Source organism: Balaenoptera borealis (assembly GCF_965194805.1).
Source record: "Balaenoptera borealis genome assembly, chromosome: 2".
NCBI classification, from domain to species: domain Eukaryota; kingdom Metazoa; phylum Chordata; class Mammalia; order Artiodactyla; family Balaenopteridae; genus Balaenoptera; species Balaenoptera borealis.
In genome coordinates, this window is record NC_138867.1 from 69075615 (window position 1) to 69147703 (window position 72089).

Here is a 72089-nt window from a genome sequence, read left to right on the forward strand (position 1 = left end):
AGAACTCTCAAGACAGAGATGTAATACACAACCTTTTTGAGGCAGAAGGAGACATTTGAACTTGAAGTCATTAAGAGAATATAGGTCCCTCTAGCAATTTATAGAAATCTTGGACAAGGTTTAAACTTCCATATGGATGTTCATGGAAAGATGAATTCAGAATGATATACAAACATTTAGGAAGCATCATAAAATTAGGGAAATTTTATCTACTCTGTATTCTTCTGCTGTCTTTTCCTCAAATAAAGATCTTCATAGATATCTTCCAGTGAGAAAGAATATTTAAATGGGTTAAAACGAATGTTCCATCGTCTTAGCATTGATAAATTAAAAGAAAACAAAAAAAAAATGTTTAAAAAGTATTCATTCTTTAACTCATGAATTCATGCATAAGCATTTTTGAATATCTACTTCTCTGCTATATGGGGAATAGGACATAACTCTAGTGCTCTAAAGGTTCTACTGCATATATCGAGGAGTAAATAGGTAATTACAATATTGGTGGAAGAACTAAGACAGAGGACAATGCAGAATACTGGGGAAGGACCAAGGAGGAGGTCTGATACACCTTCTCAATGAGGATGATGCTGAACTGTCTTGAAGATTGAGAAAGTCAGCCAAGTATAGAGGAAGGATGAGCCTGAGTCAACCAGACAAAACAGTGTTTGTAAAGACACAGGAGTGTGACAACTGCACATAGTTGGTAGGCTGGAGAACAAGGTCAAAGTTGGGGACTAAAGGATTGCTACAGATAATGAAGAGTATAGATTTTATTCATAAGGCAACAGTAAGCAATTAAAGGATTTATATGAGAGTAATATCAGGTTGTATGAAAAATGCCTTGAAATGTATAAGATCAGAAACAAGGAGGCCAGTTAATAGTATATCATAATAATTCAGGTGTCATTAATAAGGGCATGAAATTAAGTAGACCAGTGATGATGAAGGTGGTTACCAATTCTAGAGACATTAAGAAAATAAAACAGACTGGACATAATGATAGACAAGGGTGGAAAGGAAAGCAAAGAGCCATGGATAAATCCTAGGTTTCTGTCTTGTAGTTAATAGTTGATGCAATGATGGTAATAATAAATATGAAGTTACTGAAGTAAAAAAACAAACAAAAACAAAAAAAAAAAACAACTTCTTTTGAAATTATCTGTTACACTGGACTAAAACATTAAACATAAAGCTCTTGTGTCCTTAGGGCTGGGAAAATATTTCATGGTAAATTAGCATGTAAACATTTACAGTTGCCTCATCTTTTTAAATACTTAATCCCAGCAGGCAAGTGTGCTTTCATGTGTAATAACTGTCCCCTCCCATTAAATCATTTTCTATAAGGAGCCAAATCCAGTTTTACTAGAGACAGAGTACTTACAGCTAAATGAGTTATAGGTGTGCCAATATCACATGCAACCTCTAAAAGAACAGTGGATGTAGGTATATAAGAATTATTTAATGTGATAAGATGCATCTCATATAAAAAAGATCCATTCATTCATTCATTCTCAGGGGTCATATTTGTCAAACTGTCTCCACATTATTGCAAGATCCTGAATCAAAATAATTTAATTGGAATAGATTTTGATGAGGAAATGGCCAATAAATAGCATAGGCATTAAATGTTAAAGTGCTAGGTAGAGTAGACAAGAAGCCATTCACACTCCTTTTTCTATAATGACCTGTCCAGAGTTTTGTTAATGTGAAAAGTATCCTTAAAAAATGAAATTAGATTGTGATGTCTCAGAAGAAAATAATTCAGTGTTTTGGAGAGTGTAAATTATTTACCAGGTAACGAAATCAGTGACTCATGACACTCATTGGTGGAAAAACTGAACAAGAATCTGAGATCCTACTTTCTGCTTGTTCACAGCCTAAAATCTCCCTGGAATGTGAAAGATGATTAGAGGGATATACAACTTACCATCTGGCTGAATTCCAGGTGGTGGCCTAGGATGCAGATTCAGGAGAAACCCAAGATATTATTCCTGTGAATAAGGTAGACATGTGTTCTACTGGACAAAGATATTTGAAGAGATAGGTACATCAGTAGAGGCATGCAGACCTAAGGAATTGAGAATACATAAGGTCCATTCTTCTTGTGAAGGTCTTGTCTTAAATTTTCTAACTTTATTAGAACTAATAAATGAATTCAGCAAGGTAGCAGGATAAAAGATTAATATACAGAAATCTTTGCATTTCTTTATACTAACAATGAAATATCAGAAAGAGAAAGTAAAACAAAAAACAAAAAACAATCCCATTTAAAAATCACATCAAAAAATATAATAAACCTAACCAAGGAGGAAATAAAGCTAACCAAGGAATAAACCTAACCAAGGTTAGGAATAAACCTAACCAAGGAGGTGAAAGACCTATATGCTATAAAACATTAATAAAGAAAAGTGAAGATGATTCAAAAAAATGGAAAGATACCCCATGCTTTTGGATTGGAAGAATTAATATTGTTAAAATGACCACACTACTCAAAGTAATCTATGGATTTAATGTGATACCTATCAAATTATCCATGACATTTTTCACAGAACTAGAATAATCCTAAAATTTATATGGAACCACAGAAGACCCAGAATTGCCAAATGCAATCCTGAGGAAAAAGAACAAAGCAGGAGGTATAACCCTCCCAGACTTCAGACAATACTATAAAGCTGCAGAAAACAAAACAGTGTGGTACTGGCACAAAAACAGACATGTAGATAAATGAAACAGAATAGAGAGCCCAGAAATAAACCCATACACCCATGGTCAATTCATCTTTGACAAAGGAGGCAAGAATATACAACAGAGAAAAGATAGTCTCTTCAGCAAGTGGTGTTGGGAAAGCTGGACAGCCTCATGTAAATCAATGAAATTAGAACACTCATACCATACACAAAAATACACAAAGATACCATACCATACCATACCCAAAAATAAACTCAAAATGGCTTAAAGCCTTAAACATAAGACATGACACCATACAACACTTAGAAGAGAATATAGGCAAAATATTTTGATATAAATCATATCAATGTTTTCTTAGGTCACTCTCCCAAGGCAATAGAAATAAAAGCAAAAATAAACAAATGGGACCTAATCAAATGTATAAGCTTTTGCACAGCAAAGGAAACCATAAACAAAATGAAAAGTCAACCTATGGACGGGGAGAAAATATTTGCAAACAATGCAACTGACAAGGGCTTAATCTCCTAACAAACAGCTCATATAACTCAATATCAAAAAAACCCAAACAACCTAATCAGAAATGGGCAGAAGACCTAAACAGACATTTTTCCAAAGAGGACATACAGATGGCCCAGAGGCACATGAAAAGATGCTCAACATCACTAATTATTAGAGAAATACAAATCAAAACTACAATGAGGTAACACTTCACACTGGTCAGAATGGCCATCGTCAAAAAGGCTACAAATAATAAATGCTGGAGAGGGTGTGGAGAAAAGGGAACCCTCCTACACCATTGGTAGGAATGTCAATTGGTACAGCCACTATGGAGAACAGTATGGAGGTTCTTTAAAAAACTAAAAATAGAGTTATGTATGATCCAGCAATACCACTCCTGGGTACATATCTGGAGAAAACGTTAATTTGAAAAGATATATGCACCCCAATGTTCATAGCAGCACTATTTACAATAGCCAAGACATGGAAGCAACCTAAATGTCCATCAACAGATGAATGGATAAAGACGATGTGGTAAACATATACAATGGAATATTATTCAGCCATAAAAATGAATGGAATATTCTATTTGCAGCAATATGGATGGACCTAGAGATCATCACACTAAGTAAAGTAAGTCAAAGACAAATATTACATGATATCACTTATATGAATCTAAAAAATAATACAAATGAAGTTATTTACAAACCAAAACAGACTCACAGACATAGAAAACAAACTTATGGTTAACAAAGTGGAAAGGGTGGGGAGGCATAAATTAGGAGTACGGGATTAACAGATAAATACCATTATATTTAAAATAGATTAAACAACTAGGATTTACTGTATAGCACAGGGAACAATATTCAATATCTTGTAATAACCTATAATGAAAAAGAATATGAAAAACAATATAAATGTTTAACTGAATCACTTTTCTGTACATCTGAAACTAACACAACATTGTAAGTCAACTACAGTTCAATAAAAGAAAATTTTTTCTACCTTTATGCAGTACTAGGAAAAGTTTAAGTTAACTAGAATTTCTACCTAGTTCCTCTTATATTGTAGTTCTATGTATTATTAATGAATAATAATACATTTGAATTGCAGTTCAATCACTGGTCTTGTGAAATTTGACATGATAAAATGGCTTGCTTCTGCTCCATCCAGTTTTCTTCAGGGCTCAATGGAAGAAAGAGTGTTGAGCTATTCAGTGGTCTACAACATGAAGACTAGTGGCCATTATAAGTGGTGGGAACGACTTATGACATGGAACGCATCAGAGAGCTAATATGTCAGAAATAGGAAATTTTGGTCTTCTAACTGACTGGTAGGTTAATGGACACCACACTTAGAAAAGGAATGGTAGATATTAGGGTGACGCATTCTATAAGCATTCTTCTGAGCTAGGCCAGGAGAATAGGGCCATGAATGGATGGAGAAAGAAAAGAAATCATATCCTCAATGACTTCGCGATTTGTTAGAAATGTAAAATAATATAGCCAGTGATTAAAATCAAGAGCTTAAGTGGGAAGAAGGTATGCACAGAGGGTTCTAAGAACCCAGGTAAAGGGACATTTAACATCCAGTGGGCAGAAGAGCAAGCAGGGGCTTTCACGAGGATTGAAAACTTGAGTGATATCTTAGAGAAATGTGATATAAAATCTCATAGTTTATAGAAGTACAGCCCTTTCTCATCGACAGGCAGATTTAATTAAAATTTTAAAGAAATTTATGCAAACAGTGAGTAAACTGTACTTGAGAATGGTATCATTACCTTAAAGATGACCTGCATTATAAGTTAATGCTTGGTTCCTTAAATTTTTCCCAATTTAAATCTTACTGAGGATCTAGATAGACAGTGGCCAACCAGCCACTACCTCATACTTGATACTCTCCCTTTTTTGTGGGGCATCCGGATCCTTTGGTTTCACCTTCTACTTTTATGTTCTTTTATTCTTAAGTGTTCTCAGAGCCTGGCTGTTTCTAGGGATTCAGCCTTAGAGTTCATCATTTTGTCATCTTCTAACACCTCTTAGGCTTTTTTATTCATCTCAGGGGTTTTACTACCTATTTGTTAACAAATCAACTCTAAATTCTCTTGGTTTCAGGTCTTAAGATCATCCTGCTCAAAACTAAAATTTGCTTCCAACCTACTCATTTTTTATTGTCTCTTAATTGAATTATTACTTTTCTCTCAATTATTCTAGTAAAAATCTTTATACTGAATTTTCTTCTCTCCCTTAGCCCTCAAATACCTTTAATAGTGTAAGATTCTCTCTCTTAAATCTCATTCCAACCTTATCCTCATCTTAATTCTCATTGCCATTACCTTAATTCAGGTCTTCATTATCTTTTGCTTAAAGAATTGGAATAATCGATTAGTAACTCTGACATCATTCACTTCCACCTATAATCCATTGTCTCTTCTTCCACAAGAGTGATCTTAATAAAAGTCAAAATGCTATTTTGTCTCTGGCTTGAAACCCTGGATTGACTCCCATTTATTTGCCTAAGTGATAAACGATAAGTTCCTTAGCAACTCACACCAGGTCTGGGTCATATATAAACTGGCCACTGCATTTCCTTGCCAACCTTAGATCAAAACTTATCTTTGTCCCAGGCCCCACTGTGGTTTACATTCTATCAAATTTAAACTATACAGTATTCCCTTCTTCACCTTTCAGTATACACACACTCTGACAGGGTACTTTTATTTATCACCTTGGCTTTGATTACCATTTCTCTGCTGATGATTCCCAAATCTCTATCCCCCTCCAGTACTTATTTCCTGAGCTGCAGACAAGGATACCCAACTCACAGATGTCTCAAACCCAACATTTCTAACAAACTGGATTTATAATCTTCATCCACAAATCTACTGCATATAGCACTTTTAAGGATGTATAGTTATTTTAGGGAAATCCACATATTATGGCAATACTTCATCTTATACATTTAGAAGCAGGCTCAGGAAGGTTAATTTGTCATGATGCTTGGTATTTCAAACACCTTAACTCTAACTAGCTTTAATAAAAAGGACATGAATTGTGTCCTATAATTGAAAGCACAAAGTCAAATCATGCAGGGCTCACTCAATCACTTTAGTCTATCTATTACTCATATATTCTCCATCTCTTGGTTTCTACCATTCAATTTAGAGTTTTTCTGTGTTGCCTCCTTTCTCAGATAGATGTTCCCTTTTGGGGGTAATATGGCAGCCAAACGCTTCAGATTTGCATCATATTCTTTCAGCAGCCATAGATAAAAATAGAGCTTTTCTTTCCTAATGGTTAAAAAAAATCTCCCATGGAAAATGTTGCATATGTATCCCTTTCTGAAACAATCACTGTGACCACAGGGATGGGTTATAAGGTGAGATATGTGTTATCCCAGAAGCCGGGAGATGCAACTCCAATGGAATCACAGAGACTGAATAAGTGTTAGGGGTCATCCAAGAGCTGGGGGTGGGGAATTATGACACTGTTAACAGAAGGAGAGATGGATGCTAAGTAGGCAAAAGCAATAGCTACTCGTTCATAGTTACTCAGCAAATAAGTAGTCAGGCAAGGACAGAAACTTAGGCTACTTAGTTCCCGCAGTATTTTTTGTACCCTCTACAATGAATATTGTCAGCTGTAACTTAGCAAATGGAGACACAGAGAGATGTAAGACACAGCCCCTGTTTCTAGGGAACACTAAATCTTATACTGTAGGTCAGGAGTTTCCAACGATTTCATCATCAACAGTTTATAGTGTTACTTCTCAAGAAAGGTCTGGTTTAAAAAGCCTTATAAATGGCATTTATTATGTATTGATTGCATACAGGTATCTTATTGAAATAGTGCATTACATTTTATTATTCAGAAAATTTACCTAGGTTGAGGATTACCATATTTAGTGAAGAACACCAAAGGTTGGTGAGCTGGAATATTGCTTCTGCATATGAGATAGGTGCCTAGCCCCATGTTTCTGCTGTGCCTCCTAGGTTTGCTTTTTATGCTCCAAAGGCATTCAAATTTCCAGTTCTCACCCCACTAGCCATCAGCCAGAATGTGGTATAAGGAACAATTTACAACAGTGTACTGTTGATCATTGGGGCTGTTTACAAATGTGCTTTGCCTTCTCCTTCTGGGTAGGAAGATACCTTTCCACCTTTTTAAAGTTATAAATGGTCATGGGACTCACTTTGGCTGACCAACTGTGAGTAGTGGCATGTGCCACTCCTTGGAGGAATTTTGAAAGGCAGTGTTCAATATCTTTCTTTTTCCTGCTCCATCAGTCATGGAAAAATACATGAGGAGATGGAGTTTCCTTCAGCTTCCATCCCTAAATGAATATGATGGCTAAAGCCATCTGCCAACCCACATCAGACTTGTAGCAAGAGACAGAAACACATGTTTGTGTGTGTTTAGGCAGTGAGATTTTAGGGGATGTCTATTATTACAGCAAAACATAGCCTATTCTGACTGAATAAAGTGTATTCACTAAATCATTCAGATATGTACCTGCTTCCAAAGATATTTACAGTGTTAGAAAATGCCTGGATAGACAAACCAAAAGAAAGAACATCCAATGGTGGATTTTTGGAATTTGAGAGAATTAAAGAATATTCATACTTGAAGGGTTTCACATTAGGCAAATACTCTCTTCCTTGCTAGCAAACAAAAACAAAAGAAAACTAAAGAAAAACAGTCACAGAACTTCAATCTGGAAAGATAGTCCTGATAATTTCATTTATTTTTTCTCTCTGAAGCAAATAACATGCAAAGATATACCATTTTTTTAAAATAAAATATGGAAACTACTAAGTATAAGGCGTTGCCATTTACAGTAACTTCTAATTTAGTGACATCCAGAACATTAAAAAATAAAGTTCTGATTCCCTCTGCTTCTGTTCAAAATTCTGTCTGGAGGAAGAGAACATGCTAAACTGCACTTGAGATGCTGTGAAAGGGAAATAAAACTTTATTATCTCTTTCTAAAGTTAGTTAGAGAAGGTTCTTCAGCTTGTCATAGCAAACTGGGAGGAAGGCTGAAGTTAATGAGCTTCATTGTGCTGCTGTGAAGTTAATTCATTGTGCTGTGCTTCATTGTGCTTCATTCATTGTGCTTCATTGTGCTGTGAAGTTAATGAGCTGCATTGTGATGGGCTTCTTTAAAAGAAACTTTGCTTTCCATAGTGAAGCCATCAGAAAAAATGAATCAGCATGGCAGCAGGAAGCATCATAATTAATAAGGAGCCCACAACACAATGCTGTATAATCTAACATAACTACACAAACTGTAGACAATAACAGGATGAGTCTTCATTTACAAAGCAATCTGTATCACTTTTCCTCCCCAGAAAATGAGAAAGTATCAATCCCCTCAGAAGCTTCAAATGCTGCAGAACAAAATAAACTTTGTAGAACAAAAAATAGTTTAAGAGATGTGGAGACAAATTTGAGACAGAGATTTAATCTCTGTATCTAAGATGCAGTAGACAGTGGACATTCCATTTACCATCTATAACTGAATATTGTGATGCCAAACTTCTACTCTTAGTAGTACCTTTAAGTGGCCTGTGGCTTATTATCTAAAGGCCTGGGAATTATAAATTCCCTCTAATGACTTGGTAATGGAGGTAAAGGACTGCTTTAAACATCTCTTGAGGGAATAACTAATTAATCAGCAGGAAAATTTGCATTCCTTAAATTTGCATTCTGAGAATATAGGAAAGACAGAGCTCTAGGAGGTGAGAGTTCTTTTGCAACCTTTATTCAGGTGTCCTGGCTTATTTCTTTCTTAAAATACCGATTTCTTTCCCTATAAAACTTTATAAGTAACTGAGTCCTGAAGATAAACTTTACTCTAAAAGTAAGAAATCAAGGGGGACCTTCAAGATGGCAGAGGAGTAAGACGTGGAGATCACCTTCCTCCCCACAAATACATCAAAAATACATCTACATGTGGAATAACTCCTACAGAACAACTACTGAACACTGGCAGAAGACCTCAGACTTCCCAAAAGGAAAGAAACTCCCTATGTATCTGGGTAGGGCAAAAGAAAAAAGAAAAAACAGAGACAAAAGAATAGAGATGGGACCTGCACCTCTGGGAGGGAACTGTGAAGGAGGAAAATTTTCCACACACTAGGAATCCCCTTCACTGGCAACAGGGGTGCAGAGGGCAAATTGGAGAGATTCCCGCACAGAGTATCGGTGCTGACCAGCACTCACCAGCCCAAGAGGCTTGTCTGCTCACCCGCCAGGGCAGGTGGGGGCTGGGAGCTGAGGCTCGGGCTTCGGAGGTCAGATCCCAGGGAGAGGAATGGGGTTGGCTGCATGAACACAGCCTGAAGGGGGCTAGTGTGCCACAACTAGCCGGGAGGGAGTCGGGAAAAAGTCTGGAACTGCCTAAGGGGCAAGAGACAATTGTTTCAGGGTGCGCGAGGAGAGGGGATTCAGAGCACTGCCTAAATGAGCTCCAGAGACGGGCACGAGCCGCGGCTATTAGCGCAGACCCCAGAGACGGGCATGGGACCCTAAGGCTGCTGCAGCCACCAAGAAGCCTGTGTGCAAGCACAGGTCACTATCTACACCTCCCCTCTCGGGAGCCTGTGCAGTCTGCCACGGCCAGGGTCCCCTGATCCAGGGACAACGTCCCCGGGAGAACACATGGCGTGCCTCAGGCTATTGCAACATCACACCAACCTCTGCCGATGCAGGCTTACTCTGCATGCTGTACCCCTCCCTCCCCCTGGCCTGAGTGACCTACAGCCCCCTAATCAGCTGCTCCTTTAACCCCGTCCTGTCTGAGTGAAGAAAAGATGCCCTCAGGTGACCTATATGCAGAGGCAGGGCCAAATCCAAAGTTGAACCCCAGGAGCTGTGCGAACAAAGGAGAGAAAGGGAAATTTCTTCCAGCAGCATTAGGAGCAGCAGATTAAACCTCCACAAACAAATTGATGTATGCTGTATCTCTGGAATACCTGAATAGACAATGGATCATCCCAAAATTGAGGCAGTGGACTTTGGGAGCAACTGTAGACTTAGGGTTTGCTTTCTGCATCTAATTTGTTTCTGGTTTTATGTTTATCCCAGTTTAGTATTTAGAGCTTATTATCATGGGTAGATTTGTTTATTGATATGGTTGCTCTCTTCCATTTTTACTTTATATATATATATTTTTTTTCCTTTTTCTCTTTTTTTGTGAGTGTGTATATATATGCTTCTTTGTGTGACATTGTCTGTATAGGTTTGCTTTTACCATTTGTCCTAGGGTTCTGTCCGTTTTTTTTTTTCTTTTTTCTTTTCCTTATGTTTTTTTAGTACAGTTTTTAGTGCTTGTTATCATTGCTGGATGTGTTTATTGGTTTGGTTGCTCTCTTCTTTCTTTTCTTTTTTTAATTACTTTTCAATTATTTTAATTTTAATATTTTTTATTTTAATAACTTTATTTTTTTTCATTTTCATTTTTTTTTTCTCCCTTTTTCTCTGAGCCATGTGGCTGACAGGGTCTTAGTGCTCTGGCCTGGTGTCAGGCTTGAGCCTCTGAGTGGGAGAGCTGAGTTCAGAACACTGGTCCCCTAGAGACCTCCTGGCTCCATGTAATATCAATCTGCCAGAGCTCTCCCAGAGAGCTCCATCTCAATACTAAGACCCAGCTCCACTCAGCGACCAGCAAGCTCCAGTGCTGGATACCCCATGCCAAACAACTAGCAAGACAGGAACACAACCTAACCCATTAGCAGAGAGGGTGGCTAAAACCATAATAAGTCCACAGACACCTCAAAACACACCACTGGATGCAGTCCTGCCCACCAGAAAGACAAGTTGCACCCTCATCCACCAAAACACAGGCACCAGTCTCCTCCCCCAGGAAGCCTACACAGCTCACAGAAACAACCTGACCCACTGGGGGGAGACACCAAAAACAATGGGAACTATGAACTCCCAGCCTGCGAAAATGAGACCCCAAACTCCACCCGCCAAAAACAGTAAGTTAACCTAAATGAGAAAACAGAGAAATACACAGCAGATGAAGGAGCAACGTAAAACCCACCAGACCAAACTAAGGTAGAGGAAATAGGCAGTCTACCTGAAAAAGAATGCAGAGTAATGATAGTAAAGATGATGCAAAATCATTTAAATAGAATGGAGAAAATACAATAAACGTTTAACAAGGACCTAGAAGAACTAAAGAGCAAACAATGATGAACAACACAATAAGTGAAATTAAAAATTCTCTAGAAGTAATCAAGAGCAGAATAACTGAGGCAGAAGAATGGATAAGTGACCTGGTAGATAAAATAGTGGAAATAAGTGCCACGGAGCAGAATAAAGAAAAAAGAATGAAAACAATTGAGGGAGGTCTCAGAGACCTCTGGGAAACATTAAACACACCAACATTCGAATTATAGGGGTCCCAGAAGAAGAGAAAAACAAAGGGACAGAGAAAATATTTGAAGAGACTATAGTTGAAAACTTCCTTAATATGGGAAAGGAAATAGTCAATCAAGTCCAGGAAGTGCAGGGAGTCCCATACAGGATAAATCCAAGGAGAAACACACCACACACATATAAATCAAACTACCAAAGATTAAATACAAAGAAAAAATATTAAAAGCAGCAAGGGAAAAGCAACAATTAACATACAAGGGAATCCCCATAAGGTTAACAGCTGATCTTTCATCAGAAACTCTGCAAGCCAGGAGTGGCAGGACATATTTAAAGTGAAGAAAGGGAAAAACCTACAATCAAGATTACTCTACCCAGCACGGATCTCATTCAAATTCAGTGGAGAAACTAAAACCTTTAGAAACAAGCAAAAGCTAAGAGAATTCAGCACCACCAAACCAGCTATACAACAAATGCTAAAGGAACTTCTCTAGGCAGGAAACACAAAAGAAGGAAAAGACCTACAATAACAAACCCAAACAATTAAGAAAATGGTAATAGGAACATATATAATTGATGATTACTTTAAATGTAAATGGATTTAATGCTCCAACCAAAAGTCATAGACTGGCTGAATGGATACAAAAACAAGACCCATATACATGCTGTCTACAAGAGACCCACTTCAGACCTAGGGACACATACAGTAGGAAAGTGAAGGGATAGAAAAAAATATTCCATGCAACTGGAAATCAAAAGAAAGCTGGAGTAGCAGTTCTCATATCAGACAAAATAGACTTTAAAATAAAGACTATTACAAGAGACAAAGAGGGACACTTCATAACAATCAAGGAATCAAACCAAGAAGAAGATATAACAATTGTAAATATTTATGCACCCAACATAGGAGCACCTCAATACATAAGGCAAATGCTAACAGCCATAAAAGGGGAAATCGATGGTAACACAATAACAGTAGGGGACTTTAACACCCCACTTGCACCAATGGACAGATTATACAAAATGAAAATAAATAAGGAAACACAAGCTTTAAAAGATACATTAGACAAGATGGACATAATTGATATATAAAGGACATTCCAACCAAAAAAAAACAGAATACACTTTCTTTGCAAGTGCTCATGGAACATTCTCCAGGATAGATAATATCTTGGGCCATAAATCAAGCTTTGGTAAATTTAAGAAAATTGAAATCGTATTAAGTATTTTTTCCGACCACAACGGTATAAGACTAGATGTCAGTTACAGGAAAAAATGTGTAAAAAATACAAACACACTAAGGTTAAACAATACATTACTAAATAACCAAGAGATCACTGAAGAAATCAACAGGGAAATAAAAAAATACCTAGAAACAAATGACAATGAAAACACAATGACCCAAAGCCTATGGGATGCAGCAAAAGCAGTTCAAAGAGGGATGTTTATAGCAAAAGAATCCTACGTCAAGTAACAAGAAAAATCTCAAATAAACCTCCTAAGCTTACACCTAAAGCAATTAGAGAAAGAAGAACAAAAAACCCCCAAAGTTAGCAGATGGAAAGAAATGATAAAGATCAGATCAGAAATAAATGAAAAAGAAATGAAGGAAATAATAGAAAAGATCAATAAAACCAAAAGCTGGTTCTTTGAGAAGATAAACAAAATTGATAAACCATTAGCCAGACATATCAAGAAAAAAAAGAAGAAAACTCAAATCAACAGAATTAGAAATGAAAAAGGAGAAGTAACAACTGACACTGCAGAAATACAAAGGATCATGAGAGATTACTACAAGCAACTATATGCCAATATAACGGACAACCTGGAAGAAATGGACAAATTTGTAGAAAAGCACAACCTTCCAAGACTGAAACAGGAAGAAACAGAAAATATAAACAGACTAATCACAAGCACTGAAAATTAAACTGTGATTAAAAATCTTCCAACAACAAAAGCCCAGGACCAGATGGCTTCACAGGCAAATTACGTCAAACATTCAGAGAAGAGCTAACACCTATACTTCTCAAACTCTTCCAAAATATAGCAGAGGGAGGAACACTCCCAAACTCATTCGATGAGGCCACCATCACCCTGATACCAAAACCAGACAAAGATGTCACAAAAAAAGAAAACTGCAGGCCAATATCACTGATGAACACAGATGCAAAAATCCTCAACAAAATACTAGCAAACAGAATCCAACAGCACATTAAAAGGATCACACACCATGATCAAGTCGGGTATATCCCAGGAATGCAAGCATTCTTCAATATAGGCAAATCATCAATGTGATACACTATATTAACAAATTGAAGGATAAAAACCATATGATAATCTCAATAGATGCAGAGAAAGCTTTCAACAAAATTCAACACCCATTTATGACAAAAAAAAAAAAAAACCCTCCAGAAAGTAGGCATAGAAGGAACTTACTGCAACATAATAAAGGCCATATATGACAAACCCACAGCCAACATCGTCCTCAATGGTGAAAAACTGAAACCATTTCCACTAAGATCAGGAACAAGAAAAGGTTGCCCACTCCCACCACTATTATTCAACATAGTTTTGGAAGTTTTAGCTGCAGCAATCAGAGAAGAAAAAAGAAATGAAAAGAATCCAAATTGGAAAAGAAGATGTAAAACTGTCACTGTTTCAGATGACATGATACTATACATAGAGAATCCTAAAGATGTTACCAGAAAACTATTAGAGCTATTCAAGGAATTCAATAAAGTAGCAGGATACAAAATTAATGCACAGAAATCTCTTGCATTCCTATACACTAATGATGAAAAACCTAAAAGAGAAATTAAGAAAACACTCCCATTTACCATTGCAACAAAAATAATAAAATACCTAGGAATAAACCTACCTAAGGAGACAAAGGCCTTTATGCAGAAAAGTATAAGACACTGATGAAAGAAATTAAAGATGATATAAACAGATGGAGAGATATACCATGTTCTTGGATTGGAAGAATCAACATTGTGAACATGACAATACAACCCAAAGCAATCTACATATTCAATGCAATCCCTATCAAATTACCAATGGCATTTTTCACAGAGCTAGAACAAAAATTTTCACAATTTGTATGGAAACACAAAAGACCCCAAATAGCCAAAGCAATCTTGAGAAAGAACAATGGAGCTGGAGGAATCAGGCTCCCGGACTTCAGACTATACTACAAAGTGACAGTAATCAAGACAGTATTGTACTGGCACAAAAACAGAAATATACATCAATGGAACAGGATCGATAGCCCAGAGAAAAACCCATGCACATATGGTCAACTTATCTATGATAAAGGAGGCAAGAATATACAATGGAGAAAAGACAGCCTCTTCATTAAGTGGTGCTGGTAAAACTGGACAGCTACATGTAAAAGAATGAAATTAGAACATTTCCTAACACCATACAAAAAATATACTCAAAATGGATTAAAGACTTAAATGTAAGGTGTGACACTATAAAACTCTTAGAGGAAAACATAGGAAGAACACTTATGACATAAATCACAGCAAGATCCTTTTTGACCCACCTCCTAAAGAAATGGAAATAAAAACACAAATAAAGAAATGGGACCTAATGAAACTTAAAACCTTTTGCACAGTAAATGAAACCATAAACAAGACAAAAAGACAACCCTCAGAATGGGAGAAAATATTTGCAAATGAAGCAAGTGACAAAGGATTAATCTCCAAAATATACAAGTAGCTCATGCAGCTCAATATCAAAAAAACCAAATAACCCAATCAAAAATTGGGCAGAAGACCTAATTGACATTTCTCCAAGGAAGATATACAGATTGCCAACAAACACATGAAAGGATGCTCAACATCACTAATCATTAGAGCAATGCAAATCAAAACTACAATGAGGTATCACCTCACACTGGTCAGAATGGACATCATCAAAAGATCTACAAAGGATAAATGCTGGAGAGGGTGTGGAGAAAAGGGAACCCTCTTGCACTGTTGGTGGGAATGTAAATTTATACAGCCACTATGGAGAACAGTACAGAGTTTCCTTTGAAAACTAAAAATAGAACAACCATATGACCCAGCAATTCCACTACTGGGCATATACCCTGAGAAAACCATAATTCAAAAAGAGTCATGTACCACAATATTCATTTCATCTCTATTTACAATACTCAGGACACTGAAGCAACTAAGTGTCCATCAACAGATGAATGGATAAAGAAGATGTGGCACATATATACAATGGAATATTACTCAGCCATAAAAGGAAATGAAATTGTGTTATTTGTAGTGAGGTGGATGAACCTAGAGTCTGTCATACAGAGTGAAGTATGTCAGAAAGAGAAAAACAAATACCATATGCTAACACATATATATGGAATCTGAAAAAAAAAAAAAGGTTATGAAGAACCTAGGGGCAGGACAGGAATAGAGATACAGATGTAGAGAATGGACGTGAGGACACGGGGAGGGGGAAGGGTAAGCTGGGATGAAGTGAGAGAGTGGCATGAACATATATACACTATCAAATATGTAATAGATAGCTAGTGGGAAGCAGCCGCATAGCACAGGGAGATCAGCTTGGTGCGTTGTGTCCACCTAGAAGGGTGGGATAGGGAGTGTGGGAGGGAGATGCAAGAGGGAGGAGATATGGGGATATATGTATATGTATAGCTGATTCACTTTGTTATACAGCAGAAACTAACACACCATTGCAAAGCAATTATACTCCAATAACAATGTTAAAAAATAAATAAATAAAAATAAAAGTAAGAAATTGAAGAGACATAAATCGCAGCAACATCTTTTTTGATCCACCTACAAAAGTAATGGAAATAAAAACAAAAATAAACACATGGGACCTAATTCAACTTAAAGGCTTTTGCACAGCAAAGGAAACCATCAACAAAATGGAAAGAAAACCCACATAATGGGAGAAAATATTTGCAAACAAAGTGACCGACAAAGAATTAATCTCCAAAACATACAAACAGCTTATGCAGCTCAATGTGAAAAAAAAAAAGAACAAAACACCCCAATCAAAAAATGGGCAGAAGACCTAAACAGACATTTCTCTAAAGAAGACATACAGATGGCCAAGAGGCACATGAAAAGATGCTCAACATCACTAATTATTAAAGAAATGCAAATGAAAACTATACAATAAGATATCACCTCACTCTAGTCAGAATGGCCATTATCAAAAAATCTACAAACAAGAAATGCTGGAGAGGGTGTGGAAATAAGGGAACCCTCCTACACTGTTGGTGGTAATGTAAATTGACAGAGCCACTATGGAGAACAGAGTAGATGTTCCTTAAAAATCTAAAAATAGAGCCAACATATGATCCAGCAATCCCACTCCTGGGCATATATCTGCAGAAAACCATAATTTGAAAGGATACATGCACCCTAATGTTCACTGAAGCACTATTTACAATAGCCAAGACATGGAAGCAAACTAAATATCCATCAACAGAGGAATGGATAAAGAAGATGTGGTTACGTACATTCAATGGAATATTACTCAGCCATAAAAAAACCAAAATAATGCCGTTTGCAGCAACATGGATGGACCTAGAGATTTTCATACTGAGTGAAGTCAGACAGAGAAAGACAAATATCATATGATATTGCTTATATGTGGAATCTAAAAAATCAGTACAAATTGAACCTATTTACAAAAAAGAAATTGAGTCACAGGTGTAGAAAACAAATGTATGGTTACCAAGGGGGAAGGTGGGGGGAAGGATAAATTGGAAGATTGGGATTGACATATATACACTACTATATATAAAATAGCTAACTTATAAGAACCTACTCCATACCACAGGGAACTCTATTCAATACTCTAATGAACTTTATGGGAAAGAATCTAAAAAAGAGTGTACATATTGTATATGTATAACTGACTCACTCTGCTGTACAGCAGAAACTAACACAACATTGTAAATCAACTATACTCCAATAAAAAAAAAAATAAGAAAAAAAAAGAAATAGATTACCAAAAATATGGTGTGACTTCCACCTAGTTCAAAAGTTTATTTTTGTTCTATAGAAAATAAATGGACAAAGATACAAGAAAACTGGATGAACATGAGGCAATTTAATTTATTGATAAGAATTAGCACTAACTGAGTCATCTAACAGGGAACTCATGCTGGGAGATTAAAAATAAGAAAGATTTTCTTAGAAGCAATGACCTTCATTATGGACTATCTATTAGAGGTTTCACTTTTATTTTAAAAAGTTTCATAGCACAGATTGTACATGAAATCTATTTGCAAATGGGAAAAAAAACATTTTTTTTAGATGGCCAGAATGTGAGAGGAGGTTTTAAATGCTGTTAAATGAGCTTTGATTCTTGTCAATAAGCATTAGAAAGGTGGGAGGTCAGAGAAAGTATGGTTTTAAATACCACATTTTAAATTTTCTTTCATTGCCTATATTTTCAGAATTCATTGTTTTTAGAGTTCCCTGTTATAAAATCCTTCTCAGGAAGAAAATTAAGGATTTCTAAAAGTCTGCCAACCTTTAAATAACAAATTTTGAATTACTTCCAGGAAAACTGATATTCATACAATTTGAAGTTTGAAATAGGAATTTATAAATATTTTTTCTTGGTAAATTTGATACAGCCCATTTAACAAATTTGCTACCTATTTTTCCATTTACAATTTTATTTTGTGTACCTGATGCTGATTTTAAAAAAAATTTTATGTGCATGTATGTGTAAAATTAAGTTACTTCTCTATGCTTTTCACATTACTTTTATAATTTCATCATATTTCCAGATAATAGCCATTTCTATTTTGCATGTGAAACAAAAAGGCTAAGGACTCTTTCAGTGATTTTTCTAAGCAACTGAACATACTGTAAAAAGACTTTTGGAACCTCAACGTATATGATACAAAATTTATGATGCACTTATTTCTTTCCTATTTGAGTTTTCTTCAGATGTTAAGCTTTGTGCCATATATTTTACAATGTGATGTGTATATACAGGGTGAATCATTATTTTCATTGCATATTAATTATTGGATATTTCAAGAAAACAGTGGTTTTGAATTAAGGGGGAAATGTGTAGAGGGTTTATGTATAAAAATAATTTTTAAAATTATGGTAAAAAACATAAGAAAATTTACCATCATCCCTTTTTAGTGTACAGCCCAGTAGTGTTACATATACTCACACTGTTTTGAAACAGAGCTCCAGAACTTCATCTTATAAATCTGAAACTATATCCAATAAACAACTCTCCATTTCTTCTTCCCCTTAGCCTTTAGTAACCACCATTTTACTTCCTGCTTCTATGAATTTGACCACTTTAGATAACTCAGGTAAGTGGAATAATACCCTGTCATTTTGTGAATGGCTTGTTTCACTTCAAACAACGTCTGAAGGTTCATCCCGTTGTAGCATGTGACAGGTTTTCTCTCCTTTTTACGTCGAATAATATTCCATTGTGTATATATACCACATTGTGTTTATTCATTCATCCATCATTGGACATTTGAGTTGCTTCTGCCTCTTAGTGATTATGAATAGTGTTGCTGTAAACATGGGAGTACAAGTATCTCTTCAAAATCCAGATGTCAAAAATGCTTTTGGCTATATACCCAGAAGTGGGATTGCTACACCATACATAGCTCTCATTTTCTTTCTTTGAATAACCTCCATACTATTTTCCACAGCAGTTGCACCATTTTACAGTATCACCAATAGTACACAAGCATTCCAATTTCCCCACATCCTTGTCAACACTTGTTATTTTCTGTTTTTTGATAGTATCTAGCCATCCTAATAGGCATGAAGTGATATCTTATTGTGGTTTTGATTTGCATCTCTCTGATGATTAGTGATGTTGAGCATCTTTTCATATGCTTGTTGACCATTAGTGTACATCTTTGGAGAAATATCTGTGCAGACCAGTTAACCATTTTTAATCCAATTATATGATTTTTTCTTGAGTTGTAGTTCCTTATATATTCTGGATATTTACTACTTCTCAGATATATAATTTGCAAGTATTTTATCTCATTCCATAGGTTGTCTTTTCTATTTATTGTATCCTTTCAAGCACAAATGTTTTTAAGTTTGATATAGTCCCATTTGTCTATGTTTGCTTTTGTTGCCTATACTTTTCATGTCATATCCAAGAAATCATTGCCAAGTCCAATGTTATGAAGGTTTCCCCCTATGCTTTCTCCTAGGATTTTTATAGTCTTAGCTGTTACACTTAGGTCTTATTTCAGTTTGAGTTAATTTTTGTATATGGTTATAAGATAAGGGTCCATCTTCATTCTTTTGCATGTGGAGGTCTGGTTTTCTCCAACAAGAGTTTTTTGAAGAGATTGTCCTTTCCCTGTTAAGTGATCCTGGCACCCTTGTTGAAAGTCATATATATATATATATATATATATATATATATATATATATATATATATATATATATATATATAAGCTTATATATATTATATATAAAATATGAGCTTATTTCTGGACTCTCTATTATATTCTTTTGATTGATTTCTGTCTTTATGCCAGTACCATACTGCTTTGATTACTGTTGGTTTGTAGATTTTTTTTTGAAACCAGGAAGTTTGAGTCCTCCAACTTTTTCTTTTTCAAAACTGTTGTGGCTATTTTGGTCTCTTTAGACTCCATGTGAACTGAATCTGTAGATCACTTTGGGTACTATCAACAATATTAAGTCTTCCAATCTACGCAACAAGGGATGTCTTCTTTCTTTCAGTAATTTTTCTAGTTCAGTGTACAAGTCTTTCATTTCCTTGGTTACATTTATTCCTAAAGTATTTTATTCTTTCTCATATTATTGTAAATAGAATTGTTTTCTTAATTTTCCTTCCAGACTGTTCACTATGATTGTATAGCAATGCAACTGACTTGTGTAAATTTTGTGTCCTGTAACTTTGTTGAATTTGTTTATTAGTTCTAATATTTTACTGCTTAAAAATGATATTTTTAAACACAAAATTTTAAACTATATGAATTTTACACTCATTTCCTTCTTTAACATAATTGCAATGGCCCTAATAGGTCTAAGGAATAAAAGAAAAATATACTTGGAAATATAAGACCATCACTAATACTGGGGAGCTAGTCTATATAATTGGTTTCCAGTTTCAAGTATCTTATATAGGCATTAATCCTCTAATCTATTAACTTCTTTAATTATACTTATTGTAATTACTTAATTTATTATCCAAAATAATGTTTCAGTGTGTGCTTAATAGTTACTGACAGTTTTAATCACATTTCCTAGATTTTTCAATTTTCAAAGAACAGGTGAAAAGAAAGACTGAACAACCTAATCCTGACAAAATGGAGAGCCACTACATAGGTACCTTTCATATATTAATATAAATTGTCAATTCTATAAATCCTGTATTAGTGAGAACAGTACTTTATTATCCTTCCTCCTATTGTCCCAATTATATATTGATAATTTGATTTATACAGTTGATGCAATTTTATTAATATACTACCGTATGAATGAAGAATGGATTAATATATTATCATATGAGCAAAATTAAGGCATTTATCCATGGTTAGGAATTTACTTTTTTTTTTTTTCAAAACTATAAAATCTTTGAAAGATTTGGCCAGTTGCTTTAATTATCTGGGACATAATTAAATCAATATTAATGAAGGGGGTTAGACTAGAGTGATTCATAAGATCCCTTTAATATAGAATAATGTAAGATTATATAATTCCATGATTAAAGAGCTGTCATATACAGAGTGTTGGTTATACTAAAGGAGTCTGAAAATTACATATGTTGAAAGCTTTAAAAATCACATTTATTAGAACAAAAGTATAAATTCAAATAAAAGGTAATTTTAGTTTTCCAGCATACAGTAAGTATTAAGTTCATTCCAGTGTCTTTCTGGAATGCTTTTAAAATAATTTTTTTTTTTTTTTTTTTTTTTTCTGCGCCATGCAGAATCTTAGTTCCTCAACCAGGGATCAAATCCATGCCTCCTGCAATGGAAGTGTGGAGTCTCAACCACTGGACCATCAGGGAAGTCCCAAAATAAAAATTTCTTGAAAAATTACTTATTGATGGTCTCATCTACTCATTCGAATCTGGAAACAGAAGTACTGGAAAGCGCTGGAAATCAGAATAATTGAATACAGATAAGTTATCTATAAAATGAAAAATTTAGGTCTACTTATGTGTATCATTTCTTTCCACCTAAGGATTGACCTTACCCCAAATATTTAATTTGAGTTTCAAAGCCCTAAATTTTTGTTCAGTGACATGTGTCAAAGCATCATTCCTAATGATTATTTCAAATTAATTTTTTTAAAAAAATATGATGGTGGTGAGGCCCCAAGAAATCAAAACAACCTTAGTAATAGGTGGATTCTGTCCACATTTACATGAATTTTGGCATCTTTATAACAACTGAACACTTCTGCATGTATATATTCGCAAATACAGTATTTTTTTATTTCATGTTTTAAATTTGGAAATTAGGCAGATCCATTTGTTCTTTCAATATATGACATAGTATATTTAGCAGCATTCAATAGTTCTTATGATTTTCATATAGTATACTCCACAGACTGAAAGAGGAAGCACAGCATGGGCAATCAATCATCTACTCTCTAGTTTCATTTTTGTAAATCTGTAATGCTTAACACAGACTCTGTAGTATTTAATAATGCATTCGTTCATTCATCCACCCAGTATTCATATGACAAACACATTGAATATGCATAATATGCCAGGAGTTACACAAAGTTTCTTGATTTTAAGACACACACAAAAATTTAACCTCTGCCTTCAACGAGTTTATAGTCTAGAGACAGAGAAAGAAAGACTTGGTGGAAAAGTTTTATTAAAGTGTCTTTATTAATGATAAGATGGAAATTAATATAGCATACTGTAGGAGAACAAAGGAGGTACCAGCGCTATTGGATGGGGGGATGGGAGGTAAAAAGACCCTGCAGTGTATTTTTTCTCAGGATAGGGAAAAAGACACTGCAGGGTACTCTCAACAACATCTCCACAATAGACCTAATCACTAGTTTACAGTATTTACTTTTTTTCACACCCTTCAGTGTTAGCTGGTAGCATAAAACCAGAACTCAATTTGATAAAAGCAATTAGATGAAAGTCTCAAATGGTGCAATATAAATCCAAAGCTTTTTAATGGTCTAGCCTGATCCAAGGATAAAGTTGAGTTTATCGAATGGGATAGATGAGCTGAATATAGTGGTACATCACAAGAGTCAGAGCAAATTCCTTCTCATGTGGAATATCCTCCCAGTGGTAGGGGATGTATTGTCATCACTGGTTAACATCATTTATGCTTTGTTTGTGTGGAGCATGAAAGCTTCAGTTTATAAATGAAAATCTCCTCTCCTAAGTTCTCATGCTTCCAAACTCTAAGAAATAGAAACATTTCTAGTATTTCATCAGCTTTCATCAATATAAAAGGAGATACTCTCTTAGTAAGTAGGAAAAACCTATGCTCCCCATGCAGTCTTATTATCATGCAGTGCCAGGGAGAACTTCCCCTCATAAAATGCCTAAGCCTTGAAACAACCCAACTGTAAATACATAGAAAAGCCTAAGACCAAGGAACAGTGTCAAAAAAATCAACTCTGGATTCATTCTCTCAAGTGAAACATAGCTATAAATCTTAGTATAATGAAAGTGTTGAAAATTAAGGAAATATTATTGTAGCTTTAACAATCCTATTTGTTTACTCACTTTATTCAGTGTATCACTGCCAGGCACTGTGCCAAGTGCTATGATTTTGGTATGAACAGAAAGACATTGAGCTTACATTGTATTAGATGGAACAGTCAATAATAAACAAACAAACGAACAAAAAATAGACATGATCCTGGCGACGACTATGGGGAAAAAATGCTGATTATCAGTACAGACAGTTGAACATAATATTTGAATACTGGTGGAAGAGTCAGCAAAGAAACTGATAACTTGAATAAAGGATTCCCGAGTTTCTAGCTTATAATTCAGTTTAGGCCAGGCTTAATTTTGTTCAGATCAAAAAACCTGCAGGTCTCCAGTAAGTTGCATGACTGAAAAAAAGGCTTTCATTATCTCTTTGAGCATGATAGGAAAAAAAAAAAATCAGCTGAAATTGTTCTCTTCGAGGTTGCTTCAGGTCAAACAGGCAAAAATAAGGTAATAAATACGACTTTATATGAGTTCATGAAAAGAACTCATTGAAAGATGACTGTATTCCATTCCAGAACTTTTCTAGTAGGAAGTCTGCAAGGCAAAATTTTTGATTTTAGAAGATTATAGCTCTAATATTAAGAGTCTGGTCATATTTGTGATGTAGTTTAATGTAATTAAAGTGAGATATGAATTCATCTTTATTTTTTCTCTTCATCTCTTTCTTAATGAGTCTTCAGTGAACATAATTGTTAATTTAAGCTTTATTTTACAAAGTGATACATCTATCAGTGTTTCAGTACCAATATATATTTTCTCATTTTCAAAGTTTCATTCAGATTCTGTAAAGAAAAAATAAATGCATGATTGTGTTTTGTACGTGAATTCTACCAACATGAGTAGGGCCTGTGTCCTGATTTATTATGTATGAGCCCATTTTGTTCTTGCACTACCCACACAGGAGTATTTTCTGTGCTTCATAATTGAGCAATAAGACATCGACAGCAAGTGCCTTCCTCTGTCTCCATAGAATATTTACATGAGTAAAGGCTGAAGTGCAAGTGATTTCAATCATCAGAGCAGTGCAATAATCTCAAACAACAAGAAAAAAATACTTGCAGTCTCTTAATGATATTAAAAACTTCAAATAATAAAAATGGAAACATCTGCAACTACTGGATCCATTCAGTGGGTATTAAGATGTATTCAGATGCTGTTCTCGGCAGCAAATCAGAAAATTCCCTCTGTGTCAAGAGTCCTGAAGCTATTCCACAATGAGAAGTTAGTTATTTCTCTATCGACATGCTCAAAGAAAATGGCTTATTCCTGCATTTCGCTTGATAGTAAAACTATGCAACTATATCCCAGGAGGATCCAGTAACTTTGAACAAAGAAGAAAATCTCATTGATTATTTGTTTGTTTCCAGAATTGGAAGCTGGAGAATGAGACGCAGTCTCTGATAGAAAACACCCCATTTAAATCTTTCTTTTACACATACCTGAGGTGTAAAAGTCCTTGTCATTACCCTTTGAAGTGAAATCATACTTTGTTCTACATGTAGTGATTATTAGCAGGCATAGTATGGGGCAGAGATCTGAAGCTGAGTTTGTTTATTGTACCTGAAATAACTCAAATGCAGCAAATGATTTGAGACTACTTAATGGACTTAAAGAAATAGATCTGAGATTATTCCAAAGTAGATAAAAATATCAAGACAGAAAATGTTTACCAAGCGTTTACCATCATATTTCCAGGGAAAAAAAAATGTTAGAGGCAATCTTTTTCCAATTAACTGCATGATTGTGTTTTGCAGAACCAGAAATGTTCAAGATTAAGAGAGTTTAATCATAGTTACATAGTTGGCACTGATCAAAACTCTACTAAGTCCGTGAGAAGCTTGAAGCCCTGATTCGGTTGGCCCTTCCAGGAAAGGCCAGGGGTAATTTTCTTCTTTTTATGAATACAAAAAACATATATGATACAGATAGAGAATATCAAACTCACCACTCTTACTGAGGAAACTAAGATATAAGGCAGGTTTACCTTTAGAATTTGCAGAGCCTTGGGCAAAAACCTAAGCTTAGAAACTTATGTATCTAAATCTTTAAGAGTTATGAATTAAGCCACAGATTTTAAGTAAAACACATTTTATCCTTCTTTCTGGACAATCTATAAATGTCAAAATAATCTTTTAATACCTATGGTTTTATTATGAATTAAACTTGGTAAAATATTCTAAACAAGTGAATTTAAAGATTATTATACATGTGGGGGTATTCTGGTGGTATTTGGATGAGTAATAAAAGCATAATTAATATTTTTGTTTTATATTTCCATTAAACTGGGTTCTTTGCTTTAATTTCAGAAAAAATAATTCTTGCTGTAATTAAAATTTTCATGTAACTTGTGCTTGGTTGAGAATAATGACAAACTAGAAAATCTTTGAGTGATTATAGTTCTTAGATAGATTTTTAATATTTCAGTATGACAAACACCACTCTGAAAACTGCAACTTGAAGTATCTAAAATTAGCATAGTTATACCTAGATTTGGAAACAGCCATTCATTTTACAATGAATGTTAAGGGATCAGTTCTACAAGGTTGCTAAACATTATAAAGTGTAAATATTGTAATGGGCTTCTACATGGTAAATTCATTATTAAAGAAAACAAATATTAAGTATGGAAAAAATGAGCATAATTTAAAGTTTACAGGAACTACAATTTGCTCTTAATAATCATGTCATTTCTGTAAATTTTCTTATGCATCTTGATAAAATTAATCAAATTGCCTTAACATCATTTAGTTGACATTCATATTTTGTGTTTGCGAGTGCCTGTAAGATCAAGTTTTATACATATTTTCCTTTGTTAAGATATTTCATCTTTAAACTAATTCAGAATATGTCATATTAAATGTGTGAATTGGTCCAAAAAATGTCATCTTTATAGGCATAATTGAGGTCACAGCTCCTATAAGCAAATTTAAACTAAATGCAATATATGGCACATACACACACACATAGAGTATGCGTCTGGATTTGGAATCAGAATACCAACAAAGCCAATGCCATTGTCATAAGTTTGTGGTTAATAATATTTTTAATTATTTAAAATAATTGAGTTTTAAAGTTATTTTTAATTAAATTTAATTTTATTAAATACAAATTAGTTTTTAGTTCAATATTCATCTAGTTACCAATGTAGACTGGTATCATTCTTTATACATGTTACATCTAGACCTACATATATACAAATTTAAGAATAATATAAATTAATTAATGATACCAAACATTCCTTAGCCATCATGTGCTACTATTGAGAATGTACATTCATTTGTTGTACCTTTAGAACCATAAAAGAAAGGCAAGAAAAATGGACACTCAGTACTAATAGAAAATGACACTCCTTTCTGGAAGAGGCTACTGCAGTCGTACTCTGTGAAAGGAGGAATTTGAGAAGTTAATTTGTCTTTTATCTATGCACTTCTCCCATTCAAGTCCTCCCTACACTCTGAAGCAGTGTTCATCTCCCACTTTGGCAGTGACATAACCTGCACATCTTCACCTCATTTGAATATGGTTGGCTTGTATTAAAGACACAGGACAGGAGATGCAGTGAAATGTTCATGGGTTTCTTTGAGGCATTTAAGTACCTCTGATACTAGTAGCCCAAGGCAGGGTCTAAAAGCAAAACTTCCTAGGGAAGGGATTTAATTTCTCACAGCTGATTAGTATTATAGTTTCCCTGGGCAGTAATACTTTCTTTTTTAAAATACTGCATGCACTTTAATTTCCAGTATAAAGCCTATATAAAGATATTTCAGTAAACCTTCCTAATTTTATCATTCAAAGAAAGGATGAGATGAGAATCATAACAAATCTTGTAGTGACTTTGTCTAAACCAACTCTACAATAAACTTCATTTTATGACTCTGGAAAAATCAAAGTATTATAGTAATTAAAATTGGCATTTCATATATTATTGGTGTTACAAATTATTAACTATATAAAACAAAGAAGAATTTATGGGATGAAAGGCCAAGGCCAATGAACTGAGAGTCAAGAAACCTTGATTTTAATCTCAGCTTTATAACTGGCTACTTAAATGATCTAGTATTCTTAGGCAAAACAAAGAAGAAAACATGAAATCTAAGGGTTTTTTTTAAACTCTAGAAGCCTATGAATATTTTATATTTTATGGGTACTAAGTTTAACAAGTAAGTATAAGGAAGAACCATTACTGACTTACATGTTGGCAGAGATTTTTCTCTTCAAAAAAGAAAACTGCTGCACCTCTTCTTCCAGAGGTGTGGTTTCCAAAATGGGGCCCCCAGATAGAGCATCATGTGCATATCTGAGAGCTCGTTAGAAAAGTAAATTCTCAAGTTTGAGAACCACTGCTCCAGAATCACTGGAGAACCTTTTCTAAATTCATTCAGATTTAGAAAAAAATTTAAAGAGAAAGTGATAAAATTTGAAGTGAATGAATTATAGAAGATTTGGCAGATGTTGAAGTTGGAAGCTATAGTTAAGTTTTTTTTAAAGACACTAAGTACCTTTCTGTTAACAGCAATAGCTAATCCTTCAGGTAATTCAAAATGGGTTTACATTGCCCCACTTGTCACCAAAAACCAAAATGTGGCAGAGTGAATGCAAAAGGAAAGGAGAGGCCCAGAGAACTCAGATTTAGGTATACAAAGAGGACTAGTACTCTTCAACCATTCTAGGAATAACAAGCGAAGAAAGCAGCCAATATTGGCAACATTGTTTGGGAAAGAAAGCAACATTTTCAGAGAAATCAATGACTCCATTTTCAACAATAAAACTTTGAGAAACTGTATAAATAAAGCCCAAGAGCTAAGTGATAAAGATTCTAAGGTAAGAGGCAGATTTCCAGGACACATGACTTATAAGGGGGACAGACTTGTTGACCCCCAGACTCTGGAAGAAAACCATCTGGACTATCCCTCTTTAACCTCCTCATCTGGGTTCATCACTAGTTCAATTGAGAAAAACTAGTTACTGATACCGGACATCATGGTGTGTCATGGTACAGAATGTGTAGGAAACTCATTTTACTGTGTTTTTAGTCATTTGATGCTAATTGGGGAGCATTTTAATAAAGCCATAAATACATAAATACCTGTCTACATATGGTTATTCATAAACATATGAATTGGATGGATCCCACCTGACTATTTTAGTTCACAGAGTGCATGAATAGAATAATGTAACAAGGCTTATTTCTTTCTTTCATGCCGCATGCTACATTAGCATCACAGTAGAGGGAAAGGACAAGTAAAAAATGCATTTATGCCCTGAGTACTAAGAACAGAAAAAGATATTAAAATAGAGATAACTTTTAAGAAACAAAATAATTAAAAATTTTGGAATACACCAGTATGCCATTTATGAAATATTGATTAGAGCCATTTATTTAAAAACTTAGTGTTATTAAAAACTAGGAAATCCTAAAGTCATTCAGAAGAAAATGAGAAAAGAAATATAGTATGGAAACATTAGAAAGGACTATGTAAAATATATGCATAATTTAGTTTTTAACAAAAAACGTTAGTAGAGGTAAGCTGCAGAAAGACATTTCTATTTTTTGAAGTACATGAAGAATAAAAGTTGATATTATTCCACAGTTTTCTTTTATTATCCGAAGTCCTATCAAACCAGACTCCCTTATAATTAAGCATTTCTCCAGACCCAAATTACTACTTAAAAGTAGTTAATTGTTCATTGATATTGAACTCTGGGTCAAAAGTATTATGCACTGTTTGAAAGTCAATATGCAAAATGTTTCATACAATCAAGATCCTATATACCAATATTTTGGATTGAGAATAAAGCATATTATCAGTGATGATGCTTTCTATTTGATCAAAATATTCTTATACAGCTCCATATTCATCATTTTGTAAAAACTCAATATTCAAATTCAGAAAATGGTAAAAAATGAATTGTCACTTCTCAGGCTTTCTACTATCATAACTATAAAGACAGAGGAAGAATATCAAGTAATTTCTTTTAAAGTACAGTTTATCACTGTAATTGTCTTAATGTTAAAACAGACATTAAAAAGATATCAAAGGACTTCTGGTTTCCTGTCTGGCATGTAAGAAGCTTGGAAGTTGCTATTCTGTTTTAACAAGTAAAAAGTTGAACAAACTGAAAAATCAACAACTCTTCTTAGATCTCTAAGAGAAGTGAGGTCATAGGACACACCACTCCCTGCAACCCCTCCCCACCCCCAAACTGGAGAGACAGACAGGCAGACAAAGAGATCACAACTTACCAGAACAGAAGCACAAGAGTAGAAACCTCTTTGGAAACCAGAGCCGGGTAGGAAAACCTAAACTGTGACTGACTAATGGTTGGAGGCTCAATGTGGACAATGCTGAGAATAAAACCTCCAGGAGGATCCAGTCATAGGGAAGGCTCCACAATTTTGTGAATTTTACCTCCATGAACTTGACCTAGTTCTCACAATGAGTATCAGAGAAAAATCCACTCGTGCTTCCAGCAGGGGAGGGAAAAATATTTGAAAAACATCAGAGTACTCTGTTCTTAACAGGGCTTGCCCTCAGGAGAAACTATTTAACCAGAGCCTAACCTGCTGGGGTTTTATCAGAGTCTAACTATACTGGAGAATGGGAAATGATCAACTCCAGCCCATTCTAGCTGTCTGGTCCAACCTAAAGGGAAGGGGGGTGGGGTGGGTACAGAGAAATGCTTATAAAGTTCACATTCCAGAGGCATAGGCTCACCAAAAGACTGAAACTTAATGCATAATGGTAATACAAGAAGGAGAAGAATGAGAAAGAAACAGAAGAAATATTTGAAACAATAATGACTGAGAATTTCCTCAAATTAATGTAAGACATGAAAATACAGACCCAGGAAACTCAGAGAACATCAAGCATAAATGCCAAAAAAACCACATCTAGGCATATTATTTTAAAATGAAAGAAAATCAAAGATGAAAAAATCCTGGAGAAAAAACCACCTTCCTGTAGAGGAATAAAGATAAAAATTACATCCACCTTCTCCTCAGAAACCACACAAGCAAGAAGAGAGTGGAGTGAAACACTATTAAGAGGAAAAATCTGCCAACCTAGAATTCTGTAACCTAATGAAACTATTCTTCAAAAGTGAAGGAAAAACAAAGACTTCTCCAGACAAACAAAAATTGAATAAATGTGTTGCTAGTAGACCCATCTTGCAAGAAATGTTAAAAGTTCTTTAGAGAAAAGCAAAATAATACAGGTCAGAAACTCAGAACTATGTAAAGTAAGGAAGAACACTGCAGAAGGAATAAATGACAGAGAAAGAAAATTTTTATTTTCTTTTTCTTAATTGGTTCAAAAGTTAAAAATCCATTCAAAACAATAATAGCCATAATATATTCAACTGTAATATGCTTATGTATATATTCACTTATGTAGCCTTATGTATAAGTGATATGAATTGCAGCAATGGCACAAGAGACAGGAAGGAGAATTGGGATTACTTTGTTTTTATAAGGCACTAGCTCTACCCATGAAGCAGTGTAGTGTCATTTGAAAGTGAACTTGAAGTAGTTGTAAATGTATACAGCAAACTCTACTTCAACAACTAAAAAAAGTATAACTAGTATACTAAGAAAGAAGAAAAAAATGAATCATGAAATGTTCAATTAAAGCTGCAAAAGATAAAGAACAAATGGAAAACAAAACAGTAACAAACACAGTAGATAGTAATCCAACTGTGTCAATAATTATTAAATAGTAATGATCTAATGCACCAGTTAAAAGACAGACTGTCAGAGTGGATCAAAACAAAAAATCCCAACTATATGTCATCTACAAGAAACCCACTTTAAATATAAAGACACATATTGATCTAAAGTAAAGGGATAGAGAAAGATATTCCATGCTAACACTAATCAAATGAATGCAGGAATAGCTATATTCATTTCAGACACAGCAAACTTCAGAGTAAGTAAAGTTATCTGGGATAGAGAAAGGCATTACATGATAAAAAAGGGATCAGCTCTCCAAAACAGAATAATTCTTAACATGTATGCATCTAACTATAGAACAAACTATGTGAGGCAAAAACTGAACTGCAAGAAGAAATAGATGAGTCCACTATTATAGTTAGAGATTTCAACATCCCTCTATCAGAAATTGATACAGCTAGCAGGCACAAAGTCAGTAAGAGCACAGTTGAACTCAACACCATCAATCAACTGGGTATAATGGACATCTATAGAATATTTGATCCAATAACAGCAGAATACACATTCTTCTCAAGCTCACTTGGAACATTCAACAAGATAGACTACATTCTAGGCCATAAAATTTTTTTTTTAAATTAAAGCCTATAAATCATACAATGTCTGCTCTCAAAACACAAGGAAGTTATAGTTGACCCTTGTACAACATGGGTTTGAACTGCACAGGTCCTCATAAAAGGGTTTCTTTCACTATATACAAACTACAGCACTACACCATCTGTAGATGGTTGAATGCCGAAGGCCAACTATAAAGTTATACGTGAATTTAACTTTGAAGAGAGTTGGGACCTCTAACCCCCACTCTGTTTAAGGGTCAATCATAAACTAGAAAACGGTAACAGAAGAGTAGCTGGAAAATCCCAACTTTTTTTAAAATTTATTTATTTATTATTTTTATTTATGGCTGTGTTGGGTCTTCGTTTCTGTGCGAGGGCTTTCTCTAGTTGCAGCAAGTGGGGGCCACTCTTCATCGCGGTGCATGGGCCTCTCACTATCGCGGCCTCTCTTGTTGCGGAGCACAGGCTCCAGACGCGCAGGCTCAGCAATTGTGGCTCATGGGCCTAGTTGCTCCATGGCATGTGGGATCTTCCCAGACCAGAGCTTGAACCCGTGTCCCCTGCATTGGCAGGCAAATTCTCAACCACTGCGCCACCAGGGAAGCCCTCAATCCCAACGTTTTTGGAGATTAAATAAGAACTTCTCCTTAGCACATGGAACAAAAAAGAAATAAATTTCAAAATACTTTGAACTAAATGAAAATACAAGTTATCAATTTGTGGGATCCAGTGAAAAGCCATGCTTAAAGGGAAATTTATAATATTAAATGCTTATATTAGGGAAGAAGAAAGGTCTAAAAAAAATTTCTCTAAGCTTCCACCTTAGAAAACTAGAAAAAGAGCAGATAAAAGGAGATTAAAAAATTAGAGCAGAAACCATTGAAATTTAAAAGAAATCAATAGAGAAAATCAACAAAAACTAAAACTAATACTTTGAAAAGATCAGTAAAATTGATAGGCCTCTACCCATGTTAAATAAGAAAACAGAAGTCACACAAATTACTAATATCAGAAATAAGGGGACAAGACTATAGAGCCTATGGACATTTAGAGAATAGAAAAAGAATACTATAGAGCAACTCTATGCCCACGATTTGATTTGATACATGAATGTAATAGACAAATTCCTTGAAGTACAAAGTCAGTCAAAACTCAAACAAGAAGAAATAAACTCTGAATAGGCCTATAAATACTAAAGAAATTGAATCAATAATTAATAACCTTCCAAGTCAGAAAGTACCTGATGGGTTTGCAGGTAAATTTTATGAAACATTTAAGGAAAACATTCCACTAACACTCTACAATTGCTTTAAGAAGACAGAAGCAGAGATAATACCTCCTAACTCATGCTATGAGTCCATCATTGCCCTAATACCAAAACTAGTAAAATAGAAGAAAACTATAGATCAATCTCTCATGAATATACATACAAAAAACATGAATAAAACTTTAGCAAATTGAATTCAGCAAGAAAAAAATTAAACACCACAACAAAGAGGGATTTATCCAAATATGCAAGACTGGTTCAGCATTCGAAAATCAATTAAAGAAATTCATCACACCAACAGGCTAAACAAGAAACCACATTATATCAATAGTACTATAGAAAGTTTTTGACAAAATTCAACATCCATTCATGCTAAAAATTCTCAGTAAACTAGAAATAGAGAACTTTTCAACTTGATAAAGGCTATCTACAAAAACCTACAGCTAACAATATTTAATGATGAGAAACTAGAAGTTTTCCCATTAAGATCAGAAACAAAGGAAGGATGCCCCTCTCCTAACTCCTTTTCAACATGGAACTGGAAGTCCTAGTTAACACAATAACACAAGAAAAGGGGTCAGAGGGAAGTTATAGAGCTTGAGAAGGAAGAAATAAAACTGTCTTTATTCACAGATGACATGACTGACTATATTTAGATTATGTCTGAAAGAATAAATAAAACCTCCTGGAAGAAGTGACTGTAGCAAGGTTGCAGGATACAAGGTCAATATGCAAAAAGTCATCTCCTTCTTATGTACCAGCAATGCAAAAGTGGGATTTGAAATTAAAAACACAATACCATTTACATTAGCACTCCCCAAAATGAAGTACATATAAACTAACAAATATGTACAACTTCTACATAAGAAAAACTAAAAAACTCTGATGAAGGAAGTCAATGAAGTACTGAAGAAATAGACATTCCATGTTCACAGATAGGAAGACTTGGTATTGTAAATATGTCAGCTCTTCCCAACATTATCTACAGATTCAATTCAATCCCAATCAAAATTCCAACAAGTTACTTCACAGTTATCAAAGTGATTCTGAAGTTTACATGAAAAGGCCAAAGACCCAGAAGAGCCAGCACAATACTGAAGGAAAAGAACAACGTTGGAGGACTGCACCTACCTGACTTCAAGACTTAGTATAACACTATAGTAATCAAGACTGTGTGAAATTAGTCAAAGAATAGACAAATATATCGATCAATAGAACAGAATAGACACCCCAGAAGTCAACTGATATTTGACTAAGAAGAAAAGTCAATAAAATGGAGCAAAGATAATCTTTTCAACAAATGGTTCTGGAACAACCGATCATCCACATGTAAAAAAATAAATCTAGATGCAGAACTTAAACCCCAAACAAAAAATAAACTACACATGGATCACAGATCTAAAGGTAAAATGCAAATCTGTAAAGCTCCTAGAAGATAACATAGGAGAAAACCTAGTTAACCTTGGGTTTGGTGTTTAGATACAACACAAAGTCACAATCAATGAAAGAAAATACTGATACGCTAAACTTTGTTAAAACAAAAATTTTCTGCTTTAGAAAAGAAAGACTGCCAAGAGAATGGATAGATAAGCCACAGACTGGGAGAAAACATTTGTAACAGACATATGATAAAGGACTGTTATCCAAAATATACATAGAACCCTTAAAACTCAACAATAAGAAAAAGAACCCGATTAAATAATAGGCCAAAGACTTTAAATGACACCTCACCAAAGATATACACAAGGCAACTAAGCATATGAAAATGTTACACATGTAAAAACAAAAATATGTTACACATGTTATCGGGAAAACGACATGTAAACAATGAGATACCTCTACCAACCTATTAGAATGGGCATAATCTGGAACACCAACAACACGAAATGCTGGTAAGGATGTGGAGCAACAGGAACACTCATTCACTTCTAGTGGGAATGGAAAATAGTACATCCACTTTGGAAGACAGTTTGGCAGTTTCTTACAACACTAAACATACTCATTCCATATATTCCAGTAAATGAGCCCCTTGGTATTTACCCCAAGGAGTTGACAACTTATGTCCACACAAAAACCTGCACATGGATATTTATAAATGTATGCAGTATTGCAAAACTTGGAAGCAACCAAGATGCCCATTAGTAGGTGAACAGATAACTAAACTGTGGTACATCCAGACAGTGGAATGTAATTTAGCCCTAAAAAATAAAAAATAAACTATCAAGCCATGAAAAACATGGAGGAACCTTAAATGGATATTATTAAGTGAAAGAAGACAAAATGAAAAGGCTCCACACTATATGATTCCAACTATATGATATTCTGGAAAAGGAAAAATTATGAAAACAATAAAAAGAGCAGTCAGTGGTTGCGGGGAGAGATAAATGAGTAAGTGCAGTATAGAGAATTTTTAGGGCACTGAAACTACTCTGATAACGTAATGGTGGATACATGTCATTATTGGTCCAAACCCATAGAATATACAACACCAAGAGTGAACTCTAAGATTAACTATGGACACTGAGTGATCATGATGTGTTTAATGCAGGTTCATCAATTATAACAAATGTACCTCTCGGGTGGGGGATATTGGAAATGGGGGAGACTATGCATGTGTGCAGGCAGTGGGTATATGGGAAAGCTCTGTATCATCTGCTCAATTTTGCTGTGAACCTAAAACTGCTCTAAAACATAAAGTCTATTTTTTCAAAAGATATCTAAGTAGTAGGTATAACAAAAACAAAGTATTAACTACTTTTCTTTGAGCAGTAGGATATGTTTCAAACCAATCTGAACTCTATAAAAAAGTAGAAATATGTATTTTAACTTCAGAAATAAAAGAAATGTAATATGAATGCATATTACAGTGGTGAAAGTATGCCATTTACTAGGGAGCTTTTAATTTCTTAACTCTTACAACCATGGCTAAAAACATAATAGCAAGTGTGTCACTACTAAAATATGAACTATCATCATCAGTCATCAAAAAGGAAGTGAGCTATATTATCCAGGTAAAACCACATTACTGGTCCTTGTTTTCCACTTTGGAATGATGGTGACATTTGTAACACGGATGTAGATTTGTGACTTGAAACATAAAGTGATAACTTTTGTCCCACTACACCAGTGAAAAGTTTGTCTGCTTGGGTACTTTTAAAGTTTTTCTTTCAAATTTTTTATAGTTACCATAGTTTCTATAATATATATTATTTTATGTGAAAAATTTTAGACACTTTCAATTTATAGGTATATTCTTTAACAAAAGTACTTCAGTTATTTAATATCATAGTTAAATATCACTATTACATTAAATATTTATCTTTATCTCCAATATATCTAGCCCATCTCTTATACAATGGGAATTCAACTTAACATGTTACAGACTCAATATACAAACCATGTCATGAGAGTTTTACATAATTCTAGATTAAACATTGGAGAACAAGACAGACAATAGCTATGGAAGCATTACGATAAATTGCTTTTGGGCACCACAATAGGTAAAGGAGAAACTACTGGCCTCCAAGCTGCAAAGTAGTCAGAGGTAATTGTCATGATTGACAAAGAAAACATCTGTACATTTTTTTTTTTTGCAGCTCTCGGAAATTATAATGGGTTTGAATAGAGGTCTGTATATGAATATATTTATAGGTTTAAAAAGCAGAATCCCTATCTCCTTCACTGGGCTAGTTGATATATTCTTTGTTGTGGCAGGACTCATGTTTTAAATTATAAAAAATGTCCTTGAAGTTGGGATTCAGAAACCTGGATTACAAACAAGTGCTTGGGATCATCAAGTTAACCCATGGTCTGATTACTGATGCCAGTATGTTTATTGTACAACCATGTCTAGACTTTGGTTTCTGGCATAAATTAACTTCTAATCTCCCTCACTGGTGACTGAACAAAGACAGCAATTTTATGTTCATTTGTTTCATTGTGAAGTTCTTATTTTTATAAAAATATGAAAATTTTTTTTCCAGAAAAAGAATTAGAAATAATATTGAAGCTATTAGAGAAACCCAATCAATCTTCAATTCAAGGTGGAGTAAGGAATTTCATATTCCCTTGGAAATCTTCTCAGTTTTACAATAATACTGAGTCTCTAATTCCTTTTGCTGTTAATTTCAGAAGTTTAAACCTGTAAATTAGAATTGCTTGACAAGCCCAACACTCCTAGACTGAGCTCAGCAATGTCTATTTAACTTGGTATAAGTCTGGTCTGGAATGGTTAGGAGATTTTTTCCTTTCAAACACACCCAGGAACAAGCATTCTTAAGTGAAAAATAATGGAATTACTCAAAATTTTTCATCAGGACTAATGCCCCATTTTACTGTTCTAAATGTTTAAAACGTAAATAATATGGCAAAAACATAGTCAGCTAAGTGGGGTGGAATATTTTAATAATCTATACATTTCTAACCAAAAAATATACTTCTTAGATAGTAGATACAGAAGTATGAACAAACTTTAGGGAAATGACAACAAGCTATGAAATGTGAAAATCCAGATAGATATGTTGCATTTTTCATTCTGAATGGAAAGCTTAGCTTAAAGACAAAGGAAAGTGAACAATGTAAGACCCAGAATAAGCAAGAGGTCTGGAACAACCATGGAGGATAATAAAGGGGCACACACATCTGAAAGGAATAGGAGGGGCTCTTAAATTACTTCTGGTAGCCAGACCACCAGAATTCACCAGATTCTTCCATCATGACCAATATAGTGATTGACTCAGGGCCTGTTTAAGCACCTATATTTGGGTATCTAAAACAAACAAGTAAAAATGGAATTATTTCCTTTAAATATTCTATTTGTAAACAGTGCCCTCCCAGGATGCCTTTTGATGACAAGGAGATTGTGTGTGTGTGTGTGTGTGTGTGTGTGTGTGTGTGTGTGTATAATGTATAGAAATTTTTGCTTCACTTTAAATTATACATTTTGACTGGAATACCCTGTTCTGTCTCAATAGACAGAGTGCAAGTGATGAGTAAGAAAATAATTGGTTTCCTAACTATGACCTACCAGCAATAGATGACCCTCCAATCTTCTTAGCTCAATACATTAAATGTGGATTTTAAGATTAGTTCAAATATTATTTTATCCAGGGTCCTCAGTTCCTAAGTCCCAATGAATATCTCAAACAAAAGCGTTAGATGCAGAGACATATCTCTGTGGAGTAGAGGAGGAAGGCAAAATTTTTCGTACCTATTCTGCTTACACAGAGACAGGAATTCCAAAATCTTTGAAGAGTAGCTATACTTTGGATTCTTTCAAGGTCAATGCAGTATGCTTACTAAAAGTAAGTAAAAGTAGAAATTGGAAGTAGAAGTAGAAGTCACTAAAGTAGAAATTGGAAAGGTGATCAGCATAGAGAAAGGCTGGCATTTTAACCAGTTGAGAATTCCACTGTATAAACTTATAGGCCACACTAATTGATTAAAGTGTTTAGAAAGACCAACTTGCTGGTAATGACTGCAGAAAATTGGTGGCTAGAAAGAGGATGCACATATATATCAGATCACGGTTCACTTCTCTGGGCAAAAGCATGAGATTTAGGGTCCCTACTTATCTTCCCAGAACTATAAAAAGTCTCCCACGGTAACATCAGTTTTAAATTTTTGTTCCTATGTCAAGCTATTCTGTATGTGAATATACATAGGTTTTCAAAGATTAAAAACATCCAATGAAAAGGGAGGTCGTTGGAAAGATTACCAAGTTTACCTTGACCTATGGGGCACCCTCACAGAATTTTCATGTCCAGGCTTCCTCTGATTTAAGATACCTTTCACAGGTAAGGATCTTGCAAATGGGGTTTCTATTTCTCCACAGAACAGCCTCTAAATTTCCTGGGAACTCCAGCAAGTTAATCTCTGCTGTTGCTGTTTTGTGGTAGGCTTCTCAAGTACTAGATAGGTAATCTAGGATGATTCATTCTCCTCCAGCTCTCACACATTCTGTTTGTGATGAATGTTCAAGAAATGCACTGATGCTCTGCCCTGATAATAAAGCTTTTGGACTGGTGTTTGCAAATCTTTTACTTTAACCAAAGAAACCATAATACTCAGGTGTCAGAAAGCATCACAGTCAAATTAGATTGTCTGGAGCTGGAAAGCGATTTTTGCCAGTAAGATATAGGCTGACATAAATGAGGTGAAAGACAAATGAAGATATGCATGTTTTCTGTTTGAGGTGTATATTAACAATTTTGATGTAGTGTTTTCTTTGCACGGCTTTAAAAATGGCCTTTTTTATGGTTTTAATCTAAGTTAAGGTTGGGAGGAGCTAAGGCAGATAAAAACAAAACATTTGAGTAACTGAGTAATATTCAGACAAGCCCAAGCAATGAATAAAGTGGTGAAATTAATCAGATCTATGAAGAAGTAGAATAAATCTTTAAGGCTTTCCTTATTAATATTCATTTACACAGACTACACCAAGTACTTTGTATGTTTATGTGTCTACATATCTATCAAATGCCAAAAGTCCACTAGTTCATCTCCATAAAACTAAAACTAGTTAATCTCCATAAGATATAAACCATTAGGTAATTCCTCCCTCAACTTTAAATTCGTTTCATTAATTTTCAGGTAGCTATTTGTATTAGTTCCCAATAGTATATGTATTTGTGATCCTGGGAACGTAGTAAGATGTTTACATTGCCATTCTTGTTTAAGGTTTATTTGTTTATTAAACATTTAGTAAGTGAGTGTAATGTGAAGATTTAAGGACAAAAGTAACTGAAACAGAAATGGAGCCTAACATTTAAGGAGCTATAAACAAAAAGGGGGTCTGAAAAAAGTAACAGCAGAGCAACAGTGCAAAGGAGAGCTTAAAAAAAGAATGTATAGAGAGAATGTCCCCAGAAAGCGCCTTGTAATTTCTTAAAAAAGTGAGATCTACACCTGGGGAATTAAAATAATTAATATTATTATTATATTTAAATATTATTTGAACATTCTGATACTTCCTAATGATTTAAAAAAACCACTCAAATGAGATCTGTACAATTCTTTAAATGAATGCTCTATAAATGTTTATCTATCAATATACCTCAACTGACGTCAAGTTTTGGATTGTGTTTCGAGTTTAGGTTAGAAAGAGGAAGGCTTTTTGAGGGAACTGAACATCCTTAATTCTGAGTTAAAACCATTAGGAAAGATTTCATTCCACCTTTTCTTATATCAAGGATTATTTCTTTAATGCTAATAACTCTTGTGATTTAAACAATCAAGTATGGGATTTGCTGCATATTGGGTCACTTTATCTCAAAACTTTATTCTTTTTGTTGATAAACTTTGTACTGCTGTCAGGATACCATTTAAGATTAATAGAAAAATTATTTCAAAAGATTACATATTGCTGTATTTACTTTCTTCACTAAAAGGAAATGTCTTCTTTCATGTGAAGGGGTAATTCCACAAACTATTATATATTGCTTGCTAATGGAGACCTGGGAGGAAGCTGCTTTATCCTGGAATTTGAAAATAAATCTCAGTTTATGGCGTTAAAAAAGAGGTTATTTTTTTTTTCTTGCTATCATTCCACAATAGTTCATTATTGTAAAATAATTAAGTGAAATATCTATTTGAATTAAAGCAGATTAATATTGCTTAGTTTGAATTATAAACAACAAATTTCTTGATTTTAAGAAACAATATGGGTAAATAAAAAAGATAATGGACACTTCATTCAGATAAAAGGGGTAGGTCACTCCCCAACACTTCTCACCCCTTAATTTACCTAAATTCATATTGAATTCAATGGTTGAAACCTCTGTGAAACCCTTCAGTATGTTTGCATATGTGTTCACATAAATGAGTAAAAGAAATAAGTATATCTCTCATCAACTCAATTTCATTAGTTAACTTTGGCTTATTATATTGATGTCCCAGATATGTTTTTGGTTATACTTTCACATTGTCATCACACTTCAGACTCAAATAAGAAATGGTTTTCCGATTCAACACAGTTTCCTAGATATATATATATATATATATATATATATATATATACACACACACACACACATATGTGTGTGTATGTATATGTACCTATATGAAGCCTCATATATGAATTCATATATAATTACAATTATACTCAAAAGCATAATCTTGTTTTCTCAGAAAAGTGTCTAAATTGATAAAAGAAGTCCTTTTCTGCAATAGTTCATTATAAACCCATATGAAATCATACGGGTTTTGCAGAAAGATTAGATATGGCTTTTCTCTCAAAGGGTAGAGTAATGCATCATACCAACAGAAAAAAGAGATAAGGTCTCCCTTAATCTAATTTCTCATTTCAGGAAACGTATATGGAATTAACAGTTTATGCATCAATTACCCACTCAGGTTACAGACTATTGCCATAATCCCAGAAAGTCCTCACATGCTCTTTTTCAGTCAATCACCACAGCCTCCACTCACTAGTCAATCACTGTCTTGTTTTCTATTAGCATGGATTACTTTCGCTTCTTCTAAAATTTCATATAAATAGAACTGTACGCTGTACTGACTTCTCTTGTCAACATAATGCGTTGACTATCCATCTATGTTGTATGTATCAGTTGCTTACTCCTGTTTATTGTTAAGAAGTATTCAATTACATGACAAATTACAAATTGGTTGATCCTTCTCCTGTTAGTGGACATTTGGTTTTCTGTTTTTAGCTAATAAAGCTGCTGTGAACTTTCTTGTGTAAAATTTTTTCATTTCTCATGGATAAATAATGAGTGCAATTTCTGGGTCATAGTTATATGTTGACACAAAGAAAATTTTACAGAGTGGTATCTTGTGGTTTTAATTTCCATTTACTTGATGATTAATTATGCTGAGACCCTTTTCATGTGCTTATTGGCCATTTGTATGTGTTTTTTAAAAAAAATCTGTTTAGGAGACTTTCAAGATGGCGGAGTAGTAAGACGTGGAGATCACCTTCCTCCCCACAAATACATCAAAAATACACCTACATGTGGAACAACTCCTACAGAACACCTACTGAATGCTGGCAGAAGACCTCAGACTTCCCAAAAGGCAAGAAAATCCCCAAGTACCTGGGTAGGGCAAAAGAAAAATGAAAAAACAGAGACAAAAGAATAGGGACAGGACCTGCACCTCTGGGAGGGAGCTGTGAAGGAGGAAAAGTTTCCACACACTAGGGAGCTACTTCACTGGCAGGGATGGGGTTGTGGGCAGGGGGGAAGGCTCGGAGCCATGGAGGAGAGCGCAGCAACAGGGGTGCAGAAGGCAAAGTGGAGAGATTCCCGTACAGAGGATTGGTGCCAACCAGCACTCACCAACCTGAGAGGCTTGTCTGCTCACCCACTGGGGTGGGTGGGGGCTGGGAGCTGAGGCTCAGGCTTCAGAGCTCAGAGCCCAGGGAGAAGACTGGGGTTGGCTGTATGAAGACAGCCTGAAAGGGGCTGGTGCATCACAGCTAGCCAGGAGGGAGTCTGGGAAAAAGTCTGGACCTGCCGAAGAGGCAAGAGACCATTGTTTCAGGGTGTGCCAAGAGAGGGGATTCCTACCCCATGTGCCCACAAAAGGCAGAGCACTGCCTAAGCAAGCTCCACAGACGGGCGCAAGCTGCAGCTATCAGCTCAGACCCCAGAGACGGGCATGAAATGCTAACACTGCTGCCATTGCCACCAAGAATCTGTGTGCAAGCACAGGTCACTACCAGCCACCCCCGCCACTGCCCCCAGGAGCTTGTGCAGCCCGCCACTGCCAGGATCCTGAGATCCAGGGAGAACTTCCCTGGGAGAACACATGGTGCACCTCAGGCTGTTGCAATGTCATGCTGGCCTCTGCTGCTGCAGGCTCACCCTGCATTCCAATTATGACTACTGTACCCCTCCCACTCCCCAGCCTGAGTGAGCAAGAGAGCACTAATCAGCCGCTGCTTTAACCACCTCCTGTCAGGGCAGGGAACAAACGCCTGAGGGTGGCCTGCATGCAGATGCAGGGCCAAAATCAAAGCTGAACCCCAGGAGCTGTGCGAACAAAGAAGAGAAAGGGAAATTTCTCTGTGCAGCATAGGAGCAGAAGATTAAATCACCACAATCAACTTGATGAATCCTGCATCTCTGGAATACTGAATAGACAACAAATGTTCCCAAAATTGAGGCAGTGGACTTTGGGAGCAACTGTAGACTTGGGGTTTGTTTTCTGCGACTGATTTGTTTCTGACTTTTATGTTTATCTTAGTTTAGCTTGTAGTGCTTCTTATCATTGGTGGATTTGTTTATTGGTTTGGTTGCTATCTTCTTATTATTATCATTTTTATTTAATTAATATTATTATTATTATTTTCCTCTTTTTTCTTCCTTTTCTTCTGAGCCGTGTGGCTGGCAGGGTCTTAGTGCTCTGGCCAGGTGTCAGGTCTGAGCCTCCAAGATAGAAGCGCCGAGTCCAGGACACTGGACCACCAGAGACCTCCTGGCTCAACATAATATCAATCGGCGAGTGCTCTCCCAGAGATCTCCATCTCAACACTAAGAGCCAGCTCCACCCAATGGCCAGCAAGCTCCAGGGCTGGATGCCCCATGGCAAACAACTAGCAAGACAGGAACACAACCCCATGCATTAGCAGAGAGGTTGCCTAAAATCATACTAAGTTCACAGACACCCCAAGACACACCACTGGATGCGGTCCTGCCCACCAGAAAGACAAGATCCAGCCTCATACACCAGAACACAGGCACCAGTCTCCTCCACCAGGAAGCCTACACAACCCACTGAACCAACCTCACCCACCCCACTGGGGACAGACACCAAAAACAACAGGAACTACAAACCTGCAGCCTGCAAAAAGGAAACCCCAAACACAGTAAGTTAAACAAAATGAGAAGACAGAGAAATATGCAGCAGATGAAGGAGCAAGGTGAAAACACACCAGACCAAACAAATGAAGAGGAAATAGGCAGTCTACCTGAAAAAGAATACAGATAATGATAGTAAAGATGATCCAAAATCTTGTAAACAGAATGGAGAAAATACAAGAAAGGTTTAACAAGGACCTAAAAGAATGAAAGAGCAGATAAACAATGATGAACAACACAATAAATGAAATTAAAAATTCTCTAGAAGGAATCAATAGCAGAATAACTGAGGCAGAAGAATGGATAAGTGACCTGGAAGATACAAGAGTGGAAATAACTGCCACAGAGCAGAATAAAGAAAAAAAGAATGAAAAGAATTGAGGACAGTCTCAGAGACCTCTGGACAACATTAAATGCACTAACATTTGAATAATAGGGGTCCCAGAAGAAGAGGAGAATAAGAAAGGTATGGAGAAAATATTTGAAGAGATTATAGTTGAAAACTTCCCTAACATGGGAAAGGAAATAGTCAATCAGGTCCAGAAAGCACAGAGAGTCCCATACAGGATAAATCCAAGAAGAAACATGCCAAGACACATGTTATTCAAACTATCAAAAATTAAATACAAAGAAAAAATATTAAAAGCAGCAAGGGAAAAGCAACAAATAACATACAAGGGAAACTCCATAAGGTTAACAGCTGATCTTTCAGCAGAAACTCTGCAAGCCAGAAGGGAGGGGAAGGACATATTTAAAGTGATGAAAGGGAAAAATCTACAACCAAGATTACTCTACCCAGCAAGTACCTCATTCAGATTTGATGGAGAAATTAAAACCTTTACAGACAAGCAAAAGCTAAGAGAATTCAGCACCACCAAAACCAGCTTTACGACAAATGCTAAAGGAACTTCTCTAGGCAGGAAACATAAGAGAAGGAAGAGACTTACAAAAACAAACCGAAAACAATTAAGAAAACAGTAATAAGAACACATATAATCGATGATTACCTTAAATGTAAATGGATTAAATGCTCCAAACAAAAGACACAGACTGGCTGAATGGATACAAAAACAAGACCCAAAATATGCTATCTACAAGAGACCCACTCCAGACCTAGGGACACATACTGAAAGTGAGGGGATGGAAAAATATATTCCATGCAAATGGAAATCAAAAGAAAGCTGGAGTAGCAATTCTCATACCGGACAAAATACACTTTAAAACAAAGACTATTACAAGAGACAAAGACGGACACTAATGATCAAGGGATCAAACCAAAAAGAAGGTATAACAATTGTAAATATTTATGCACCCAACATACGAGTGCCTCAATACATAAGTCAAATGCTAACAGCCTTAAAAGGAGAAATCGACAGTAACACTATAGCAGGGGACTTTAACACCCCACTTTCACCAAAGGACAGATCTTCCAAAATGAAAAAAATAAGGAAGCAAAAGCTTTAAATGACACATTAGACCAGATGGACTTAATTGATATTTGTAGGACATTCCATCCAAAAACAACAGAGTACACTTTCTTCTCAAGTGTTCATGCAAAACTCTCCAGGACAGACTATATCTTAGGTCACAAATCAAGCCTTGGGAAATGTAAGAAAACTGAAATCAAATCAAGTATCTTTTATGACAACAATGCTATGAGACTAGATATCAATTAGAGGAAAAGAACTGTAAAAAACAGAATCACATGGGGGTTAAACAATACACTACTAAATAACCAAGAAATCACTGAGGAAATTAAAGAGGAAATCAAAAAATACCTAGAAACAAATGACAGTGAAAACACGATGACCCAAAACCTATGAGATGCTGCAAAACAGTTAAGAGAGAAGTTTATAGCAATACAATCCTACCTCAAGAAACAAGAAAAATCTCAAATAAATCACCTAACCTTACACCTAAAGCAATTAGAGAAAGAAGAACAACAACAAGAAAAATTAAAGTTAGCAGAAGGAAAGAAATCATAAATATCAGATCAGAAATAAATGCAAAAGAAATGAAGGAAACGACAACAAAGATCAATAAAACCAAAAGCCTGTTCTTTGAGAAGAAAACCAAAATTGATAAACCATTAGCCACACTTATCAAGAAAAAAAGGGAGAAGACACAAAAGAAGAGAATTAGAAGTGAAAAAGCTGAAGTAACAACTGCCATTGCAGGAAAACAAAGGATCATGAGAGACTACAATAAGCAACTATATGATGCCAATAAAATGGACACCCTGGAAGAAATTGACAAATTATTAGAAAAGAACAACCTTCCGAGACTGAGCCAGGAAGAAATAGAAAATATGAACAGACCAATTACAAACACTGAAATTGAAACTGTGATTAAAAATCTTCCAACAGGGCTTCCCTGGTGGCGCAGCGGTTGAGAATCTGCCTGCCAATGCAGGGGACATGGATTCGAGCCCTGGTCTGGGAGGATCCCACATGCCGCGGAGCAACTAGGCCCGTGAGTCACAACTACTGAGCCTGCGCGTCTGGAGCCCGTGCTCCGCAAGAGAGGCCACGATAGTGAGAGGCCCGTGCACTGCAATGAAGAGCGGTCCCTGTTTGCCTCAACTAGAGGAAGCCCTCACACAGAAACGAAGACCCAACACAGCCAAAAATTAAATAAATAAATAAATAGTAAAAAATTAAAAAAATCTTCCAACAAACAAAAGCCAAGGACCAGATGGCTTCACAGGTGAAATCTATCAAAAATTTAGAAAAGAGCTAACATCTATTTTTCTCAAGCTCGTCCAAAATACAGCAGAGGGAGGAACACTGTCAAACTCATTCTATGAGGTCACCAACACCCTTATACCAAAACCAGACAAAGATGTCACAAAAAAAGTACAGGCCAATAACTCTAATGAACATAGATGCAATAATCCTCAACAAAATACTAGCAAACAGAATCCAACAGCACATTAAAAGGATCACACACAATTATCAAGTGGGGATTATCCCAGGAATGCAAGGATTCTTCAATATACGCAAATCAAACAATGTGATACACCATATTAACAAATTGAAGGATAAAAACCATATGATCATCTCAATAGATGCAGAAAAAGCTTTTAACAAAATTCAACACCCTTTTATGATAAAAACTCTCCTAAAGTAGGCATAGAGGGAACCTACCTCAATATAATAAAGGCCATATATGACAAACCCACTGCCAACATCTTTCTCAATGCTGAAAAACTGATACCATTTCCACTAAGATTAGGAACAAGACAAGGTTTCCCACTCTCATCACTATTATTCAACATAGTTTTGGAAGTCTTAGCCACAACAATCAGAGAAGAAAAAGCAATAAAAGAAATCCAAATTGGAAAAGAAGAAGTTGAAGTGTCACTATTTGCAGATGATGTGATACTGTACATAGAGAACCTAAAGATGCTACCAAAATACTACTAGAGCTAATCAATGAATTTGGTAAAGTAGCAGGATACAAAATTAATGCACAGAAATCTCTTGCATTCCTATACACTAACGACAAATATGCTGAAAGAGAAATTAAGGAAACACTCCCATTTACCACTGCAACAAAAAGAATGAAATACCTAGGAATAAACCTACCTAAGGAGGCAAAAACCTGTACTCATAAAACTATAAGACACTAATGAAAGAAATCAAAGATAACATAAACAGATGGAGAGATATACCATGTTCTTGGATTGGAAGAATCAACATTGTGAAAATGACTATACTACCCAAAGCAATCTACAGATGCAATGCAATCCCTATCAAACTACCACTGGCATATTTCACAGAACTCGAACAAAAAAATTCACAAGCTCTATGGAAGCACAAAAGACCCCAAATCGCCAAAGCAATCTTGAGAAAGAAAAATGGAGCTGGAGGAATCAGGCTCCTGGTCTTCAGACTATACTACAAAGCTACAGTAATCAAGACAGTATGGTACTGGCACAAAAACAGAAATATAGATCAATGGAACAGGATAGAAAGCCCAGAGATAAACCCTCACACACAGAGTCACCTTATATTTGATAAAGGAGGCGAGAATATACAATGGAGAAAAGACAGCCTCTTCTATAAGTGGTGCTGGTAAAACTGGACAGCTACATGTAAAAGAATGAAATTAGAACACTCTCTAACACCATACACAAAAATAAACTCAGAATGGATTAAAGACTTAAATGTAATGCCAGACACTACAAAACTGAGAGGAAAACATAGGCAGAACACTCTATGACATAAATCACAGCAAGACCCTTTTTGAACCAACTCCTAGAGAAATGGAATTAAAAACAAAAATAAACAAATGGGACCTAATGAGACTTAAAAGCTTTTGCACAGCAAGGAAACCATAAACAAGACGAAAAGACAACCCTCAGAATGGGAGAAAATATTTGCAAAGGAAGCAACTGATGAAGGATTAATCTCCAAAATATACAAGCAGCTCATGCAGCTCAATATCAAAAAAACAAACAACCCAATCCAAAAATGGGTGGAAGACCTAAGTAGACATTTCTCCAAAGAAGATATACAGATTGCCAACAAACACATGAAAGAATGCTCAACATCACTAATCATCAGAGAAATGCAAATCAAAACTACAATGAGGTATCATCTCACACTGGTCAGAATGGCCATCTTCAAAAAATCTACAAATAAATGCTGGAGGGAGTGAGGAGAAAAGGCAACCCTCTTGCACTGTTGGTGGGAATGTAAATTGATACAGCCACTATGGAGAACAGTATGGAGATTCCTTAAAAAACTACAAATAGAACTACCATACGACCCAGCAATCCCACTACTGGGCATATACCCTGAGAAAACCATAGGTCAAAAAGAGTCATGTACCAAAATGTTCATTGCAGCTCTATTTACAGTAGCCAGGACATGGAAGCAACCTAAGTGTCTATCAACAGATGAATGGATAAAGAAGATGTGGTGCATATATACAATGGAATATTACTCAGCCATAAAAAGAAATGAAAGTGGGTTATTTGTAGTGAGGTGGATGGACCTACAGTCTGCCATACAGAGTGAAGTAAGTCAGAAAGAGAACAACAAATACTGTATGCTAAAACATATATATGGAATCTAAAAAAAAAATGGTTCTGATGAACCTAGTGGCAGGACAAGAAGAAAGACGCAGATGTAGATAATGGACTTGAGGATATGGGGAGGGGGGAGTGTAAGCTGGGATGAAGTGAGAGAGTAGCACTGACATATATACACTACTAAATGTAAAATAGATAGCTAGTGGGAAGCAGCTGCATATAGCACAGGGAGATCAGCTCGGTGCTTTGTGACCACCCAGAGGGGTGGGATACAGAAGGTGGGAGGCAGGCACAAGAGGGAGGGGATATGGGGATATATGTACACATATAGCTGATTCATTTTGTTATACAGCAGAAACTCACACAACATTGTAAAGCAATTATACACCAATAAAGATGTTCAAAAAAAAAAAAAGAATCTGTTTATGTCTTATGCCCTTTTTAGGGGGCAGTGAAATTGTCTATCTCTTTATTAATGATCTGTAAGCATTCTTTATATATCCTGATATAACTGTTACAATGTCAGATGTACATAAATATACATATATATAATCACTATGGTTATTTTCTTCAATTTCTTGCTTACATTTTCATTTTCCTCTATGGTGTTTTTTATGAACAGAAATTTTTACTTTAAGTATGATTAGTCCTTTTTTCTTTTATGCTTCCTCTCTTTAAGAAATCTTTTCTAACTCTAAGGTTGTGAAAATATGCTGTTTCTTTTAGAAACTTTACAGTTGTATTCTTCATATTTCTGTCTATATTCCACCTCAAATTAAAATTTTATGGTGTGAGGTATGGGTTAAGGTTCATTTTATTCCTTTATGGATATCCAGGTTTGAAAATGAAAAATACAAATTTTCCTTAACCTTTGTATTAGCACATTTTTTGGGAAAAAAATCCACTTAATTAACGTGTCTATCTATTTCTGCACCATTTGTTTTGTTACCTTGGTCTTATTGTCTATTCTTACAGAAATTTCATACTCTCTTGGTTTTTGTAGCTTTATAATAGATCTTAAAATTAGATACTGTATTTTCTAACTAATAAATGTACACACCCAAGTTTACTGGTTCCAAATCCATTGGCACCATGTCACAGACCACAATGTCTCTCAGATCATCATTTTTGGTGGTTATTCTTGAAAAGCTGACTATATAAAATGATTTTAAAATTTAAGAAGAAAGAGCTCCAAAGATATGGACTGATACATAGATAAGCACATTGATTGGATTAATGCATGCCTCGATTACAGACAAAAGTTTGAGTAATTACATCAATAATAGACCCCAGCAGAAGATACTTCATCAGTTAATCATAGTAAAAGTAATTATGATGTAACATGAAGAAAATGTTATTTTTAGTATTGTTTTGGTCCCTAGATTTCCTTTCCAAGGTAATTCCCTCATTTTGAATTCTAAAATGTTTCCCTTCTCTGGCTCTCAGTCCTCTACTCACACATCTCATTCCTCCAAAACCTGGTGCCTTTATTTTTTTTCCCTTCTCACAAATTTATCTTTAACTTCCCACCCACCTCAGTATCTGTTTCCTGTTCTTTAAATGGAAATATGTTTAAATCATGCATGCCTGAAAGCAAAGATAAAAAATTAACTTCTCTTAATAAAAACCCCAATAGTGTCCCCTATTTACTATCTTATCTCTTCCCTCCCCAGTTATGCTTCTTGAAGTATTAACTTATATTCATTCACACTGTCTACATAATCATATGTCCTCAACTTACTCTGAAACATTGGCCAATGTCCGTCTCTTCCTTTGGCTACATGGCTGCCACTTTGTTCTAGGTTTCCTTATTTCTCTTTCTATTTCTCCTCAGCTTCCCCCCACACCCCACAATTACTGGATTTGTCATTAAACCAAGTGCTTTGGAAATAAAAATATATGAAATTGGTCCTAAATAGGCAGTGAGTGATTTGAAAAACTGCATGCCTGGATTTAAAGTAGTATGTGAAACACATCAATATATAAGAGAGGTCTTTTTTAAAAAGATAGGAAATAATAAGAAATAAATTTGAGTTCAGAAAAGTATTATAAACTGATCAAAAAATATTTAACTCTGCTATGGTAGAGATTTAATATATCTTTCCAAAAAGTTAAATTTTAAAAGTTAGAATTTTTAAATTAACAAGTCTAAAACATCATTATTAATTTAACATGCTTATGAACTCGAGAAAAGAGTCTAAATTTTCAACACCCCACATTTTTGCCAATTTAACATACTAAACTTATTCACTCACTTAGCAAATATTTCATGAGAGTGTAGCTGGTCCATGAATTCTGCAATAACTGCAAATCAAACATTAATGAAATATGGTCTTGCTTTCAAGAAGTTCACACTCTAATGGAGGACCAAGTAATTTAAATGTTTAATATTGCGTATTTGATGTTACATATTTAATATTACATATTACATTTACATAACTTACTTGTGACAATGTCTCAAGTGCTAATGTGGAGCACAGTGGAGGTCAACTAAATTTGTCAATTGCAAAAGGAAAGAAATTGACCTAGTTCTTGATGGATAACTAGTTTATCCTATCCAACTGAAAGGTCAAACAGCTATCAAAGCAGAGGACATAGACACAAGCATACATACGCATACATATAAAAGAGAAAGACGAAGAAGCAGAACTAGAAAAATACTTGTACTTCTGATCATCTACTAGAGTTTGGTTGATTATCAGTGCAAGACATATGTGTGTGTGCATGATTCATATGAGTCAGGAAATGATGGTAGGGAATGTAGATTAATATCAAACTGTGAAAAGGCTTACACATTCTTACTTTTAAGAATTTAAAGGTATACCATCTTATTTATTGAGGTATTTAAGCAAGGAAAGAATCAGAAAGCCATAAGATTTGAATTTTTGGTGGAAGGAGGGGATGAAAAGTCTGATAAGAATGTAGAAAAAAACTTAAGTTTTAGGAAACAAGAAACATGTGGATTCATCTAAAGCACATGTTTCAGAAATGGGTACACAGAGCCCTGCCTTTACGTTTATTACCCAGTGGTTTGGGGGTGGGGCCAGAGGATCTGGAGTTTAACAGTTTCTTTATGGTCATGCTGTTCTGGGAAAAAAACTGAGTTAGGAGGTATTTTTAATACCTAGGTAAGAAGATGAGCAAATTAAACTAAAACAGTGAAAGTGGACATGCTGAAAGGGGCTTCTGTCAAATGTTGGTTCTGAGATATAATTTAAAAACTGACCTCTGATTTGATGGAATTGATTAGATATAGATGATAAGAAAAATGGGGATAGGAGTTGGGAATTCTTCCAGAAAATCTAAGTCACCGTGTATTCTTGGCAGGCTCTCTGATGTTCTCTCTTAACAATTTCCTCACCTGCTCTGTTTTGGCTATGCTGGCCCGTTGTTTCCCAAACACACTCCCATTTCAAGTTCTCTATATTACCTGTTGTTTGGAATTCTCTTTCCTGAGTTACCCAGTGCACACTCCTCAGTATCATTAAGGTCTCTGCTTAAATGTCACTTCATCTGATACCTCTGTCACCATGTCACATAAAATAGCACTTCCATGCCTCTCTCCCAGTGTTTTGCCTTACTTTTCTGCAAGCACTTAGTATAGCTTGGTACAAGGTTGATATTTAATAAACATTTGTTTAATTGATAAATAATTCCAATAGATATAAAAACAAAAAATATTATAATTTTTTTAACATCTTTATTGGGGTATAATTGCTTAAAACATTATAATCTTTAAGAACAAAGGGAATGACTCAAAAATGTTGGCATTTCAAGTTCCTTTACAGTTACAAGGGAGGTAATTGTGGGAAAGAGGGCATTTTCTACTTGCAACAGAAATAACATATATAAGCGCCACATATTTAAAAGTTCCACTCAAAATAACTGTTGTATATTCTACTTGAAAAACAAATGACCTAAAAATATAAAAGTTCTCTAAAAAAAAACTACCTTGATTCATAAAAGCAAAATTCTAGGGATCATGCTTTGTGTTATTTTATTTTTTTGTATTGAAGTATATAGTTGATTTACAATGTTGTGTTAGTTTCTGGTCTACAGCAAAGTGATTCATTTATGCATATACACATTTTTCATATTCTTTTCCATTATGGGTTATTAAAGGATATTGAATGTAGTTCCTTGTGCTATACAGTACATCCTTGTTGTTTATCTATTTTACATATAGAAGTTTGTATCTGATAATCTCAAACTACTAATTTAGCCCTCCTCCATCCCCTTACCCTTTTGGTAACCAAAAGTTTGCTTTTATGTTTGTGAGTCTGTTTGTTTTGTAAATAAGTTCATTGGTATCATATTTTAGATTCCTTGTATAAGTGATATCATATGGTATTTGCCTGTCTCTGACTTACTTCACTTAGTAAGATAATCTCTAGGTCGATGCATGTTGCTGCAAATGGCATTATTTCATTCTTTTTTATTGGTGAGAAGTATTCCATTGTGTAAATATACTACATTTTTTTTTCTTTAAAGATTTATGTCACCTTGTGACAAACTTTTTTTTTAATTTAATCAGTCATCAGTTTTATACACATCACTGTATACATGTCAATCCCAATCGCCCAATTCAGCACACCCCATCCCCACCCCACTGCACTTTTCCCCCCTTGGTGTCCATACGTTTGTTCTCTACATCTGTGTCTCAACTTCTGCCCTGCAACCCGGTTCATCTGTACCATTTTCTAGGTTCCACATACATGCGTTAATATACGATATTTGTTTTTCTCTTTCTGACCTACTTCACTCTGTATGACAGTCTCTAGATCCATCCACGTCTCAACAAATGACTCAATTTCGTTCCTTTTTATGACTGAGTAATATTCCATTGTATATATGTACCACATCTTCTTTACCCATTCATCTGCCAATGGACATTTAGTTTGCTTCCATGACTTAGCTATTATAAATAGTGCTGCTCTTAAAACTGGTGTGTATGTTTTTGGGTTTTTTTTAAACATATTTATTGGAGTAAAATTGCTTTACAATGTTGTGTTAGTTTCTGCTGTATGACAAAGTGAATCAGCTATACATATACAAATATCCCCTCACTCTTGCGTCTCCTTCCCACCCTCCCTATCCCACCCCTCTAGGTGGTCACAAAGCACTGAGCTGATCTCCCTGTGCTATACAGCTGCTTCCCACTAGTTATCTATTTTATATTTCTTAGTGTATTTATGTCAATGTTACTCTCTCACTTCATCTCAGCTTACCCTTCCCCCTCCCCGTGTCCTCAAGCCCATTCTCTACGCCTGTGTCTGTCCTTCCCCTAGGTTCTTCAAAACCTTTTTTTTTTTTTTTTTAGATTCCATATATATGTGTTAGCATATGGTATTTTTCTCTTTCTGACTTACATCACTCTGTATGACAGACTCTAGGTCCATCCACCTCACTACAAATAACTCAATTTCGTTTCCTTTTATGGCTGAGTAATATTCCATTGTATATATATGCCACATCTTCTTTATCCATTCATCAGTTGATGGACATTTAAGTTGCTTCTATGTCCTGGCTAATGTAAATATAGCGGCAATAAACACTGTGGTACATGACTCTTTTTGAATTATGGTTTTCTCAGGGTATATGCCCAGTAGTGGGATTGCTGGTTCATATGGTAGTTCTAGTTTTAGTTATTTAAGGAACCTCCATACTGTTCCCTATAGTGGCTGTATCAATTTACATTCCCACCAACAGTGCAAGAGGGTTCCCTTTTCTCCACACCCTCTCCAGCATTTATTGTTTGTAGATTTTTTGATGATGGCCAATCTGACCAGCGCAAGGTGAAACCTCATTGTAGTTTTGATTTGCATTTCTCTAATGAATAGTGATGTTGAGCATCTTTTCATGTGTTTGTTGGCAATCTGTATATCTTCTTTGGAGAAATGTCTAGTGAGGTCTTCCGCCCATTTTTGGACGGGGTTGCTTATTTTTGTGATATTGAGCTGCATGAGCTACTTGTATATTTTGGAGATTAATCCTTCATCAGTTGCTTCCTTTGCAAATATTTTTTCTGAGGGTTGTCTTTTCATCTTGTTTATGGTTTCCTTTGCTGTGCAAAAGCTTTTAAGTTTGATTAGGTCCCATTTGTTTATTTTTGTTTTTATTTCCATTTCTCTAGGAGGTGGGTCAAAAAGGATCTTGCTGTGATTTATGTCATAGAGTGTTCTGCCTATGTTTTCCTCACAGAGTTTTATAGTGTTTGGCCTTACATTTAGGTCTTTAATCCATTTTGAATTTATTTTTGTGTATGGTGTTAGAGAGTGTTCTAATTTCATTCTTTTACATGTAACTGTCTAGTGTTCCCAGAACAACTTATTGAAGAAGAGGCTGTCTTTTCTCCGTTGTATACACTTCCCTCCTTTTTCAAAGATAAGGTGACCATATGTGTGTGGGTTAATCTCTGGGCTTTCTATCCTGTTCCAGTAATCTATGTTTCTGTTTTGGTGCCAATCCCATACTGTTTTAAGTATTGTAGCTTTGTAGTATAGTCTGAAGTCCAGGAGCCTGATTCCTCCAGCTCCATTTTTCTTTCTCAAGGTTGGTTTGGCTTTTCGGGGTCTTTTGTGTTTCCATACAAATTGAGAATTTTTTTGTTCTAGTTCTGTGAAAAATGTCATTGGTAGTTTGATAGGGATTGCATTGAATCTGTAGACTGCTTTGGATAGTATAGTCATTTTCACAATGTTGATTCTTCCAATCCAAGAACATGGTATATCTTTCCACCTGTTTGTATCATCTTTAATTTCTTTCATCAGTGTCTTACAGTTTTATGCATACAGGTCTTTTGTCTCCTTAGGTAGGTTTATTCCTAGGTATTTCATTCTTTTTGTTGCAATGGTAAATGGGAGTGTTTCCTTAATTTCATTAATTTCTCTAATGATTTTTCATCATTAGTGTATAGGAATGCAAGAGATTTCTGTGCATTAATTTTGTACCCTGCTACTTTAGCAAATTCATTGATTAGCTCTAGTATTTTCCTAGTAGCATCTTTAGGATTCTCTATGTATAGTATCACATCATCTGCAAACAGTGCCAATTTTACTTCTTCTTTGCCGATTTGGATTCCTTTTATTTCTTTTTTTTCTCTGATTGCTGTGGCAAAAATTCCAAAACTATAATGAATAAGAGTGGTGAGAGTGGGAAACCTTGTCTTGTTCCTGATCTTAGAGGAAATGTTTTCAGTTTTTCAACACTGAGAATGATGTTGGCTCTGGGTTTGTCATATACGGCCTTTATTGTGTTGAGGTAGGTTCCCTCTATGTTTACTTTCTGGAGAGCTTTTGTCATAAATGGGTGCTGAATTTTGTCCAAAGGTTTTTCTGCATCTATTGAGATTATCATATGGTTTTTATCCTTCAATTTGTTAATATGGTGTATCACATTGATTGATTTGTGTATAGTGAAGAAGCCTTGCATTCTGGGATAAACCTCACTTGATCATGGTGTGTGATCCTTTTAATGTGCTGTTGGATTCTGTTTGCTAGTATTTTGTTGAGGATTTTTGCATCTATATTCATCAGAGATATTGGCCTGTAGTTTTTTTTGGTGACATCTTTGTCTGGTTTTGGTATCAGGGTGATGGTGGCCTAGTAGAATGAGTTTGGGAGTGTTCCTCCCTCTGCTCTATTTTGGAAGTGTTTGAGAAGGATAGGTGTTAGCTCTTCTGTAAATGTTTGATAGAATTCACCTGTGAAGGCATCTCGTCCTAGGCTTTCGTTATTGGAAGAATTTTAATCACAGTTTCAATTTCAGTGCTTGTGATTGGTCTGTTTATATTTTCTATTTCTTCCTCATTCAGTCTTGGAAGGTTGTGCTTTTCTAAGAATTTGTCCATTTCTTCCAGGTTGTCCATTTTATTGGCATCGTATAGTTGCTTATAGTAATCTCTCATGATCCTTTGCATTTCTGCAGGGACAGTTGCTATTTCTCCTTTTTCATTTCTAATTCTGTTGATTTGAGTCTTCTCCCTTTTGTTCTTGATAAGTGTGGTAGTCGTTTATCAGTTTTGTTTATCTTCTCAAAGAATCAGCTTTTAGTTTTTTGATCTTTGCTATTGTTTCCTTCATTTCTTTTTCTTTTATTTCTGTTCTGATCTTTATGATTTCTTTCCTTCTGCTAACTTTGGGGATTTTTTGTTGTTGTTGTTGTTCTTTCTTTAATTGCTTTAGATGTAAGGTTAAGTGCTTATTTGAGATTTTTCTTTTTACTTGAGGTAGGATTGTATTGCTATAAACTTCCCTCTTAGAACTGCTTTTGCTGCATCCCATAGGTTTTGGATCATCGTGTTTTCATTGTCATATGTTTCTAGGTATTTTTTGATTTCCTCTTTGATTTTCTCAGTTATCTCTTGGTTATTTAGTAGTGTATTGTTTGGCCCCCATATGTTTCTATCTTTTACAGTTTTTTTCCTCTAATTGATATCTAGTCTCATAGCATTGTGGTCGGAAATGATACTTGATTCGATTTCAATTTTCTTACATTTACCAAGGATTGATTTGTGACCCAAGATATGGTCTATCCTGGAGAATGTTCCATGAGCACTTGAGAAGAAAGTGTATTCTGTTGTTTTTGGATGGAATGTCCTACAAATATTAAGTCCATCTTGTTTAATGTGTCATTTATAAAGCTTGTGTTTCCTTATTTATTTTCATTTTGGATGACATGTCCACTGGTGAGAGTGGGATATTAAAATCCCCTACTATGATTGTGTTGCTGTCGATTTCCTCTTTTATGGCTGTTAGCATTTGCCTTATCTATTGAGGTGCTCCTATGATGGGTGCATAAATATTTACAATTATTGTATCTTCTTTTTGGATTGATCCCTTTATCATTATGTAATGTACTTCTTTGTCTCTAGTAATAGTCTTTATTTTCACATCTATTTTGTCTGATATGAGAATTGCTACTCCAGCTTTCCTTTGATTTCCATTTGCACGGAATATCTTTTTCTATCCCCTCACTTTCCATCTGTATGTGTCCCTAGGTCTGAAGTGCACCTCTTGTAGACAGCATATGTATGGGTCTTGTTTTTGTAACCATTCAGCCAATCTATGTCTTTTGGTTGGAGCATTTAATCCATTTATATTTAAGGTAATTAGCAATATGTATTTATCAAGCATTGGGTGGGGCCTCTGCTTAGGACTTGCACTGAAGGGGAGAGAAGCACGTCGAAAGGAGGGCCTCTGGAGTGTGGACTTCTGGAGTTTGGAGGTAGGCCCTTGAGTGAGGGTGTGTGGGTGGCGCTTAGGCCCAGAGCATTGGAGGGGGTCTCCGATTGTAGAGGTAGGGCCTTGTGTCAGGGTGTAGGGGCGGGGCTTGGGTTCTGCATGGCAGGAGGGAGGCTCTGAGGGCAGAGGATTAGGCCTGGGAGCCCAGCAGGCTCCCTGGTGCCTAAGTGGACAGGGAAAGCACTGGCTGCATTCCCTTCGATTACTTCACACCCCTCCACCATCTCTCCCAAGGTCTCTCCCGTCACCGCTGGACCCCAAAATGTGGGTGGGTCCTGCTGGGTGTAGGGACTCCTCCCCTCCCCCAGCCACCCCTCAGGGGTGCTGTTCCTGGAGGTCTGGCCTTTATTTTTCCTCCCCCTTCTCTCCTTCCCACTCTCTCAAGACGTGTGTAGCTTGAGGGAACCTCAGTGGGCAGAGGATCTGGCCCAGGATCTCAGCACGTTCCTGGGGGTCCAAGTGGGCAGAAGAAACCTGGCCATGGTCCCTTTTAATCCTCTGTCCTCCCAATGGTTCCCCAATTTCCCCCTTCGGGCATGGGATCCCTTCCTTCCCCTTGTGTATGCTGTAAGGGATTGTTCTAAATTCACTGATTTACATGAGGCTTCTTCAGCTTTCCCAACATCACTTGCTGAAGAGACTGTCTTTTCTCCATTGTTTTTTCTTGCCTCCTTTGTCGAAAACTAATTGATCGTAGGTGTGTGGGTTTATTTCTGGGCTCTCTATTCTGTTCCTCTGATCCATATATATCTTTTTGTGCCAATACCATGCTGTTTTTATCACTGTAGCTTTGTAGTATTGTCTGAGGTCTGGAAGGGTTATGCCTCCAGCTATGTTCTTTTTCCTCAGGATTGCTTTGGCAATTCTGGCTCTTTTATGGTTCCATATAAATTTTAGGGTTATTTGTTCTAGTGCTATAAAAATTTCATGGTTAATTTGACAGGGACTGCACTAAATCTGTAGATTAATTTGGGTAGTATGGCCATTTTAACAATATTAATTCTTCCAATCCAACAGTGTGTGCTATCTTTCCATTTCTTTGAATCATCTTCAGTTTCCTTTATTGATGTTTTATAGTTCTCAGAATATAAGTCTTTTACTACCTTGGTCAGGTTTATTCCTAAGTGTTTTTCTTTTTCTTCATGATATGTTAAAAGGGATTGGTTTTTACTTTCACTTCCTGATATTGCATTGTCAGTGTAAAGAAATGCAACACGTTTCAGTATGTTCATCTTTTGTCCTGCTAGCTTGCTGCATTTATTTATCAGTTCTAGTAGTTTTTATGTGGAGTCTTTTGGGTTTTCTATATATAGTATCATGTCATCTGCATATAATGACAATTTTACCTCTTCCCTTCCAATATGAGTATATTTTATTTCTTTTTCTTATCTGATTGCTGTGGCTAGGACTTCCAATACTATGTTTAATAGAAGCAGTGAAAGTTGGTATCCTTGTCTTGTTCCAGATTTTAGCAGAAAGAATTTTAGCTTTCCACCATTGAGTATTATGTTGGCTGTGGCTTTGCCATAAATAGCTTTTATTATGTTGAGATATGTTTCATCTACACCCACTTTGGTAACAGTTTCATCATGAATGGATGTTGAGTTCCATCAAATGGTTTTTCTGTATCTGTTGAGATGATTATGTGTTTTTTGTCTTTTCTTTTGTTGATGTGGTATATCACACTGATTGATTTGTGTATGTTCAACCATCAGTGTGAACCTGGGATGAATCCAATTTGGTCATGGTAAATGATCTTTTTTATGTGTTGTTGGATTCAGTTTGCTAATATTTTGTTGAGAATTTTTGCATCTATATTCAAAGATATTGTTATGTAATTTTCTTTTTTGGTAGTGTCTTTGGTTTTGGTATCAGAGTAATGGTGGCTTCATAGAATGACTTTGGAAGTGCTCCCTCCTCTTCAGTCTTTTCAAAGAGTTTGAGAAGAATGGGTATAAGTTCTTCTTTGTATGTTTGGTAGAATCCCCCAGGGAAGTCATCTGGTCCTGGCCTTTTGTTTGCAGTGAGTTTTTTTTTTTTTTTTTTAATTTCAGTTTCTATTTTACTTCTAGTGATTGGTCTGTTTGAATTATCTATTTCTCTTGATTCCGTTTTGGTGGGCTGTATGTTTCTAGAAACTTGTCCATTTCTTCTAGGTTGTCCAATTTGTTGGCATATAATAGTTCATAGTATTCTCTTATGGCTTTTTATATTTCTGTGGTATCAGTTGTTATTTCTCCTCTTTCACCTCTTATTTTGTTTATTTGGGTCCTCTTCTTGATGAGCCTGGCCAGAGGTCTGTTGATTTTGTTTACCCTTTCAAAGAACCACCTTTTGGTTTTATTGGTTTTTAAAATTATTTTCTAAATCTCTATTTTATTTATTTCCTCTCTGATATTTGTTATTTCCTTCCTTCTGTTGACTTTAGGCTTTTTTTCTTGTTTATTTTTTTTCTTCTTTTTCTAATTGTTTTAGGTGGTTGGTTAGGTTGTTTGAGATTTTCAAAACAGGAAGGCTATACTGCTATGATCTTCCCTCTAAGAACTGCTTTTGCTGCATCCCATTGATTTTGTATGGTTGTGTTTTCATTGTCATTTGTCTAAAGGTATTTTTAAATTTCCTCTTTGATTTCATTGTTGAGCCATTGGTTTCTTAGTAGCATGTTGTTTAGTCTCCATGTACTTGTTTGTTTCTTGTTTTCCTTTCTGTGGTTGATTTCTAGTTTCATGCCATTGTGGTCAGAAAAGATGCTTGAAATAATTTCTATTGCCTTAAATTTGTTGAGGCTTGTTTTGTGTCCTAATATGTGGTCAATCCAAGAGAATGTTCCATGTGCACCTGAAAAGAATGTTTGTTCTGGCTTTTCTGTATCATTTAGGCTCTTTGTTGCCTTACTGATTTTCTGTCTGGAAGATGTGTCAATTGATATGAGTGGGGTGTTAAAGTATCCTAGTATTATTGTATTCCTGTCAATTTCTCCCTTTATGTCTATTAGTATTTGTTTCATGTATTTATGTGCTCCTATATTGGGCACATATATGTTAACAAGTGTCATATCCTCTTCTTGTATTGATCCTTTTATCATTATATAATGTTCTTCTTTACCTTTCTCTATGGCCTTTGTTTTAAAGTCTACTTTGTCTGGTGTGAGTATTGCTACTCCTGCTTTCTTGTCATTTCTGTTTGCATTAAATATCTTTTCCTATCCCCTCACTTTCAATGTAATTCGTGTTGAGGTGACCAGAGCATGCACTTGATGTTGAGCAGGGCCTCCTCTTTGCTCAGTGGTTGTCACAGCCCTGTGCGGGGCAGAGTCTGCTCCCCAGTTGTTGAAGTAGATGCCCTCAGATCTGTTTCTGAACTGTGACATGAAGTAGACAGGCCTGGAATGCTCCTACTGGGAGAGGAGCTCTGAGCATTCCTCCACAGGAACTGTCCACTGGTAAATGAGCTCTATGGTGTTGCCTGTCACCTGTTGTGCAGGCTTACCAAGTACACTGTTTTGGCACTGCCCTCAGCCCCGCCTGAATCATGGGAATTCAAGCAATAGGCCTGGGTGTCCCTCAGGCACTGTGCTTACAAAACCACTAGAACAGATCCACTGGTGCAAAACTGATGAGGTGAGACAATGGGACCACCATAGTTGTGCACCTGGACCCACAGTAAGAGTAACTGAATCAGCCCAGACCCTGGCCCTTCCTCCAGATGCACATGCCGGACCCACTCCAGTCACAGGAGCACCAGTAATCTGCTCAGATGCCCCACAGGCTCTGAGTTTACAAAGGCCTTGGTGGTAGCTGCATAGATCTGTGGATGGCAAGGCTGCAGGAGAGGACTCAGATTTCAGCCCTGCTTCCAAAGTCTGGCCACCCCTGCTCTCCATGTAGAGGTGGCACTGTGCCAGTTCTGAGCATGCTGAGAATGAGGCTGCTGTGGCAGGCCCTGCCCTGCCCTTCCCTTCATATGTGCTTGTTAACAGTGGGGCTTCAGTGGCCCACCCAGGCTTCTTCCTGTGCACAGCTCCCATTGTGGCTCAGACCATGCTCTAGCCCCCTTCAGGCTGTCTCCGCCAGCCAACCCCAGTCCTCTCCTCAGGTCTGTCCTCTAAAGTCCACATTTCAGCACCCAGCCCCCAAGTGCACCAGTGCACATCTCAGGCTGTGGAGTGCAGGGAGGTGGCTAGGACAGTCTGTGCTGGTCTCTCACTGTTCTACCTGTCACAAGCCAGCTGCTGCATTCCTCTGAACCTCTGAAGCTCCCTTTTTGTCTCAGCTGATCTCCCCACCAGTGAAGGGGCTCCCCCAGGTGAGGGAACTTTTCCTCTTTCACAGCTCCCTCCCAGGGGCACAAGTCTCATCCCAATTCCTTCTTAAAAAATTCTTTCATCCTATCCAGTTACGTGGTGATCTTTCTAGCAATTTTGGTTGTCTGAAATATGCCAGCATTGAACAGGTATTCTGTGAGAATTGTTCTACATGTAGATGTATTTTAGATGTATTTGTGGAAGGAGGTGAGTTCCATGTCCTATTCTGCCATCTTGATCCATCCTTCCTTAGTGTTATTTCTAATATAATCACTATAACATAAAATGGCCCTTCTACTGAATTGTCCATAAGAGTTAACATTTCAGCTTCAATCTGGGTCTCCCTTAACTAGGTTACATTTTTTCAAATTAAAATTCCTATGAATTTTCCATGAAATGTGGATAGACTTGATATCATTTTTTTAAATAACCCCAAGACTTACTCAGTTTTCTAAGTATATCTGATTTGTGCAAAACTACTGACCTCAATAGTACAGATGCCAAACTGTGTTGTGAATAAAAGATACAGTGTGGTGATTTATACTGTGGGGCAATGAGCCAGAATTTTGCAATTTCACATTAGACTGTAGGCTGCAATAATAAACCTCTTTTAAGAAATGAAATAAATAGGACTGATGGAAAACTTTTAGAAAGGAAATCACCCACAAAAACTAAGACAGTACCTGCAAAATCTGTGTTATACATTTTGTGATATATATATATATATATATATATATATATATATATATATATATATATATGTATATACACACACACACACACACACACATATATATATAGTGCAGCTGCTTTCTAAAAAGCTAGCAATAAGAATGCTTTTGAGAGCCTATGTACTCTATATGGATATATTTTCAAATATAGGATGCATAAATTGAACCTGGTTTTATGTGGTACCTTTGAACATATACAGAAACTCTACTCTCTGGAAACACTCTGAATATAAACATTATAAATACATTGTTTTATATAAATACATAAATATATAATATATATAAATAACATTTTGTAAATATAGCCCTATAAGTGAAAGTCAGTTTTATAACATGAAAAGAAATTTTCATATAAGGCTATAGCTCTGAGAGTAAATTTAAGTAGTATCGTTAGAAAGAGAAAAAATGTGTGAGGTAAATCCATAATCATTAAAAAAAAGTTTCAGGAATTCATTCTAATCAGTACAAAATATTTGTTTCCTTTACACAACCAGAATCATATGAGAAGATCTTAAAAAAACAATAAATTAACTTGTATACTTTCCACTGAGAGGGAATTTGCAACAAGACAATTTAATAGTATATACATTAACAGAAACTTTTTATGAGCCTGGGATATAATGAATACAGTCATGGGAGAGAGAAAACTCAGAAATTAGAAAAAGGAGCTGGATAGAAAAGTGAATAGCCTGTGTAATTAATCCTGAGTCACTCATTTATTCACTCACTCACTTACTAAATATTCAACATATCATCTAAATATAATGGTCTTATACTTTCCACAGTCCTGCCACATACTAGTTCTACTTTCTTTGAAAGAAATTTAGATTATATATTTGCATATTTCTTCATGGAGACACTTCCACTTCTGACCATGATGAAGTAATTATAAATGGACTTGCCTTTCCAACATAAATAACTACAAAACTGGATAAAATCTATTTTTATGTAACCATTTTCAGGCACTGGATAATAAGAAATACAGGACTGAAAAATTGCTGAGTGAAGGGGGACACATGAAATTAGTTTAAGCCATGTTTGAAGAATACCAAATAATGGAGGTTGGTTAGTGCACACAGCTAATGATGAGAAGTAAGTGGAGATTGATTGAATAACCTCATTTATTTTGTTTGAAGTAGCATAAGCCCATATTCAAGCATAAACATAAATACTTTTCAATACCAAATTTAAAGGGTGTTGTCATTACCATAGCTAATATTTTATGTTATTCGTGACACTCTTCCATTAGCACAGATAGATTACAAAGATAATGTCTTCCATTAGCACAGAGAGTCAATTGTCTATGGAATTGATTTTTTTTTTGGCAGTTTCATACTTAGTCTGTTCATTGGGACAGTGAATAACGTAGCAGGTCCCTCTCTAACTCTTTTGTAAGTAAGCAGGCTTTAAATTCTTAAAATGATCAAAATATGTGGTTACAGTTTAAATTGTTGTTTCCAGAATATCACACATTGGCTTATATTATATAGGTTGCAATACAAAAGACTAAGAACTTCTAAATTCTTTCTAAGAACTATACACATTGACATCCAGTAACAGATTCTGATTTTTGCATTACAAGAAGTAGTGGGCATGGGAAAGAATGCTCTGGAATAATGGTCATCACTATACAAGTGTGTCCATAGCATGTACACACTCACACTCTAAGTGAATTAGATATAGTATGCTTAAGTGATAAAGAGGGGTTTTTGCCCCTCTTTGGCAGTTATGTAGATTGAACAAGCATTCTAGTTGCCTTTGAAATAAAAGTCTTCTTTATTTTACGTATACTGGGGAGAATATACATACATACATACACACATACTAACTGTAGATTACCTTGTAAATACATAGGAAAAATTTGATATGTATTTTAAAATGTATTTGTAAGTACAGTTAAGCTTTATTTTTCAACTTCCATAAAGAGAGAAACCTAGTATCATTTATTTTTTGTTACAATAAAAACTAAGCTCAACACTATCAGTTTAAAATATTTTAAAATTTTTATTTTGTACCAGTCATTACCACAATTAATAAAATGTCAATCCCTGTACTCAATACATTCACAGTCTTCAGAAGAAGAGAGGTGCACAAGTAGATGTCATCCAAAGTGGAGAGTAGTAAGAGGGGGCTCAGTAAACATCTGGAAGGGAATCTAGCTAAGGGAAATGTCCTTTTGTGTGTGAAACCTGAACGTTTTTATTCTAATGGCTTGAAGGCAATGTTCATTAATGCTTAACAGTTTGAAGAGTACTTGTTGGAAGTTGGAGCAAAACTAAAATGCATATTTCTAAAAAACTGACTGTAACATGGTACTTAACATAGAACATAATTTCTAAAAGAAAAATGTTAAATTAATTGAATAACATTTTCAATAAAACTTCCAGCCTGGGAAATATTATTCAATTTAGTTTAGGCATATATTATCAACATGAAATACTGTTTCAAAGAAAAATAAACACTATTGCTAAGTGATATTCCAACATAAACCATCTCAATTAATGTTCCATGTTAATTAGCAATAGATGTTCTGCACTTTCATTAAAATAACTTTCTCTTGAATGTGACTTTGACTTTACAAAATGATACATAAAATTCTTGTCTGTACTTTGCAATTTGCTAACAAAAAGCTACAGCCTTTAATCCATATTTATGCAGGGCCATTTTGTCCAGAACATTTCACTAGTACCAAGAAAAGAGATAAATAAGTTTGATAAGCTAAGGCTAGCATATGGCCCACCTAACGCTGTAATAAGGTCATTAAATTTCTAACTGGAATTTCTTTTAAAAAGGGGTGGGGGTAGGATGCAAGATGTTGGATGAATGAAGAAATGGGAGGACTTCTACACCTATCACTGTGGAGGAAGAGAAATGACTTTTAGAATTGTTATTCCTAAAATGCAGAGTGTATCATGAATGGGGGTGCCAGGGCTGAAGTGGTGACCACAGCTGACTGAGCTGAGTCAAGGTGCAGCTGGCCCTAGGAACTAGTGGTGGTGTGAGGGAGTCAGAGCAGCCTGACCTTTGACCTCAAGGGGAAGCTAGAAGTTTTTACTACCTCAGTGAGCAAGATTATTTTCTTCCTGCTCAGTCTAAGCAGGAGCTCCTACTGAGAGAGGGAGATCCAACTTGATGAGAAAGAGAAGTTTATCTTGTTCATTGCTGTATTCAGTCTATCACAAAGTGCTTGGCCCCAGGAGACTTCTAATTACTGATGCCTTCAGTGAAATAAAGAATCCCAACAAAATTTTACAGTAATGAGTTTCTGGATTTCACCATTTATTTCCAATATTGACTGTGAACTTGATACTAGTATGTATTAGTAGAAATCTGAAGTAAATACACATGAACATCTTTCAAATATATTCAGTGTTGTTCAAATCCTTAGTAAAGTATTGATTCTAGGCAATTAGACTCAGCACTTGACATTTCAATAAGATACTGAGTAGTCTTACAAAATAATTCTAGTTGGTCGTTATTTATTACCCTAAATAAATAAATGAAAATATGAATTTTTTGGACTAGCTTCTACTTCCTAGCCCACCTTAAACTGGGAATAAAACTTTGAGCACCAACACTGAAGTTCTCCAGTCCTTTCCCTACAGACCCTTTAGAAACTCTAGTGCCATGCCAGTTCATCCCAAATGGTTCTTAGAATCACCTTTGAGTGATTCTGAGATAGGCTGAGTTCTCTCAGCCTCTAACTTACAAATATCCATTTCTTCCTTCTTAATCTGGTTCTATCTTTAAATACTGCTGATATCCAAAGTGGCAGGTCTGTTCCCAAAGTTCTCTAAAATTTCTATTTTTTTCCTGATACTAGAAGGACATGAATGGCTGGTGCTCCTGAGCTTGCCAGTACCCATGGCTCCAAACATTGAAGTAGGAACAAGCTGAGAATTCCATTATCAATACTGTGTTTATCAGCAGCAGAATAATTGCTACCTCCTAGCTGTAATGCCTTTTGGTGTTCAGTATTCATGGAAATTTTAAAGAGAGATCTTTTGGTTCACAGAACCTGGATTACTGGGTTTGACTTGATTCTACTGGCATTTTACAAATGCTGCTGGGTAGCTAACCCAGTCCTGCTTTTCTAGATCATCTGGAAGAGCTCATTAAATGATAAGCTTAACGTATTATGCTATTCATGATTTCTGAAATGCTGGAGAATTAAATCCCAGTGGCTCGCTGCTCATCCACCCCACTTGGTACTGTGGTCCTGGTTTGGAGTGACTGATATAAGTCAGCACCTTGACAGATAAATGGCATTTGTTTAATTTAAATGACACGTGTCATGCTGCCTTTTGTTCTAAAGCACTATGAGGTTAATTGAACAGATATGAAAAATTGGCCAGGCTAAAATTGCCTCTGCTCTAAATCAGGATTATTAATCCACTGGCATTAATTTAGAGCTTCTCCATTTTCTATGATAGACTGAATCATGCAGACTGTTCAAGGGAGAAATGCCAGTGATAATAATCTATTTTTTAAGTTTTCATCTGACTAGAAATTTCAGTATAGTAAAATTGAACAGATTTCAAATTCTAACCATGGAAATATGGCTTTTATATCTAACTTATTTTTGCCATTATATGGTAGAGAAAATGTGAGAGTAAGTCTTATCAGCAACTTTTAATTTGCAAGTTTGCTTATGACCTTCAAAATCATTTCACACTAAACATAATCTTAGATTTCATGAATACACAGCGCCTTTCCACTTTATGTAGATAACAATGTGTTGCAGACTTCGTATCTTATAGCAGAGTAATTAAGGCCACATCCATCGTGCTTCCATATAGTAAGTAATTACAGAGGTGATTGGAACATTTCTGTAGAGGATTAGCTTAATTTATCAAGCAGTGTTGTGAAATAAATGAGCAGAGACACCCTTCAGCTAAATTGTCTTTCCTTCTCTACCTATAGAATATGAATGGGTTGAACGGGATAATTTAAAACAGTCCAGTGAAGTTCATGCCCTTTAGTTAAGTCTGGCTCCCAAATCTACCAAAGATGCAAAGTGTGGACCACCACGGAAGACCAGGAGCCTATGTGGAGAGAATACTCTTTCCTACTGCATCTCCTCCATACAAATCTACTTCTTTCCCTTCTAAACTGTGTATGTCCAGTTCCTATATACAATTAAAGCATATTTTATGTATGAATTAGGTACTAAATTTGGGTGTTTTTCATAGTCAGAATTACACTTTGAAATCCCTTAAATTTGTCAGACACAACCTTTGAATGCTCAAAAGCATTAATTTCTTTCATTGTGTTAATGTGGTATTTGTTTATATTTATTATTTTACAGCTTCATTTCATTTCACGTATATGTCATATTTCAAAAATATGTTGTCTGTGTACGTAGTTTTTTATCATTATCCAGAGATAAGGATTTTCTGGAAGACTAGAACTCTGGCACTTAAGTTGTTTGTAACTATTTAACACAGGTACCTCTTTCCCATACTTCTGTTAAGTCCCTAGTACAACACAGAGTTCAATTTTAGCCGTGGAATTTAGCTGTGAACATGACTAGGGGCAGACACACTAATCAAGTCACAGGCATTATAAACAAAAGTGCATAGTGAACTCTGTCTACAGATGTCATGTGATATTAGGAATTACCCATAGGTAATATTCCTACAAGGACAAGGAGGCTTCTTTGAAGCTACCTGTATGAATTCACACAGAATTTTTAAGTGAATGGGGGCAAAAGAGAACACTAGGCAAAGGAGAAAATTAATTTTTAAAATATGTTGTCTGTACAGATACTATCTCTATCAGTGTTAATGTCTACATTTGTTGGAAAACAAGACAAAAATAATAAAATAAAATACAAAAACAAAGCTTGACCTTATCCAGAGATTTACTCTAATTTTGTTAATGATTTGCCAGGCCTGGAGAGCCAGTAAGTTCAATAAATGATCTTCTGTTCAATTCTTGTTAAGTTTGTGTTTCCTGATTCATGATCAAGTTAAGCTTAAACAGTATTTCAGGCATCAGAAAATCACTGTTGTCTACTTGGTAAAAATTGTGAAACTATGGAATATTTTACCTTCTGTTTTGAATACATTTACATTTCCTTATTCAACAAAATAAATTCAACCCTGTAATCAAGTTCAATATCTTAAATCAACTTTAGAACTTTATAAGGTACCAACAGAGAATTTGCTCAGCCTCTGGACTTTAGAGTCTTTTACCATAACAGATTCAATGGCATATGTATACCTGCATTTACTAAAACAGGAGAGAAACAAACAATTTTCATACAGGTATTTCAAAAAATTACGCATGCTGAAGAAAAAGAAATTCAATCATATAGAAGGGGTAGGATTATCTGTAACTGCAGAAATTTATGATCAGATAGAGGCTGTTTGTGAGTAGAGATAATTTGGCTTTTTAAAATGCAGGATTTTTATATACACAGACAATAAGCAGTTAGGTGACATAATACAAGATTCTACATACAGGAAAAGAAGTCAACTATATATAAACATAAAAGGAATGGAAAAATTAGGGAGGGAGGGGAGAGGGGAAAAAAAGAAGTAAGGAATTCAAAACAACACTCCTGAGAGAAACAAAAGTACAGTTGAATAAGAGGTATTTCCAAAAAATAAGATGTTCTTGGATAGAATGATTCAAACTTCATAGAATGTCAATGGTTCTCAACATTATTATATTAAATTATAGATATTATTCAAGCACAAGAATTGCATTTCTTTCTGGAAACTAGATAAGTTGATTTTAAAATTCATTTGGAAGAATAAATATGCCTTGGGGACACTGAGGAAGATCAGTGGAAGAGGGTTGGAGCGGGTTGCATTACAGTACTTAAAGTACATTAAAGAATATTATAAGGCTCTATAAATTAAAAGGTGTTCTTATAAATTAAAAAATTGATACATGGATAGACAAAAATATGGATACTCTAAAAATATTCAAAAATAGATCTAAATGTATAAGGGAGTTTATGATAAAGGTGGGGAATATTCATTTTAATAAATAGGGCTGGGACAACTGTATATACAGATGGAAAAATATAAGATTGTATTAAATCCTGTCATCCAATAGTATAAATATCTAATGCATATGAAATCTAAAAACAAAATATAATAAAACTAGGCAAGTACTATATACTGGTCTATTCAGGAAGCAAAGAAAACTTTTCTATGCCCTAAAGTTCAGAATCCATAAAGAAAAAGCTTTTAGCTACATAATCAAAAAATAAATTCATTCATTTAAAAAAAGTAGAATGAAAAATGACAAAAAGGTGTGCTTACAACTTGTATTAGAAACACAATAGCCTTAATATACAAAATGTTTCAAAATATTAAGACCAATAACCCAATAAAAAAAAATGGGCATAATGTATAAATGCAGTTAACAGAATAAGAAATGCAAATACTCCCAAGAGTAAGAAAAGATGCTCAGTCTAGCTCATATTTATTATACAGATACAAGTAAAAAGTGCACTGATATGCCATTTCTCACCTGTCAAATTCAGAACATTCAAAAGTTTGATAACATACTATGCTTGTAAGCCTGTTTCATAGGAAACAAACTCTCTCACAGTGTTGGTGGAAATGCAATGCGTTGAAATCTCCACTGTGTTTGCAATACCTAGCTAAATTATACATGAGCCCAACTTCTAGGAATCTAACATGCAATGGCAAAAATATGAAATGTCTTACGCACCTGGCTATTCATTTGTGCATCATTCATGGAACAAAAGATCAGGACCTATGTTACATCCACACAATAGAGTTCCATGCATCTTTTTTTTTTTTTTTTTTAAGAGCTAGTTTTCTTCTTTTTTATTAGAGTTGATTTACAATATTGTATTAGTTTCAGGTGTGCAGCAAAGTGATTCAGTCATATATATATATATATGTATATATACATTTTTTTCAGATCATCTTCCATTATAGGTTATTACAAGATGTCAAATAGAGTTCCCTGTGCTGTATAGTAAATCTTGTTGCTTGTCTATATTATGCATAGTACTTTGTATCTGTTAATCCCATACTCCTAATTTATCCACCACCACCGCTTTGGTAACCAGAAGTTTGTTTTCTATGTCTGTGAGCCTGTTTCTGTTTTGTATATAGATTCACTCGTATTATTTTTTTAGATTCCACATAAAAGTGATACCATATTTGTCTTTGTCTGACTTACTTCACTAAGTATGATATTCTCTGCGTCCACCTGTGTTGCTGCAAATGGCAAGATTTCATTCTCTTTTATGGCTGAGTAGTATTCCATTGTATATATGTATTACATCTTCGTAAGCCAATGGTCTATCGAAGGACACCTGGGTTGCTTCCATGTCTTGGTTACTACTGTAAACAGTGCTGCTATGCACATTGGGGCAAATGTATCTTTTCGAATTGGTGTTTTTGTCTTTTCTGGATATATACCCAGGAGTGAGATTGTTGGATTATATGGTAGTAATATAGACCAGTCTCTGATGTATAATGGTGGTTAAATGTGCCTCTAGTGAGACAAGATGGATTGCAGCCGAGTGGACTTAGTTGTGACTGTTGAGGGCTATGTGACAAAATCTTGCAAAAGCAAGGCTGTTACATTCAGTCTTTTCATCATCACATCCTTGCCACCCTGCACATGATGAAGTTAATGAGATTGATACATGATAAATAGCTGTGTAATCTTCGGTGGAGATTCCATGAACTTCTAAAACGTCTCACTGTCCTCTTAAACAGAAAGGAGCATTGTACTAGAGGATTTTTTTTTTTTTTTAACATCGTTATTGGAATATAATTGCTTTGCAATGGTGTCTTAGTTTCTGCTTTATAACAAAGTGAATCAGCTATACATATACATATATCTCCATAACTTTTGTTTTCCCCATAAAAGAAAACAATTTAGATAAATAAATGCTGATAATTTTTCCTGCCATGAAACTCAAGGGACTTTTGCAGGGAAGTGAGAAGTGGACTTGAGTCTGCAGTCTTTTTGTTCTGTCTCAGTCCCCTTGCCTCTCCCAGGGTGAGCATTTTGCGATGGTGCAGGTTTTTCAAGTGTTTAGACACAGTATTGTTTTCCAAAGCATGAGCCTCTATTATATCAAATATACAACTAAGAATGAA

The 72089-nt window shown here is 35.5% G+C and overlaps 1 long non-coding RNA gene across 1 annotated transcript; it reads left to right on the plus strand.

The window, feature by feature from the left end:
* Positions 1 to 12628: 12628 nt before the first annotated feature.
* LOC309622559 lies at positions 12629 to 40858 on the plus strand. Its single transcript, XR_014240974.1, has 3 exons — positions 12629 to 31873; positions 32184 to 38154; positions 38188 to 40858. It is a non-coding gene; the product is annotated as an uncharacterized lncRNA (long non-coding RNA).
* Positions 40859 to 72089: the final 31231 nt, after the last annotated feature.